Source organism: Lepisma saccharinum, unplaced genomic scaffold, assembly GCF_977018435.1.
Source record: "Lepisma saccharinum unplaced genomic scaffold, izLepSacc3.1 HAP1_SCAFFOLD_627, whole genome shotgun sequence".
Classification (NCBI taxonomy): Eukaryota; Metazoa; Arthropoda; class Insecta; order Zygentoma; family Lepismatidae; genus Lepisma; species Lepisma saccharinum.
In genome coordinates, this window is record NW_028143299.1 from 30,480 (window position 1) to 102,568 (window position 72,089).

At 37.4% G+C, this 72,089-nt stretch overlaps 1 protein-coding gene and 1 long non-coding RNA gene across 2 annotated transcripts; both read left to right on the top strand.

Moving 5' to 3' along the window:
* The first annotated feature begins 24,049 nt into the window (after positions 1–24,049).
* Positions 24,050–30,551, top strand: LOC145983077 (uncharacterized). The gene is made up of 3 exons (XM_083116349.1): positions 24,050–24,068; positions 29,381–29,481; positions 30,348–30,551. The coding sequence occupies exons 1-3, from the start codon at positions 24,050–24,052 to the stop codon at positions 30,549–30,551; spliced, it is 324 nt and encodes a 107-aa protein (XP_082972475.1).
* Positions 30,552–34,588: 4,037 nt separating this feature from the next.
* On the top strand, positions 34,589–36,971 carry LOC145983078 (uncharacterized). The gene is made up of 3 exons (XR_014441221.1): positions 34,589–34,859; positions 35,539–35,632; positions 36,911–36,971. It is a non-coding gene; the product is annotated as an uncharacterized LOC145983078 (long non-coding RNA).
* The last annotated feature ends 35,118 nt before the right edge of the window (positions 36,972–72,089 follow it).

A 72,089-nucleotide genomic window follows, 5' to 3' on the forward strand; every position in this document is an offset into this window, starting at 1 on the left:
TGGTATATTGAATATATAGGTAGTTACAGCTAGAATAGCATATTAAATACTCTAGAAAAAGGGCTCTTCTTTTGAACTATTTTCAAGTGGAAATTTACTACAAGTGGCTTTTGGCATTTGCCACTTTCTTGCAATATTTGGGTTGTTTTTGATTGATATTAGGATTAATTCATATATTACTGAATGTTACTACAATTATGTATTGTTTGTAAATGTTATGATTTTGTGTGTAAAAATAATTCTTTGTTTGCCATTAGTCAATACATGGCAAGTAGTAAGTAAAGAGCTCACCACAGATGCTTCTATCCAACAGCTAATTTCTGTTCAGTTTTCTTTCTTATTATTAGGGAGCAGATTTTTCGGTGAAAGCATTTTTTCTTCTTGCTACGGAAGTTAGCTATATTCAGTAGGAGTACCGAACATATGACTGCAATGTAAGCTGCAAAGTCTTATTTTACATAAAAATGCATATTTTTGGCTTTCACACATAAAACACATTTGTGTCGGAACAACACAATATATACACACTTTAGACATTCCGGACAGAACAAAGTTTCCAAATTCTTTGTGTAACTACATACTTCGGAGTTAATGCATGAAATAGACAAAATATGCAGTAAATTACTATCCTATTTGGGTCTCCACAACATAGCTGTCACCACTGTTGGTGTTGTTTTGTCAACCACATGGAAAAACAATTTGTGCTGAACAACATTTTCAAGTCACCCAGTGCCGACCCCTGTTTTGGTGTGGTTAGTACATCACACTATGATGCCAGGGGTCACAGGTTCGAATCCTGGCCTGGACATAGATGTTTGTGAGTGTCCAGTCATCAATTTCATCATATCACTTATTCCCATCTTCACAAATTAGCCAAAAGTGGCACAAAAAGCAATTAAAAATAAAGCAAATTAATCAAGTTGCCCAGTATTAGTCAGGAAACAAACATTATGATATAGCTTTACTTGTGTGTTCACAAGTGCTAATATAGGAGCTCCAGTATGTTAAAATGAAGGATGTTATAAGTTGTAATATTATTTAGATTCAAGTACAACATTTGTTGGAGGAAAAAATAAAAAACTGATTCTGATGAACTTCCTGTCACAATACATACAATTTATGCTACCTGATGAATCCATGTTATGTAAACATTACCTCCCACAGTGTTAGGAAGAAAGTTTGCAAAAAATTAGATCTGTCTCTCCACATGAAAAAGTGGAACAAACCCATTTTTTGCTTTTCCCACATATTTCCACTATTCTTAGAACAAAAAATAAATAATCAGTTTTTTAGCACCTGAAAATCAACTGCCTAGTTAATACTTACAACTAACATGTGAAATGAACATTCTAAAAAAATCTAGTTGCCTTCTTACACGAATGTCAAAATACAAGAATTACTTTGTCAGGCAAATGTCGGTTCTTGGTCTAGAAAGTAAGGGAATTATGTTTATACAAAATTGTAGACATCCAACTATACCTTATATTATTGCTGCTATACCCTGCTTGTCAAGGGAAAACTGGAATGCAAAAATCAGCTGATCCCTTATTATGGATGAATTTATACGTAAACAGATGTTCCAAATAGATAAAAAAAAACTCTCATTACCAGTGTACGAGTCAGAATGTAAAGAATGTAATGATATAGAAAATATTATGTGTATGTGCTCTTGTTTGAAAACATAATAGTACTCAGGCATGTAAGCCGGGCTTACACTTTATTAGTTCTAGTAAAATGTATGTAATTATATGGCAAAATTCATAAAAACTTCAAAGTTCAACTTGGCCCGATACCAGTCTTCGAGATCCTGTTTGTTACATTGCAACACTTCAGCACCAGGGGCCACATGGGAACTCCCGCCTTCTGCTTACGTAAAGTTGTAAGCCGTCTGAATGTTGCCTTACAAATTTCTGACCGCAAACAAGCAGTGCCTGCCGGCGCATACTGTATCTGGATGGAGAAGAGCGGGCCAAACCCTACGTTTATAAACCTACGGCCACAGGCTTACAGCAGCGTTGCAAACCTCATGTTTAGAAAAAGTGTTGTTCATGGACGTCCCCACCAGGGAGGTTGGTGTAAACTAGGTATATTTCCCTTCTTAAAATATACTAATTCAACTTGAAGTTAACATTTTTTCTGCAACGCCCTTACAATAATTAACAATTTGATGTGACTGAAATGAAATTGTATGTGTGAAAATGGTTGACATTCATTTTTCAGGAAGTGTCTCCTTGCCTTGTCCCTTCTGGGCATCGATGGTGTCGTTTAAACTTCAAAATTATGCTACATACTACTAAATTGTTCTGTGATTTTCATATTATTAATATTAATTTATAACAAAAACAAATATAAATTTGAATGGTTCAACCAATACACCACAACGAAAAGTGGCCCTCTTGTTTTATTTACAATATAACCCCAACTTACAAACGACTTTTTAAACTTGTGCGAGATTTAGCACCATTATGCTTGGGTTGGCTTCACTGAATACGCGCCAGCGAGACACAGGTCCTGCAAGAGGAGGGACTCCAGCGTTGTCAGGTATGAATGGTTGACTGCAAAGGAAATTTGAGCCGGTGGTGCTTCAAGGAGGTTTTTTCCAGGAACAGGGAATTCTGAAGCAAAAATCTAACAGGAAGGGGAAAAAGGAGAAACCTAAAAATGGGCGACATACGGGAAAAATAGATACACATTGATGTGCTAAATTCTTGTTTCTGTTTTTAGCTTGTAGGAGAGCATAAACATCAGAAATATTAAGATCTCTGTTTTCCGTTTATGTATGAACTCAGCTGGTAATAACTGAGCTAAAAAGTTAAATAAATAAATGTTAATGAAAGCTGAAGATTGAACCAATTTTACAAATCTCATGTCAAATGTGAATCAAATATTGTTAATGACGTAGTCCATGATTCAAACACTCTCGAACAGCATTCGAAAAGCCTGTTTATGATCTTTTAGGTGCTAGATTTGCTTTTACATTATCCTAAGAAAGCACTTACATGTCCTTTGATAGAAATTTCTGGATATATCCCTACAATTAGTGAGCATTTCTTTTATAATTAATATTGTATTTTTTTTTTACTAAATATAGGGAATTTTAAGGCAAGAGAGGGAATTTATTTATATCCAAAAGGGATATTCCCCTCACAGTCCGAAAGATCACTGCTTTGAGCAGTGACCAATTTTGGATCTGGTTTCTTTCTGTTTCCCCGTTCTTGTAGTTGAGGTATTGCTTTTGCGAATTCCTATTGAAAGCGGGCTCTCGGCCCTGTGCTGTGGTGTGATAGTGAAGTGCATTATGGAATAAAATGAATGTGATTGTGCGGTGGGGTGGAGAACTTGTTGAAGATGCCGCCAAGAAGAAACTTGTGGATGTAGGTAGGCCCACCCCTTGCTTCTCTAGCAGGCATAGTAACTGAAACGAAAAATAAAGTGCGCCGATTTTGTGAATCAGGGTACGAAGCTGATACTTGGTTATGTGGTTGTAAAAAATATTCAGCACTTTTCTGTTTCCTTCCATTTTCGTTTTGTTATTATTATTCATTTTATCTAACTTTGCATATGTTTTCTCGTTACGTTACTTATTGTGATAGGAATAAGACTGACTTAATTATCAGTTGAAATGTAGGAGATACACAGCCTAGCAAAGAAAACACCAATCCCAGGGATTTATCCAGAATTTTTAATTTGGTGAAAAATTCCAGGGAAGTGTTCTGAAAAAATGGGGGGGGGGGGGGGTGGTCGATGTGTGTGGATAAATCACTAACCATGTGAGCCCAAAAATAAGCACAACGGGAAATAACCTTCATCATGATAGACTTACACTGTTGGAAAGGTCACACTCCGCCACTGATAGTACTTATGAAAATAAAATATGTAATTTTAGTTATAGGTACATTTCTATACTTACATAAAAATGCAGAATATATGTAAAAAGAGTTTGCCACATTATCATGGGTAACAAAGAAGAAACGTTTAAAGAATACATAATAATCACCATGCACAGTTACCTAATATCACTAAAACAAGAAATGTATACTTAATTCGTAATGGAATAAATCTTCTGTACAATCGTAACGTTCTCTTAGGAACTGAGAATGATGTTACACAATATACTACAACATTTAACATGTATTGTTGATATGTTTCGGAACGAGTTTACAATACCGGACCACTCTCCAATTTCTATGAAATTTTGCCTACTCATTAATTGTGAACTCCTAATCACGATTATGCACGTAATAATTGGCGGTGAAGTATGGAAATCTAGAAAAAAATTAAATAAACTATGTTTTTTTAACGTAACGCAACCCTAACATAAGAACAATAGCTCCACGGAAGATGCCTGAAGAAATCAAGAGGCAAGACAAAGTATAGTTAGTTCTCTTAGGTAAAATATTAATTTTTATTTGTATTTATGCTAATGGAACCTAACCTAACAGGCCTAACCTAACCTCGTAGGCATTCCTCGTCTGACGTCAGCAAGATTGTTGTGCGTAAAGGAAGATTATTAACGAATTGCGAAAGAAAGATGGTTCCGAATTTCTGTCTATAGACAATCACCGTGGTAAATTGCAAAGTTATTTTACAAGTTCTACAAGTAAATGTACAATTTTAACAAGTGACCGCCAAATATGAACTACAGATACGTCATCAGGACACCGAAATTAGTAAGTAGGTGAAATTTTATAGAAATTGGAGTGTGGTCCGGTATTGTAAACTCATGCCAATGTTTCACATAATGTAGAGAATGAAAACACACAAAAACATGCGGGAAGAAATGCTGTGCCAGAAACACTTGTACTTTCAAATAAACTAAACCTTGGTATTAACCTTTATTTCAATGTAGGTTTTACACTTCATGCCAACATGGATGCTGTTATTTGTGAGCCACAGCACAGGTCTAGAAAATGTAAAATTTCCACTTATATGAGAGAGTGCATTACAGGTATACTACTTCTTTGCTTATTCCGCATCAGTAGGTCTGTATAATACCTTAACTTCATTAATCAGAGGATACTGAAAATTTGTTAAGGCAGCACAAACCTGCCAAATTTTGGATACATGTGGCAAGAGAAACTGTGGAATGTAATCCAGAATAGTAAATCCTTTTATCCGGCAAATGGCACGCTCAACATGGATACGAGCCCTTGCAATCGATCGGGTTTTCAAAACCTGTTCTGGAGAAAACTGTGGTGTTGTTAGGAACGGAGGAACATTGACACTGACTCCTGGAGGAATAATATTTGAAATGAGGAAGCCTTTGTCTGCAAGTATCAAGTCACCTGGCTGTAACTGCTCCAGCAAGCCACAATTTTGAACTATATCTTTATCGGACGTTGACCCTGCATAAAGATTACTTACAAACGTAATGGTTAAATTTGGTGCAACACCTACCAAGCCTTTCAATGTATTCCTGTGTTTGTAATGACTGTATGTCAACCGCTGCTTTTTCATGGAGCCTGGTACTGCTGTGAATACTTCGGTGCAATCAAGAACAATTCTGCTGTTTGTAAACTGCGAGAATGAACTTGGTAAACAAGTTTGGTTCTTGTATCGGGAAGGTATTCTGTTCGTTAGCCCTTCAAATACCACTTCATGCAACACATGCACCCATGTCAGCACAATATTTGACACGGTAGCAATACTGCAGTTGAAACGTAAACCCAGATCTATGTGTGGCATGTTCAAGCGGAGTTTCATTAATGTGAGAAGCAACTGGTCTTCCATCCTCGCACATTCCACCTTCCAACCATAAAAATAATTAAATGGAAACCTGGAACAAAAATTTACCAATGTGTTGAAGGTTTCTCGATTTGGGAGACCAGTGTACATCAAGATCATTTTTTCATCATTCTTGATCACTTGGAATGAAAAAGAATTTTGCATATATTGCACTTCATTTTCCAAATTCTCGACATCTTTTTGCAGGAAGAAAACTTCAGCCTCAAGAGCAACATTGCTAGTCAAAGATGAGGAAGGACATGCTTTGTCATTGCTCTCTTCATCTGTAGTACACTCGGTATTACCAAGTGACTCCTCATCAGAGTTGTTCACTTCAGGATTTGTAACATTAGGCCTGAAATAAAGAACAGATATTGGAAATTCCAAACCTTTGGATAACTGTGACAACAATTAAATCAATAAACGGACAGTAACGAAGAATGCCAGTGTTCAAACCAGAACTTTAACTTGGTACCCTGGATGGCAATTTCAATATTCTATCAATCAACATGCTTGGTCACACAAGGGCAGCTAACAGAGTAACAAAGTAAATTTACATATCCCCCGGGGATTCAATTCTTCTGCACTGGATTTAATAAAAATCTTTCAACCGAATGTTGCAATATGCATGTCTATTAAACATAATATATGCATAACAGTAGCATGTGCTGCTAAAGTTCAAAATGAGGAGTATCTCACCATGTTGTAATTGGAAAAGTAATATTGGATTAAAACTGAAATTATAAATCACAAAATAATAAATAATAATAAAAAATATTACTTCAAGACAGGTTGGCAATTCCTGAAGTGACATAATCTTATTATTTAAATAACAATTTTATGCACATTTTGTAATTCATTTTTCTACTGCATTTTAATCTCTGAGCTTCGCTAATAGCCCAGATAGAATAGAATCCACTCTCCTGTCACATATCTAGGCCAGTTGGCTCGGTGTGAGATCCTGTTAAGGCATGATAATTGTGTAGACATTCATTTTATCCATCATTATCTGTCCTACCCATCTTCCTGATGACATGATGAGATGAAGTAAGTGATATGATTTATTTGCATCCAAGGACTACACTTTTGTACAAGTAGGTACATCTGTAGTATAGGACATGTCAAATAGAAATAAAAGATAATAAAGTGTGATAATTTTAACATAACATACACACATACATGTTGGTGTATCATAACCCTTGCATATAAAGATATTATACTTGACAATTTCAGTTTGATGTGGGCCTGTCCATGGTGCCGGGCGCTACATTCGCATGTGTTTATGTTTCGTTTTTTTTGTATATTATCAGTGCCCATATTGAAAGTTGTCCTTATTGTAATATGGTTGAACAGAGGGTAAAATTTACAACATTTTGGAATATTAGAATTTAAAATTTGAGCAAATATACAATGTAAAACACATCATTTTATTTTAGTGCAGGAAGCTACACAGAGAATTTTGTTTTCTTACTTTTAAACTTTGAGCAGTTTTTCTGTGAATCTTTTTATGCAAGAAACATAATTGCTGTACAGAAATATGAACATAGTGGTATACAAGTTCTTCAACCTGTTTTTGTGGTTTGAAACATTTCTGTTTTTTATATATTGTCACTTATATGTCGATGCCGGAATAACATAAAAGTGCCGGACACTACATTGTGCAATACCTTTATTAATTCAAACGTTACTAAATGTGTGTACACACATATATGCATAGACTACAGTGTAAAATAAAAAATATACAAGCTATACTTGAGAAATAGAAAAAAATAATAATTTTGGTTACATATTTTGCGTTACATATACACTTAAACAGAAACCAGTGTTCTTGTGACATGTACACGTTAATTATTGTGGTGCCTCACTTTCTAATGTTTTAGGCTACTGAAAATTCAAACATTCAGGCAAGTCTTCAAAAAATACTGTCCTCTAATTTCAGTGGGTGATTGAAATGTTTGAATTATCATATGTTTAGAAACAATGTCACTGTCATCTGTGCTAGGAAACACAAAGTAGATATTTCTTCCACATTTTTTCCTCAGAAATTCTACTTTCACATTCCCATTTGCAAGCACTTGTATAATATGGCCCATAAATACCTTGTCAGCATTTTTAAATTTATATTTTACAGCAACAAATTCACCATTTTGTTAATTTTCCACTTCAGAATTTGTACTAAGTTCTGGTGATGTATGCCTAACTGCTTCTATGGCTTTCCCCTGTGTGAGTGACCACTTATCCCCATTACTTATCTGATCATGTGTTTTCAGAAATAGTTTTTTCAGTTAACTAAAATGCAAGAAATATTAGTGCAAACTTTTGATGCCAAAAGTGCAATTTTTTCTGCTGAGTTGACACATACTTCACCCATACCACCCTTAACAGCATTCCACACTTGTCTTTTCATCAAACCACCTACCGGTACCCCATCTACAGCTCCTTTACCGTGGCTTGTTGCAAAAAAATACCATGAAAAATTGAGGGAAATTTTTTGTTTCAAAAGTGTTATATTAAGAAAGTTAAATTTACTCTTAAACTGTGACGCTGCTCCATCTGAAAAAAATATTATGTTTTCTACATCTGGCACAGTTTTAATCACTTCTTCACATATGTAGCACAAGAACGTATACACAGCATACTTGTCATGGTTTAAATTGTCACTGACAATGCAGTAAGATGATGATTTGCTTCCACACCTGGGAGCCAAGTACTGACTTGTCCACACGGGATCCACTAACGACTTGTGACGTATTTGTCACCGAGCGCTTGGGAGTACGCATTTCCCTAGACTCGAGACATCCATAAGCAATCACCTAACGACTTGGACTGGCGATCACGACTGAAAACGAGTCGCGCGCATAGGGGCAACCGAGTTGCAAAATGGAAGCTGTTATAGCATTAATGCTGGAGGATGAAAATGATGGAGAGGAACAACTTGAAAGACCTTTATGTTATAACCTACAATCCATAGCTTGGCAAATGTCCGATCGAAAATTTGTAAAAATGTTTCGATTGACGAAAGAAATGGCGAATGAGTTAATTGAACAATTGCGTCCAGCATTACCACCAAGAAGCCGTGTGTCTGCAGGGTGGCTACAAACAAGCAGAAATGAAATTCCCTGACTTTTCCAGGTTTTCCAGGACAAAATTTACATTTTTCCCTGACAATTACAAACTAAACAAAATCGATGTTTTTGCAAATGGAAATAATAAACTCATACAGATCCACGTATGGATTTGTTTAATACCAATATTATCTTCTATGAAATTGACTTAATTTCTCTATTCTCTATGATTTGAATTCAAACTGCAAAATAGTGAATTTGGAAAATTATTACAATTCACAAGCTACGGAAGGATTACAGAATTTTGTCATATGCAGTAAGTTTAAAATATAATACTCGATTATTTTTAAATTACGACTAAATGAGATAAGAGTGAAGAGAGATTGATTAAGAAATACAATTTGTAATTTATCAGTCTCCTTATTCGCGGTATTATATGTTGATATTTCCACTGAGGTTTGGAACCCTCTGCTTGCAATAACCATGAGTGCAGAGCACTCATTTTTCGATGCATAAAGCTACTTCTCTCTTCTCTGTAAAGCAAACAACTTAACTCTTGCATATAAGTGAAACAATTGAATCGAACAAAATAAAGTGTCACATTTCCTTACATTATCAATGGGATTTCTGCTTCAGTGCAGTATATCCAAGTGAAGTACTGTGAAACTGACAACATGCAGTTATACCACTAACGCTGTCGAAAAGGGTATGTAGGTATTAGAAATTTAACGCAAGGAATTTATAGAATTGCATTGTATAGGTACCTAATTTAGCTAACCACACATTAAAACAGGAAAACGCTAATAATAAAATCTTCTGAAAGTTCATATACGAGGGGCATCCTGAAAAAGCTCCAAATGGTGCCTATACGCAGCACTAGTGGTCGGACAGCGACACACAGACATGCAGGCAGGAAGAAGTGGCATGTAGCTGTAATCTGGTACAGTTGCAATGCAGCCGTTTTAGGATAGTTTTAGATTAAAGTTTGCAGCTCTCACACAGTCTCCCACCGACTGCGATGTAGCCTACATTGCACGCTCAAAATTTGGCACAGAGCCACCAGCAATCGTGTGAGGTGTGCAGACCGGACGCCGTGAGTGATAGTATGGTCAGACTTTGGTGCATACAATTCACGGAAGGCTAATCGAATGTGCACAACTCCATACAGCTGAGTACACACGGGCCCTTTGCATCACTTCAGGTGAGAGATCTTGGACACTCCCTGTACAGCACTGGCCTTGAATGTACCGACTTTCATCTCTTGTTTAACTGAAGAGGTTTCTGGCAGGGCAAGGATTTGACAGCTACACTGCGGTAGAGGTAGTTCCAGTCTTTGCTGTCAGACACATATACCATGGACATACACAATTTAGTGCCATGGTACTACAAATGCCAGAACAACGGTGGTGATTATGCCGAAAATTAGGTTAGGAATCACTGTTACTAATGCAATAAATTACAACTGATATTCTTGTTTTATTTATACCTAATCGGCAGACTCTTTGATATATATATATATATTTTTTCAAATTGGTGTATTCTCTTATTTTTTTATTTCTTACTATACGGTGTTATTTTTCCCAAAATTCACATTTTCATTTTAGCCCATTTTCTGGCAAATATCTGAAATTATACCTTCATGGTGTTTTAAAACTACTGTTTCAAATTGTAAGTCATATGGCTTACGCCTCTTCGTGAGAGTTTGATATCTTGAAAGTTATTTTGGGAAAGTTATTTTCCATACCCCCTTTTTAATTTTAAGGTAAGAATTTTAGATAATGGAATTTTCCCCGTATATACTAAAGGGTGCATAACGACCATAAGTGGCGACGCACCCAAAAAATTAAAATCAATCAATCTCACGTGACAGATACCGATATATTATGGCACCAAAAATTGGCATTATGTTTTTTTTTTACTTGTTAGTGTTACGTTCCCCAAAATTCACGTTTTTGTTTTAGAACATTTATCTGCCAAATATACCGACACTTAATACTCCATTGTGCTTTTAAACTATTATTTTAAATTGTAGGTCACATGGTCTACGTCTTTTCGTGACAGTTTGATATGTTGGAACAAATTTTTGAGGAAGTAAAAGTAAAGTGCTCCCCTGCACTTTTCCATGAATGTGTTTAGGGGTGTGGAGTTAGGGTCCCACAATTTCTTGATCACGGCCGAAGGTGGGGGTGATGTGATCAGCACCACGCTCCTGGCTACATTTATCCCTCAAATTTTCCTCAAGGTACCAGCTTCATATGATGCTGGGTGGGTGTCGGAGCAGTTTGAATAGGTGGAAAACATCCCGGTTCTCCACTGCAGGGGATCGACCCCGGGTCTCTCGCATAGTAGTCAGATGCCCTAAAGACTGAGCTCCATTATTACTCGCTCGACAAATGCCGATGATGCGCACTAAGCTTGGTAATTCAAAACATATCTCGTGCGCCAAATACGAAGATGTGGCTCTTGTGTGACGGTAGATACGCACTCGATCTCCTGTTAGAACCCTGCCACTTTCCTCTCTGTGATGCAAATGGTTTCGATAGTAGTTGAAAAAATCGTGGGAAATACATGATTTAATGTGGCTGTCGGAATTATTTCATGTACGTATAACTCTATAGTTTACTCTTGAGTAAAATGTTGGAAAACTTGCATGTTCTATGTACACAAACATGGCCTAGAAAAGACAAAAATGTTGGATTTCATGGAATTTTTCGTTGTTTTAGGACATTTCTTTAAAGAAAATTGTGTAAAACGCCAACAATTCGCATTTTATGCCAAATTCGCATTATTTCGATATTTCGAACGGGCGAAAAATGTGTCCAGACATCACTACACATTCTTAAACATAACTTCGCAGCAATTATCAGTTTTCACGGTTTTGGCGTTTGCGGTTCCCTACTAATCGGAAATTACTTTCTGGCCACCCCTTGTATAAATCAGTAGATGGAAAGTGAAAATTTAGCAGGGGTAGCAGAGAAAAGTCAATTCTTGAAGAAAGTGATTTGCTTTCATGATTGAATGATTCGACTAAATATGATATTAAAATATTTACGTATTTATTATTAGTATTTTATTTCATAATATTGGATATTAACTTTACTCAGTGAGAGATTAATGACCATCTCTCACGAGTTTAAACAGACAGGACAGAGACTGGCGTTAATTTCATTGCAATACTAGTGTTGCAGTAAATTTGAGTTTGGGAGCATTCACTTGAAAATTTTGATAACGTTCACCAATACAGATTTATGTTTCACTTTTTCGTGATAGTATTCAATATATATCCCGTTTGGTTGGATTCTTCTTGATATCTAAGAATAGTGCAATGTCATCATTGTAAACGTATATTAACTTGTGCGAAACCAGTAATACGTCAGGATGATGAAAGAAAACCTTCGCAAGCACTGCTACATTAAATAAGGCGAAGTGAGCCAGAAGAGTAATAAAATTCCACCAGCATATTTTTAGTCTAAAGCTCTTCTTGTTTATGCATGCGATTTTTGTTGGATGTTGCAGTCCATGCAATTTCTGTCGCATGTTGTAGTGAGATACTCTGTCGGGTGACGATATTCGACAAAAATAGTATGTATCAATAGAACCTATTTTTTTTCATGTTCCTTCAGTTTGCCCACCAAAATGCCTTACTATCGGACGGCGCCACCCACTCTTATCCCCTCCATCTGTTGACAAGTCCCCTTACTACTCCCATGCGAACAAGAAAAAATGATGGCCTCCCCCATGGCTCAGTGGTAGCGTGTTTGCCTTGTAATCAAGGGGTCCCGGGTTCGATCAAGACCATCTTGAGGTTCAGGCCACAGCGCTCAGTCAAGACGTCATCATCTGGAGGCGATCGTCTTAACGCTGTAAACCCCATGTCGTAATTTTACCGTAGATAATTAAGGTATATTTATTTCTTTTGTGAAGTTAAATTTTGACATTTACCCTCCCGACGAAGATAGAAGAAAAATGTATAATATTGAATATTTACACCACAATTTTCATTCAGGCCACCACAAAAATTCCTACCATAGCACAAAGAAAGAGTTGATAACCGTCAGAAACTTCCTGGCGGAACAATTTAAACATTATATATCTTTGAAAAATATTATCGGGAATATTTGTCAGCTACAGTAAAACTCGTAACTGCTTTTGTATGATCTTTTGTATGTAAAATCAACTGACTAAATAATAATAAAAAAAACATGTTAGGTTGACCGTAAACTTTCCAAGTTACCTAATTAATTAAACTGTCTTTAATTCTACCCAAAATTAATTAACCAGATAATGCAGATACAATATAATAGCTATACAATCTCACTACAAAAGCTTAATTTCTATATCCTTGGAGCAAAAGCGAAACAAATTGGTACAAGGGCAATGTTGCATTTCTGTGAATAAAGACTAAACCTAAGTCATTTGTCATATTGTAATTTCGATCCTATTGACTTTATTGAACGAAAGATAATATACAAATTGAATCTTTTCATTGTCGTTAGTAAGATCTGTGACAATAACTTAAGAGTTTCATTAAAAAAAAAGCAAATTAATATTTCGATCTTAACGTTCACTTGGGATATAAACATTTCTAATATTTCCTTACACTTTATTTACATTCTGTTAATAACATCGTGAAGAATGTTAATAAATTATGAAACAATAAACATTATCACTGATTTAATAATCAAAGTTACGAACATTGAAGCTTCACAAAGACAAAAATAAAAAGCAGTTCATATGAAACAGTTTTATAAAATTTAATACATTTGTAGTTCATATTAACATAGCTAGGTAACATAATGCTTTCTGTGTGAAAACATTTGTATTTGAAATATAAGTAATATATTCTTGGATAGTTTTTCACACGAATATTTCATCGAAGTTCTTGTTACACATCGCACCCTTGTATTTGAATGTACAACATATCTTCCGATTAGCATAAAGAACCATAAAGCGGGATAAAATAAGAATGTAAATGTACACATGTATCAACTTTACCCCGTTGTATAGCTTTCTTTCATTAAGCACATTTTGAAACTGAAAATTTGTGTAAATAGTATGACAATTTTATCGAATGCTTGCATAAAATTTTCACTAAAAAATTGCTTTACTAGACACGAACGTAATATTTTAAACGTTGGCTAAATCTTGAAACAAATTAATTTGCAATCATAAAGAATAGCCTAATCTTAACGTTAACCAACGTTTGTAATTCAGGTTAAATTATTTGATATTTCTAAAAAAAATGTTGACAAGAGATAAAACATGACCACATTTAAGATTATATTAGATGCCTATTCCGTACGCATGAAATGTTTACATCATGAACTATTGCTCTTATTTATTTATGAGTATAAAACCTTTGTTACTTAACTTGTATCTTTTCGTAGGGACCGACCGAATCACATGGAATTGCCCTAAACATTTCTCATTTTCAGCAACATGTTGAAGAAATGTGTACGTTACTCTTACCTTTTTCATCATAATTGCCTCTGTAATTGAGCACACAACACTTATACACCATACCTCTTGCACATTTAAGCATATTTACAAGTCATGTAAACTCGATTACAGTTCCTAAATTTGCTTACAAATCCATATTCACTAAAAAGGTCCAACATTAATTCCGGAGAAGCAAATCAGACATGGCGGTTATCTCGCCTCCAGTTGATGACGATTAGTCACGTGACCGGAGCAAGCCATGAGGCTTTCAGATTGAGAAGGTAATGGTTCGATACCCGGTGGAGGCACAAGTGGTTCGGATCCCACTTTAAACTGTAGGTCCAGTCCCTTACTGTGCATAAAGTGGACTTAAAACAGCAACTCAAACCAAACCAAGAAAAAATGATAATTCAATGCATTTTCCACGTAATATTTAGAGGCTAAACTAAACTTTTACTCCCCCGATGATACCCAGAGGCGTGGCGTGCATGTAGCCGCTGTTACCGCAGGTAACACTAAAATATAAAGAATTGAAGAACCTGTCTTAAAATATTATTACGTACATAAACTGGTAATATTGTCGTAAAGTAAACATTGCAGACTGACATTTTTTCTGACACCGGCAAAGCGAAGAGGAGGACTGATCCGGTAGGCTCCACAGGCAACATGAGGGTAGGGCCCTGAGCCCACCACAGGAAGACTTGGCGTAGCGGTAAAGACTGTTGTGGCGGGAGGAGGAGGCGGGCTGTTTAGCCGGCGCAGTTGCCGGTGATCCTTACAGGAAACATACCAGTGTTGCCATATTCAATTGACAGAAAAGAGCTAAGTCGCCTAATCGGGTCTATCTTACTTTGAAGGTGTCCAGTCACACTGGGGAACGATGGCGCAGTGTTAGTAGCGTCGCCGCCTTATAATCAAGGGATACCGGGTTCGATACCCGGTGGAGGCACAAGTGGTTCGGATCCAACTTTAAACTGTCCCGATTAGCATTACTGTTCATGAAGTGGACTTAAATCGCCAAATCAAAATTTAAAAAAATCAAATCACACTGGGGCAAAAGCAAACTACCAAGTGATATTTTGTATTTACACTAAATATCAGCGATTATGAAAGTCCTCTTTGTCCTTCTTCGACATCATGGGCGAGAAGGAGAGGAGAGGGATGGGTATGGTCAAGGGGTCCGCTGTCCTTCTAAAAATGTCAACCTAAAATTCTATATTTCACACATATAATATTATTTCGGTTACAGGAATTTGTGATTGTTGATAATACAGATTGACATTGACATACGTTGTCGCAGGAATGCAATAATTTCGGATTGAAGCAATGTTTTTGAGGTGGTAGAACTGTTTTTGGGTGAAAACAATACTTACAAGCATAATTTCCAGATTGTTATCTTAGCACGCTCTGAAGTGTCAGGTGTCGCAGGTTCGAATCCTCAGCAAGAAATGGTTATTTCAATGTTCGTTGTTATTATTTTACTTACATAATTATAAAAATTAATAATTACATACACAAAGAAATAATAATTTTATTTCAATAATTCACCAGATTTGAATAATTTATAAAGGTCAAATGTTCACATTATTCACTACTCCTTCCATTTTCTGTTCCAAGACCAGTTTCTCATAAGTTACTTTCATTCTTAGTAGTAATGTTCAGTAATAAAATGGAATAACAATCAACTGTATTTTTTGGTAGCATTACTTTTATTACCGTAATGCATATTGGAATTTTCCAAATTGAATGTGTTTTTAAACTTCTGTGCTCTTCCATTGCAGATTGCGATAGGAAGATTCTTGCTGCATGTGCATATGTGTGGAGAAATTCGGACATAAAACACTTCCTAAGTGATGCATATAATGCTGGTTCAATACATGGCTTTTGGGTAAGATCATTACTTTTTACATATATAATAAATATACAGTGTGGCATGCATGAATTATTGGCTCCGGGAATTCTGTGTCAGTTTCTCTGTCGATGTGAAAAATTGCAACTTTTAATAATCCAAAATCCCATTGAATTTATACATATTTATAAATGACCTAAGACTAGTTTTTCACAGTTTAGCTTTTATTTGTATCTAGGAAGGCAAATTGATTTGCTTTATTTTACTTTGCTGTTTGTGCCACTTTTGGCTAATTTGCGAAGATAGGGATGAGTGATGGTATGATTAAATTGATGAATGGACACTCAAAAACACCCATGCCTGGTGAGGATTTGAACCTGGGACCCCTGACATCGTAGCACGGTGTGGTAACCACTCCACCATAAAATATTTCATGGAACTGAATCATTGAGTCCTCTTCCTTCTTTCCCATATTGGAAGTGGTGGGGAAAAGACTCCATGGCTGCATTTTCACAAATGTTTCAAATCAATGAAAGTACATGACAGTAGTTTTCTTGTTTCATAGATTTTCTTACTCTCTCTTCTGTAAAAAGACACTCGTTTCTAAATTTGAAGTACATCTTACAAAATGGGATTCGTAGCTAGATGAACACAGTGGTATTGGTGCATCTACACCTTATTGTTTTGAGATGCATGGCATCCCATGTGAATTTTATTATGGTATGCAGTGGCATTGCCAAAAAAAATGCTGGGATTAGGGCATGGAACCACAGGTAAAAGAGCCTACGCTGACCTGCAACTCCTGTGCATCGTGCTCTCATGTAGAAGGGAGGGTAGAGTAAAGCAGGCGTCCTAATGACCAGAGTTGAACTGATGGAAGGGAAAGGTGGACGGACACTTTGGGCTCAAGGATCTTTCATTTTGCGGAAATTCAGTTATTTTTACCATTTGTCAGAAATGCTGCAAATGGCAAAATTTTTCACAATGGCCCCAAATGAGGTTCTTCTCTGTAATATCTTTTCCCTTGTTTTATGAGCAGATTTTGACACAATACGGAGCAGTGTGTCTCTTACCTATTATGCCGAAAGGATTACTCTTATTTGGCTGAATTGGAACTGCGTGTCAACGCTTGTTAATCCTTATTTTGTTCCAAATTACAAATATATACCAGGGAAACATTTTGCCCACCATGTAAGCTGCCTGATGAAATCTCAAGTGAAGTGGATTAATGTTTCCATTGTTTAATTTTTATATCACTGGAAAACATTGTATTTTTGATAGGTTAGCATAAATAATCAACACTAATTATAGCTGTCATTTCAGGAGATAGTGGGTATCCCCAAGAGCCATGGTTAATGACGCCGTATGGGAATGTTGAGGACAACTCACCAGAGGAATTATACAATAGAAAGCACATGGCAGCCAGGAATATAGTGGAGTGTACAATAGGCACTCTAAAACAATGGTGGCAGTGTCTTCTAAAACACAGAGTGCTGCATTACCGGCCACCAGTGGCCTCAAAAATTATAAATGTGTGCATAGCATTGCACAATTTTTGCATTCATCACAACATGCCTGTTTTTGAGGAAGATGGCATCCAGTATGAAGATGAAGAGCTGCCGAACATTGAGCATGTGGCACAGAGAGGCAACAGGGTTGCCACATTAGGGCAACAAACAGGCGATGCTGTTGTGCGGCATTATTTTGCCCGTTGAAATGATCTTGTCACATGCTGGATAGAGCATTAAAAAGCCTAGGACACGATGAAATAATGATTAAAGTACATATTTCACCAGTTTCTCACTGGAATTGCCAAGCAAAATTGGAAGGAGGCTATAAAATGGTAAAGGACAGAATATTATCTGTTTGATTGCCTCCTCTTCTCTCCAATTTTTCTTGGCAATGCCAGTGAAAAGCTGGTAAAATTTACTTTAATCATTATTTCCTGGTGTTCTGTGGATTTTTAGTGTGTGCGGAAACTTTTCGGCACTATTGGTGCATCTACACCTTACTGTTTTGAGATGCATGGTATCCCATGTGCATTTTTTATAGTATAAGCAGAAGTAGAAAAAACAGGTCATCCATTCACCATGGTGCAAGAAAATTTTCACCTAACATCTGAATTCTCAGTTTCCCATAAACTTTTTCTTTCTTTTAAATGACGAGGATATTATATTCTCTTTGATGTTTGTGTTTTCTGTATCATGTGTATCATGACTTCAGAATAATACACATGCTATTACAAATTTTTGTACTGTTGGTAGCCAAATTTTAAGAGTTGTGGCCATATTGTTGGTGTCCAAATTTCAAGATCTTCGGCGATATTGTAGTCAGCCATATATTAAGATGTATTGCATATTCATGATGCTACCGGTCGAGCATTTGTTGGGAAGATCACTCCGGTGCAAGAATTAATTACTTTTAATCCAGTCTTGTATTAATTAAGAAATGTTAAGATAATATTTCAAAACGTGTAGATTTATCTTAGTTGCAATCATGCCTTTCTTTGTTCATATTTGAAAAAAAAAAATGAGCTGTCACCTGAATTAGTTGTTCTTTCTACCCCTGGGTATAAGTATTAAGCTTAAGTACAAGCTATATCTGCACCTTACCTAATTTATATATTTTATTACTGTGTACGTGTTTGTTTAATGTAAATATCCCACCAACTTATCAGTATTCCCTTTGTTAATTGAAACATTTTTACAAATTTCCGGTCGGACATTTGCAAAGCTGAGGATCGTAAGTTAAAACGTAAAAGGTCTTCCAAGTTGTTTTTCTCCATCATTTTCATCCACCATGTGTAATGTATCTTGTAAAATTGTGTGTTATGTAAAAATAAATCAATAAAATAATATTAATTTTCTGCAATGATTAGTTTTATATTGTGTTCTGAAAAACACATTCGTGTTTTTATTTGATTATTTTTCTAAATATAGTTCAGTTTAGGCATGCACTTATTTCTTTGTTATACAACATTCACCACATCATGTGGTTTTCCTTAGGAGTTATGGCAAGAATAGTAAAAGTTTGAAACATGTAAAAGGTATGTGGGGTTAAAAATACTCTGTGAAAATCAAACCAGAGCACCCTGCCACTAAACAATCTCAGGCTGACAACTGCAAGTAAGTAGAAAGCAATTGACAAGGAATTCTGGATTGACTTTTATCTTCTGTTTAAACGTTTTAACCCAACTTAAATTTTATATATTTCAAACTTTTACTATTCTTGCCCTAACTACTGAGCAAACCACATATGGTGAAAGCTGAAGTAAATACGTGCCTAAACAGGGGGTAAGCCAGTGGTTCCCGAAGAGAAAAGAAAGGAGAGAAAGAAGTCTCTCTCTCTCTCTCTTTCCTTAAACTTTGCGCCATTGCTGGCTTACAGGGGCACCTCGGAATGTTCCAATATATTCAATCAATGATTTGATTGTTCCAAATATGTGGTTATTTAATACCTTTTACACATGAAATGTGTTTATTTTTTTAACTTAAGGGAAGCAACCTAACCACCACTAACTGAGCATTGCAAGTGTTCGATAGGCCTACGTTCAGACTTTGGTGCCGTGGAGAAATCTTGAAAAACTAAGGGCACCATGAAACAAAATAGTTTGGGAACCCCTAAGTTAAGCTATTTAGTGAAGTGATGGCATGTGGTGCTAGTTATCCCTTATCTTTTATTTTAAAATTTAAATTAGAACCTTTGTGCTTACCAAAAAAAGTTACCAAGGTCTAAAGTTTTTCTAGGACTTATATGATTGGGGAACATTCCCCATCTTTCTCAAATCAAGAAACTTGGATTACTTATCTTGTTACAGTTTATATCTCTAATACAAAATACTATACTATTTTCTGAATTTTGAGTACATGCAATTCATACCTAAAAGCAGACAGTTTTGTATTCTATGTAAACCATTATACTGTAATAACTATCGAGAGAGGTAATGGCTCTTACTTCCAATAACATTTAAAAAATAAATAGTGTCAAACTACAATTCTAAAAATGCATATAAAACCTGGGCTGGTGTACCATTGATAATTCTGGTTGTGCCTTCCACAACATTTGGAAGCACAACCACAGTTGCCACTGGGACCCCAGCTAAATATTTGCAGGTGCCAATCTCAAGAATTCAGTCTTGTTAACAATGTTAAACACCTGATATTGATCCCAGCACCAGCAGTTTTAAGGAAACACTGTCTACATTATAAAGAAGCAAGGTGCCAGCATAGCTAAAATCAAATCTGCAAAAGGCCTGTTTTTTAATTGGCACTTCTCTTTCGTGTGTTTTTATATATCCAAATATGTAAGTTTCATATTCACCAGTAGAAAAAAAGATTATCAATCTATTGGATGAATATGATACAGTCTTACATGTATTGTACACTAGAGTACTGCATGGGACCACTTTAGCTCGGTTGTACTCTCCACACTGGAGTGTTTGCAATGGAATATCAATTGAGGCGTTGTGGATACGAAGGGCGAACAAAAGTAAACTTTCAAGTTGTGAGGCATGGGGCACTCAACAAAAAACTTTGGAAACCACGCAGGAAACTTTCCGATCTACTCTTACCAGGTTTTTGTGGAGTTCACACTGTGCCTGACAACTTGAAACTCATTTCTCTCACAATGTACGTTTGTTGAATTCGCCCTTTGTATCTGCAACGCATCAATTTAATGTGACAATAATTATACACACACACATGTAAATATCCATTCTAGCAGTTTCAGACCACAATCACCTATTTAATTTCACATATCAATGTATTGTGTATTGTTAAGGGGCATTTCCATTGTGATGGGTGTGATATTCAGACAAATTTACATTCATTCTTTAATTACTTTCTTAGCACCTATGCAACTCTATACAATCATGTCAGTTAATTTTCCTTGAGGGAAGTTACTTAATTTCAGAATATTTCTTCCTCATCTCAATTCTCAGCTACAGAAAGTTCATTTTTTGTAATTGTGACGGGTGACACACTTGCGAGACATGACTTTTGGACTTTCCTCAGTCTTTCAGAAAACTATGATTTGATTTCTTTATCAAAATATATTTATAGAGACATTTAAGTAATGTTTACTTGTGGCTGTGGGCGTGTGGGCTCTCTCTTCTCCAGGGCTTGCCGTCATGTCTACTAACTCCACCTCAATTTCTCCTGTGGATGGCATACAATAGGCTTTCTCTGCATCTAACCCCAGCACAGAAAAACTGGCCTGTGGTGGGGGATCTAACAGCTGAAAAAAATTGTATTTTAATATATTGCACAGCAATTTACTTAAATTTGTGCGAATACAGATGAGATTTCGGTTAATAGTATGGTATAATGAAAACACATTTCACTCGTTTATTTCCTACTTATTTACATTTGTACCTACCTGTTAAGCATAGCGAAACATTTTTGAATGTGGGATTATCATTTTTTTACTGAAAAAAGTAATTTTTCACATTAGAAGTATTTATTGTTCGCTGCTAATTCGCTTTCGTTACACACAATATGGAGGGCAAATCTTGACTCACGTTGTCTATCATCAGCTTATATGGAGTGTTTCCAAACTTATTAACCAAAAAATGCAGCACAAACTATTCACATATGGTTTTTAAGCGAAAATTGATCCGCAAACCATTCACGGAAGGTTAGGTTAGGTTCAGTTAGGTTAGGCAAACAGAAAATTAAACTGAAAAAGAAACCCGCTCACACGTCATCTTGTAAAACTACCGTGTGGTTGCTACACTAACAGGGGGTTACATAATCGAATGCACGGAACATTTGATTCACGTAGTCGATGGTAATGGTGGTAAGAGATATCGTGCATTGGAAATACATTAATGTCGAAAAATACATAACTTACCGGCCAAATAAGTTGAACAAAGGGAGACAACACTTCCAAAAGTCTACAGAAACTCACTTCCGTAAGTAGTTTCTTCTGTAAATTTGAAGAAATGTGTTTTCACTATACCATACTGTTACCAATTTGGGGTAAAAATTGTTGTGGATTAGTTTTGCATAAATTCTCAATCAAAAATTTTAAAAAATAAGGACTTGTGCACCAAAAATTGAAAAGTAAGCATTAAAATGTAATCACACTCATAAATTAAAAACAAACATACTCTCTCTTTGGAACAACTGAGAAAATACAACGCAAACTTTTATACACAGTGCACGTGAAGTCTTGATATAAATCCCATACTTATGATATAATTCAAATTAAGAAGTTAACATTTAGTTCATTATAGCTCAACAGCATATTATGTAACTTACCCCAAAAGAAGGAGTCGCCTCATCTCCTACCACCAAGCACTTCCCCGTGATTTGAACAATGCGTTCTTGCAATTTGGATAACTTTAGGTCAGTGGGTGGTCCACCACCTGTCCTCCGTTGGGAGTTGATTATTTCCCTTGCCCTTTCCTTTGTCGAACTTTTTAGATCTGACCAACACTGCAATAAAAGAGATTGTTCAAATTAATACTCCTTCATAAATCTTTACAAAATGCCGCATACTAACCAAATGATCTAGTATTTTTACATGCACCTATTACACATGATATACATTTGGTTTGTATCTACATGCACACACTACTGAAGTGTGAAAATTACTGAATTTTACTTGTAGAATTTTTTTATGTCCCATGTGTTTACTCTGTACAAGTTTCTCGGAGGGTGCACTTTACCATACAATATTCCACTGTACATTCTCGATAATTAAGTTGATTTTTTTAATAGACAGATTTCGATGATTTAGGTAATATTAAATTGGTTCCAGCATACAAAAAACACAAATAACGGAGATATTTGCTCCCAAAGCATGGGAGTATGAAAATTGGTTGCATACACACTCATATAGCTAAACAACATGTGCAAAAGATCACACTATCAAATTTAGCACTGTTAACTGAAGGAAATAGCCAATGAACTTTACCTCACAATAACACATTTAGAAAAAGTTCATAACACCATTTTCACACATCATGCCAAACATTTCATTTTCTGGAGGGGTTAAAGGGTATCATAACGGGCTTAGACTTTAAACAACGTATAATACTCGTTTAGAAACTTCCACGTTTTCTTTGTCCTCCTGTATCCACTGTATTAAAGTCGGACAAGACACCATGGTAATGTATATTTATTGTAGCAGGGTTTAAAGAGGCAAATCGTAGGTTTTGATGTAATTTATGCATATATGTATGTGTGCGTGTGCAACTTCATGATGGAGTAAACCACGTGTTTGCAGATGGCGGACTTAAAATTTTCCATCCCAATTTTGAATATATGTATGGATGTATGCATTTCGGTATGGTTTTGACGTTACGTCATATTCCATAAGAGCGAAAAAAACACAAATTAAATCGTACCAGTGAAAATTGCTGACTGTTTGCGTGTAACAACCTTTGTCCGAAAAATGTAACTGTAATGTTTTTTCTGCATAACTCGCGGCCATGAACATGGGACTATTGATGACCATAGTACACAAGAACTCTGCACGAAACACAATTATCAACTATGTTACAAATAGTGTTTACTTACCCGTCTCCATTGCTTTTCATTTTTCACCACTCTGCCGCTGGCATTCAAATTATCAACAAGTTCTTTCCATAGCTTTTCCTCGTCCGTCTTCCTAAAATTTTTAGAAATCCGGCCAGCAACCAGGTTTGGATTACTTTCCATGAACTCAATTAAAATCATTTTTTGATTTTCAGTTACTTTTGCCAAGCTGTTTCTTTCACTAGCTACCTTCAATCAAAGAAAGACAAAAACTATCACAGATCAGATTCAACAAGTTGTTACAATCTATTCTCGGTTGAACTCGAATTTTACGATATCGTCATCTGATTGGCTATTCGCATCTAGCCTCTACGACAAGTGGGTGTAGAGGCATTTTTCATGTCGTTAGTAGTAACTCGTAATGACGCGAAGTCACTTTCCGTTTTGGACTTGTCAAGTCTAGCCTTCCAGCACATGGAACGACTTCCAGCATGACGACAAACTCATGTCGTTAGTCCCTTGTGACAAGTCGGTACTTGACTCCCAGGTCACAACAGTAAAAAGTGTGATCTGGATATGATTCCAATGTGCACTTTGAATCTCATTTTGATATTGTGCAGTATAGTTTTCAGAGAAATCTACCTGAACAACAACCTAAACCATGACCACTTTCTTTTTTAAAACGTTCAAATTCTTTGCTTTGTGTTCTCTTAACCTTTTGCCGCCCAAGAGTCTCGATCGAGATACCCAAATGTAAGCTTCACTGTCCCAAGCGTCTCGGTCGAGATACCCTGTGCAAGGTCGTAGTTTTTACGTTATAAGTTTTCTATTTTTGGCTAGAATTTCGATTTTTTTTATATTGTTCCTAACACATGTATTTAACAGAAATGTTTTTTTGCATTTTTTTTGTCTTCATGAAAATGGAGGGGGAAAGGCGGGAAAAGGGGCTTCTCTTTTGCGTCTCTTTTCAAGATCAAATTTTTGCCGACAAAGGAACACCGGCTTTGTTGTTCTAAAGCAATGCTTTTCACTCCCGCCTGTGAACTGCTTTCGAAGGAAGCTTGTTTATCAGTATCCGATGTCAAAATGAAAGTTTTCCGTGAGGGGGTGGGGGGAGGGGGAAGACTGGTTGCTGAATCTGCTTTGTGAGAATGGAATTTCGAAGTGCGCTGAAGGAAACCTTTGTTTTTTAGCACAAGTGTCCACAAGTTGCGACCGGGGTTACCCTGCATTGTCTAAAAATAGAATTTCAAGCAGCTGCAAGAATCGGTGCTCATTTTTCACTGCTTTCTAGCTTTTCGTCCGTGAATGTTGTGTTTAGGTGTCGTTTTGTGCCCAAGTGCGAGGACATTTTTTGGGTGAAGTGACAATTTTTTAAAATAATTTTTGGGGGTTTTCTCCTTTCCCCCTGCATATATATGATAAATTTGCATAAATTTTGCATTTTGTGCATTTTGACATTTTTTTCCTATGACAGAGACAAGTGTAATTTACTCAAAATATTTTATTGCACAAATTGATACTTAGGCCTAAACAAATGATGTAATATAGCAATCTGAAATGAAAAACTGATCTACAAAGTCAATTCTGGCCCCAGAGTAATTTAGCCTATGTCATATTTATATGAAATCACTCCCAAGTTTCGAGTGTATTATGTTAGGTTACTTAAGAGAGTTCATTTTATTTTGTGAGGCCTACTGTTATATTTCAAAACTAGCTTACCCATGTTCAAGTAAAGATCTAGGCCTACATAAGTAATGCAAGTGAAACCTTTTATATTTTTTCCTGTAAATAATTTTCAAACAATGCAGGAATACCTAAATTAGAACTAAATTCAATAGGAGTACTTGAAACAGAAACATTGCGATGTAGGCCTAACAATTGTAAATAAAAGGTGCAGAGGCTTATTAGTTGTATTTGTAGCAAGGTGCTGGATGCTATGGGTTACATTTGTAGCATCCGGCACCTTTGGAATCTAGCATCCAGCACTACCAGAACTGCCACAAGAAATAATTAGCAGACTACATCTAACTTCACCAGTGACTTAACCATCATTAATCTGCTTTGCATACAAGGATTCATCATCATTGAAAAATTATGCTAAGAGTTGTTAAAACTTTAATAATTATTCGGTGCCGGATGCTACAGTAAGAACTTAAAAGTTATAATTTGTTGTACTCTCCTACTGAAACTTCAAATTCTTGGTATCTTCACTTAAACATGCACAGTTCGGTTACAGGAAGCAATTACAGTAGCTGCAAGCATGGAGAACAAAAGACTAATGAAATAATGCAATGTTGCCAATTGCACAATTTTATTTTTTAATTTGTTATTCAAATGTACCAATTTTACATTGGGCATTTCCTCTTAGAGTAAACCTTTAAAATGTTGTTATATTCTTAAAGATTAGACTTACACCTTTAAAATGATATATGATATGTTATACTTTGCATTAGTTAAAAATAAACTCACTGGGGACCACTTTCCATGGACAGGCCTGCATGTATGGTAACTAACCATACCTTTTAACATTTATTCTCATTACACATACACAAGACCTTGAGTCCTTCACACTCTGTCCAATAGATATGTCTGTATGCATTCAAAAGATGCCCCTGTATATTCTTGTATGCTGTAAAACGAATGTGTAATTAGAATGGTTTTGATTTTATTTTTAAACCTTTCCACTTTTGGTTTGTGTCTTAACTCTCTGGGCAACTTGTTATACAGGTCAACTGCTGAGTTTTTAGGTCCCTTCTTGTAGAGAGTAAGAATTCGAATTTTATCTTTATTTCTCGTGTTCAGGCTATGGATATCTTCGTTGGTTTCAAAAGTACTAATATTTTGTTTGATGTATACAAGACATTCATAGATATACAAACATGGTAATGTCAGTAAGCGGAAGTTACGGAAGAGATTTCTGCACGAATATTCCCATTGACCTCTGCCACAATTCGAAGTGCTATTTTTTGTAATTTAAACAGTATGGAGCTATATGCCTTGTTTCCCCAGCTCATGATTCCATACCTTATTACTGATTCAAAGTGGCTCCTTACAACATAACAAACTTTCTACTGCCAAGGCATCTTTATGGTGTATAATTTGATTTTTTTTCTGTTCCCATCAAACTTTTAAGAATGCAAAATTAAGTCAAGTGAATTTTTAAAAATGTATTACCCAGTACATCTACTTCTGGGTTATGCCATGTGACAACATATGAATCAACCAATGAAGAGGCAATTTTCAACATCACATATTTTTAGAAATAGGTTACGTGTATATTGCTGAGAGTTTGCAGTTCAGTTGCAATATATTTCTAAGAGCTGATAATGTAAATATTGGTCTCATGTATGTTACTTCTAGGGATGTGCAAAAGCTGATTACAGATGTATGAAAATCGGCTGAAATTGACACATCGGCATCGGCAAAAATCCGATAATTAAACCGGTACAGATTATACTAGAGTTTTTACCTTCTAATAAGTTTTATATTCTAGTTTTGTAAGATTTATTGAAAATTTGGTTATGATTCGTCATTATTGTAGAGTTTTTGTAATAAAATTATTGCAAACTCATTCAGAGGATCAACCTAACTATACATCGGAAATAAAACAGTACATTGCTGAACCAGGATCTGCATACAGATCAAACCTGAAGCAAGTCCTGAGAAAATACTTGGGCATACCTGCTGCATCAGTATTCAGTGATTGAGTGTTCAGTGTTGCTGAACAGATTTGAGATAAGAGAAGAAGTAGGTTACTTCCTGAAGTGCTTCCAAATCTCATGTTTCTGAAGTTGAATCTGGCAGAACAGGAATTCATTTTGCATTTCAAAGAACTGCTCTTGTACTAATGTTAAATCTCTTGAGAATCCATGTTCTTCTTAAAGGTTCACATGACATTTTGTAGATGCAAATGTACATTCGCATCTCTTGAGAATATATATATATATATATATATATATATATATATATATATATATATAGAAATGTACATAGCAAATTTATTTTTGTCATGCTGAAAATAACATCTCATTTCTGTTTAATAATCTTATGTATCGGAATCGATTAAATATTGGCATCGGTATCGGTTCCAAAAATTACCAGTGAGTACATCGGCATCGGTAAAAGCAAATAATGGAGATATTTGACCCCAAAGTATGGCCCACGTAAGTTAAAACCTGCAATTTCAGAGTACTTTCGCCGCTTTTTGTTAGTAAGAACTGGTGGTATGCACAGTAAAATAGCGTAAGAACACGTCAAAAATAACTTGTCAGTACCAAACCTTGCAATCCTAACCTAACTATGCAAAATTATATCTGCTGTTGTGGAAAGTCGTTTTGGGTGCTATATTCATTTGTGCGAAGCTTTCGGGCTGTTCTGCTACACGTTAAAGTAACAAGATAACAGCCGTACTTTACTTCACAATAACACATTTCGGCGAGCTAAAATCAACTGAAAACGTTCATAAACAACAAAATCTTCATCAACCATGTAAGATATTTCAGTTTCTCAAGGGGGTACAGAGGGTCAAGGGTACAGCTATTTGTCGATCAGGTCCGGAAACAGGTTGTGTGATAGTTTTCTCAAGTTTTACTAGGAGTGAAGGGTCATTTAGTGGATCGATATTTATGGGCATTATTTGGAAGTTTGGAGAATGTGATTAGTTCAGATTAAGTCATTGAAAGTGCCATTCAGTCACGAATTATGCTGTGGAAAAAAAGTTCTCAAGCTATCATGCTTCTAAGGTCCAAGTTCCGATTGTTAAATTCCGAATAAATCGTGGTATATTTTACACTTGTCATTTTCTGTGTGAATGCAATGTCTAGAATGACCACAACGGTAAATGTTTACTATCCTTCGGACACCTATAACTTCTGAGTTTCGTCAATTATTGACATTTCTACTTACCTATCTGCTTCGCGGATCATTTTTTAACGTGTATTCACGTTTTTTTTATCATTTTTTTTTAAAAAAAAGTGTTTTTGTAACTGAAGAACGTACGTTTCCGCAAATGGTTCGTGGGGCTATGTGTCAATGGTTCGTGGGGCTATGCGAGAATGGTGTGTGGGGCTACGGATATTTTTTTCGAAACCAATTTTTTAACTATTGTGACCCTACCTAACCTAACCTTACCGCAAATGGTTCGTGGGGCTATGCGTCAATGGTTGAATTTCCGCTATGAAACATTCCCACATCACACAAAACACCTTCCAGATGTTAGACAATACTACAGGAACTTATTACGGTAAGTAGTTTCTTCTGTAGAAATGAAGAAATCTGTCCGAAGGATAGTAAACTAGTACCGATTAAGCTGTTCTGTTTTGCCAAACCTTATGTTGAAAAACCCATTATATGACTTCATCATTGCAATGATCCCTACAAATGCTTACTTGATTGTTCTGCAAAGTAAATTGAATTGTTACTAACTTGGGCATATTTCTCAGTACTGCTACGTAACCATAGGAAAATATTTTAACTAATTAAGATGGAAATCAAGTAAATATGACCCACAAGCAAGATTGGTTTTAAAGTCTCAATTATAATTGTTTTAAAGAGCAGCCTATTTTGCTTTGTCCAGTATGGACTGCTGCTTGCCCCATAGCTACACATAAGATACCTCTTTGACTAAAAGAAATATGGTACATATGTTCCCTTGCTGGTCGTGGATTGGTCTGTCTTTGATGTGAGCTTCTTTACCTTTGTAAATATTGATTTTGCAAATCCTGCTGTGGTGACCTTTTTAACTGAACTTTTTAATACACAACATTAATCTAAAGTTATTAATTGAGAATGGAATTACATTGTGTTTTTTCATGTTGCAGGTTTTTTCTCCGGAACTGCATACAGGTACCGCTGGAAGAGGACGGAACACTGCAGGAGACTCGTCGAGGGATCTATTCCAACATCCATTGTGCATAGGAAGGTATGTGCTTGTTTTTACGATTCTTGAAGAGTTTATTGTTTTTTAAAATTTTGCATGTGCAATTTGACACAAAAAGCTGTTTTTTCTAAGGGGAATGTACACGATGGAGTGCCAGATCTATAAACCCATCAAACCCAACAGAGCAAGGGGGGGGGATAAGGAAACCTTTAGAGGGGTCCTTCCCTGTTACATACTCAAATAGGTTTACAATAAATGTAGTATATTGTACAGATTTTGTCCCAGCCTCGAGACATTCCATAATCAACTGAAACAGGCAATTCATCGCATTTCGACAGTTTTCAACAATCCACAATCTCCTATAGCATGCCAAGGAAGTACCTTAACCTGTCGTTTTAATTGGTTTATTAATACTCCCAGCTTCCCCATTGTTTTCATTGCTTATCTCAACTTATCAAAGTTTCATCTGCATGTTCAATACAATGTAATTCTACATGGCTCTCAAGAGGTATTTCGACCTTCATGGAGGAGTAGTTAGTACAGTGTGTTATGAAGCCAAGAGTACTGGTTCAAATCCTGGCCTGGGCATGGGTGTTCTTTGTGAGTACTCCATCATTTTCATCCTATCATCACTCATCCTCATCACAATTAGCCGAAAATGGCAGAAAAGCAACACTTTATAACAAAAGCCAAATTAAATTATATCTTTATAGAGGTGTGTGTGTACACACTGAATGAACTTAATAATAGCAACAACTTTCACATGTTCTTTCATAAGTACCTGTGTTTTATATAGCAGGGATGGTAAGGGGCGGTAATATTTTGTGGAAGGGCCCAAAACTTGTAGATCGGCACTGACAACATGTTATTGGTTGAGATTGGGATTACATTGTTTTTTCATGTTGCAGGATTTCTCCCCGGAACTGCACAGAGGGACCACTGGAAGAGGACTCACCAACAGGACGACTCATCGAGGGATTTCGTCCAGCATCCATTGTACATACGAAGCTATGGACTATGAAAGACATGTGCCCGGATTGCTCAACCATCCTGAAAGCGTTTTTAATGAGCTGATAGTTGACACATCACTAGTAATCTTAGCAGCCTGTTAAACTTTTAATGTTCGCTCAAGTGATTTTATAGGCCCGTTAACTAATGACATGTTAGAGGCATTTTGCTTTGATTCCTTGCTATTCTCATACTTTACGGCTGTTCGTAAACTCCAGCCAAGTCAGCCGAAGCTGGCTACATCTGTTCTTAAACTCAATCCAAGTACGGCTAGCTCCGCCCACTTCCGGCTTCCTGACGTCACGGTGACGTATCCGGCTTACTTGGCTCGTAAGATTCGTAAGCCGTTCTCGATGCGACTGAGTTGGCTGACTGCAGACGAAAACTAGCAGAAAGCACAACGCGACAGCTTTCAATGGCCGGCAATCATTTATTTGATGCCTTCGTAAGTCAGAAAGGCAGCTGAAGGAAAAGATGTAATCAATATTATCTTATCATTCTTTCCGGAGATGTATATATATGGGAAAAATATGCAAAAACTGGTATCCGAAGAGAAAAAAGTATAAAACAATGAAAAAGTAGTTTTTGATCTGAACTGTAATGAAATAACTATTTTTGAAACCATTTCATTTACCATAATTCAACGTTATTAGTTGTTGTTAACACACGGTATACTAAACTAAATTCACCAACCAATAAAATACTACAAAATAATTATTTTTGATGTGTAGGCATCCGTATGATCTTTTTTTTCGGTTATTTTTTGTGTCAATTTCTAAATCTTGTCAAAATATTCTATTAATTTATATTAATGTAGCCGAGCTTTATATAGAAGTGAGATTTAGTGCCATTTACACCTAATACTACTTCCAAAGTAAGTCAACTGCTTAAACATGCTCAAGAGTCAAGCAGACGAGATGCTCCACCACGCCATAATCCATGCTGTTCGTAAACTGCAGCGTGGAACAGCTTGGCTAGTGACGTCGACATGACGTTTCGTGTGACGTCTGCTTAATCCACTCGTAAGATCTGCGCTGAGTTGGCTGGAGTTTACGAACAGCCGTTTTGATATGAGAAATGTAACGTTTTGATTGGTTGCACCGCAGACAATAAGCGCATTCTTCCGAAACATTTGTTTTGAACTTTTTTATATGAAATCACAGGAACAACAATAATTAAAGTAATGTGAACACACAAACATATGTTTAAGAAAGGAATGTTAGTTAGGTATTTAGGTTCGCACACCGAAAATGTTAACAGGTACGTTATAATTTCGTAACTTAGATTTTAATGAGTGCCTACTGACTGCCAATACAAGATTATAAATCTATAAATAAAAACTACTGTTCTAGGTTAGGGTAGTCGGTTTGAAGTTGATAAATTTAATTGTATTAAAATGGCATTTCAAAAGAGGTCTAAAGATGTCCATGCACGAAACGCCAACACCTGAAACTGCTTAGGACGTGAAGCTTTTTTCCTTAATGAAACATACATGTGTAGTACGGTTCTTTACATTATGTTTGGTTATTTATTATATGATGAAATGGTAGTCATGTACATTGTACATGGAACATTTGATTAATATGATATTTTTATATTATATTTGATCATGTATATGATTTATCATAACTGGTGAAAAAAAAACAAGTGCACTTTTAGACAATATCATTACCACTTGTACGTATGTACAAGGAATAATTTCCGAATGGATGGTAGTGTATTTTATGTCACTGCACAATGTCAAAATGTTGCAATGTCCATGCACAAAACTATATACCTCAAACTGCTTAGGACCTCAAGCTTTTATTTTTAATACAACAACATATGTAATCTATATTATGTGATGAGATGGTAGTCGTTCGTAAATGTATATTGTACATGTACGTTAGTTAGGAATATGATTTAATTTCCATTTGCACTGTTATTAAGTCAGCTCATTTTCAGTATGCTGCATAATAATTGTTTTCATTTTGTGATTATATTAAGACTCATGTTATATTAAATAACATGTTTTATTGTACAGTACTTACGTACAGCTATGAGCTGAGTAAGTAAATAGGTAGGCAGGTCAGGTTTGGTGCTTTTAACATTTATCTCCAGGTTGCTACAGCTGTCGCTAGCCGCTTGTGGTTGCACGCACTGTGATTCTCAATGTAGAATGAACATTTGTGTCGAGCATTCTCTTCACTGCAAAATCATTTTTTCCCATTATGTTAATTGGAGTAGGTGGTTAATAATTTGAAAAGTTCGAAAGAACAATTCCCTACTATTTTCAAAGATTGCAGGCTACATTGTGTAATGTCACAGATTTATTTTACATTAAATGAGAGTACAGGACGTGTATTGCCTATTTCTAGGACAGTTGCTTCATTTTAATTTTATCTCTTAAGTTTTCTGACATTTTTCAGTTTAAAAAAAAACAACATAAAATTGAAATGGTAGTTATAAGCAGACACAAGCATAAACACAACAAACCATGACTTTCCTCAGTTTCTACGTAATCCACTGGAAAACGGTGTAGACGACGACACCGAATATTTTGGTAAATAACTTTACCTTATACAAATTAAAATATGTAAAAGGAGGTTACATTTTTTTAAAAAGTCATGTGATGTTTTGTGTTTATGGTTACAGTGCATTGAAGGTGGAAGCCCAGTATGAATTTTAAAAAATTCAAGTTCGTATAATTAACTATAAACATACATTTTTGGCTCGACAGGCAAAATTAATAAAATTTGAAAAATGTGTGATGATCACGATGCCATTATTGACAAAACTTTAAAAAGTACATTGATACAATATTTCTCATTTAACTTACATGTGATTTCTGATTTGCAGTACGAATTTATAATATGAAATACGAAATGGGAAAATTATTTTTGCTGTAGAAAGAAATCGAACTAGTGTACGTTTTGCGATGGTATGCAAATAATGTGTTCAAATCGGTTTGGTATAACCTTTCAACACAACAGCTGGCATATGCAATTTCGCCATCTTATTTCCGACAACACAATGCGCTGTTAAGAACCTCAATGAAGCAAAAGAGTGCCTTTACATTTAACGACGACATTAGAGGTCTGTTAGCCTTAGCGAAAGTTGTAGAAATGCCTCGATGTGTTAATGTAGTGTTAACTTGATTTAACGCTTCTTTAAAATTTAACATACGTTGAGCTAACAGGGCAATGGCATCCTAATGAAGGCTCAACTGGTAAGAACATGAATAATTATGCAATACATTCTAATGTATGGCAGGCACTATGATATCACTGCAGATTTTAGAATTTGGCTAGCAACCGTGCATAAATATTTAATTGTTTGTTATTCTGATTTAATGGTACACATGATACAGAAAACGCACAACAATTGAAAAACCCTGCTGCACTCATTATATGAAAAATGTAATTGCAATTTCCACAAGCGACTCAAACTTTTTTTTAGAAGTGAATTTTGAAAATTCAGGCACCATGGATACTGGGGACCCTGGTTTTTAACTATGTGGCACAAATATTCACATTCAACCAGGTCAGAAACCTGTGTGCCTAATATGTTGCTTTTTCCAAACTTTCCTTTCTATCCTGCATCTTCTATGATCAAATGAATTTCACAGCAACTTTCAAGCCTTAACTGAAACAATCTACTTTCCACGACAAAAACTGATCATGAAATTAATCCATCTTGCATTTTTGAAAGGTACAGGTGAGTTCTCCAAAGTGGAAACTTGTCTCTACACTGAGTTTTGGGTCTTCTGAACACCTTTATCTTGTGTTGTATAATAATTACATTGGAGCTCAGATAAATATTAATTTTCAAAGTTTTAGCCATAAATATTTTTAAAATCTTGTATTTAATTCATTTTAAGTGTATATTCTATTATACATTCAAACATTCTATCGATCATATATTTCACATACATATTTGAAATCAGTCTCGTCTTATAAGATCACAGACACTTCTGGGATGTAGCAACTTCCAATAGGATAATTTAAATGTAGAAGTGTCCACAATCGTAGAAGCCAAATTGATATTCATGTAAAATAGCTTCACCATTGTGAATAAGCTCTGATGTTTTTCAGTATATAATATTTCATTCACTTCTACTCACATGAGACTTTTCTAATTACAGATGTTTCTTATCGTTGGACACAGCCAGGTTAAGTACCTGCACACATGTGAAGGTGAAGGGAATGACTACCATTCCCTGGCTTTTCCTGGGTCAAAAGTGCACCAGTTGTGGGAACACATTGAGGACCTTGTGCCTTATTTCGATGTTATTGTGATCCACACTGGAGCAAATGACCTGTCAGAGAGAAGTGGGAGACCATTGACAAACGTTGCAGCTGTATTGCACAACTTTGAGGTCTTGCTGTCGAACATCAGGTCGCTTCACCCAACAGGAAATGTTGTTGTTTCAGGTATTGCATTATTTCTTTTCTTTCTTAGTTTTGGGTTGTTTTTTTTCTTTTTCACATTTGCATGGTACTGTTGGGGATCACAAATGCATAAATTCTTTGCACCACACTCATAAATCTAGACTAATCTCATACTTATTAACTGATTTCTTTGTATAGACTTCATGATGGAAGTTGTGCAAATTACTCACAAATTTAATATAAAAATATAAACAACTTACGTTTTGCGAGTATCTAGGTAACTCCTGCGACGTTTCGGGATGCAACTGCTTGCTCCCTTCCTCAGGCTGCTCACATTTAGGTTATCGGGGAAACAGAATGGTAGTCTGACATGCACCTGTAATGGCTTTTAGATTTTTATTATTTTTTAACCATGCACCTTTTACCAATCCTATATCCTGTACGTATGGAGAGTTCGAGGTGGTTATGATTTATACATAACCTAAATGTGAGCAGCCTGAGGAAGGGAGCAGTTGCATCCCGAAACGTTGCAGAAGTTACCTAGATACTTGCAAAACTTAAGTTATTTATATTTTGTATAGACATTCAATCCCAAGCCATCTGCCTATAAGTGTGAACTTAAACCCTGTAGAATGGAATGTACGTTGTTTTTTTAAATGTTTGTCTGTTTTCTTTTGTGCAGATAATTGCTAACTTTATATTTGATTTGTCTTGTTTTCAGGGATTTTGCCCAGAAATGTGAACACCTTTGACCTCAACAGCAAGAAGTCTCTCTATCCAGAAGAAATTTCTCGGGTTGGGCTGATCAACGCTTGGTAAATCCATTTCTTAACCTCTTTAATCTGTTTTCTTTATTATTATTGTATGTGGGCCATTCTCAAAATATAAGTTTATAAATTATATGATTTCACAAAGCCATAAAATTGTTTTAAAATTTGTAGAAATAATTAAATGCTTTGTTCTCAAAGAACCTAGTCCAATTCTAACCTTGGCCAAGATCATTTGCTCCTAGTTAATCTAAAAATTATAAATTGGTAATAATTGGCTTGTCCACAGAGTGAACTTCCATCTCCATAGTGGGTTTTTGGGTCGTCGATGTGGATTTGTGTTCTATTGCTATTATTTAGTAACATTACTAATAAAATTACTATTAAAAATGAAAATATAAGATAAATATTAAAATAATTAGGTATCGTTTAGCTGTCAGCAGGACCATTAATGACAATATGAAAACAACAAAATGTGCTTGCTAGCAATAACTTTTTCATTATATTGCTATATAACATGGTTATGAGACACCTGTTGCAAATATAAGAATATAATCAGGCATAATATTGAAGCAGATATCAAATAAAATATTCTAGCTAGCAAGAACATTTTTATTCTATTACTATGTCTATTTCACATTGCACTGGCAGATCTGTAACGAAATATGTATAATACGTAGTAGCTTGCATATGTAGTTTTTGGTGAAAACATGCAATGTAAAGTAACACACTGTAATGTTAATTTTTCATGTTTGAGGGGCGTGAGGTGCATTTTTCTACCATCTTTTGTTACGAAATGAATTGCAAAATGCAAAATAAACTCTTAAACTCATTTACTGACTCAGCGCCTTCTGAGGTCTGAATTAGGTCAAATAATGATGTTAGCATCATGGTAGCACCTCCATTTTTCAAATTTCGTTGATCTTTTTTGGTTCTCAACATTACTTTTTGTTTGTTATGTGAATACATATATGCTCAGTTCCGCAGTTGGTCGACATGTGGGCATTACACTAACATCTCACAATGTGTTGACGGTGATCACTGCATAGCTCCTAATAAGTTAATGGAACACTCCACCCTATTATATTTTACTACCTGTAAGGAAACAGTTAGACTGCATCTCAGGGAGCTTTCGTGTTTTACAACAGATATATAAACATAAATTTCAATGTTAGTGGAGCGCTAACATGTCGAACGGCAGGTTAACAGTGTGCACCATAATGTTACTTATTTAGTATTTGGGGGGAGGGTTGCTATATGAAATCTGAATGTGGTAACTTTTCTTTACTAATTTTAACATTCTGCTAATGGTTTTCGCTTTTCCAGTGCAAGAAAGCTGAACAACAAGCTGCAGGATCTTTGTTCCAGAACTGGTGCATCATTTCTGGACTGGGGAAGATTTCCAGGTAAATACCTATGAAAGGATGGACTTCATCTGAATTTTGATGGTGTTTCATACTTGGAGCAGAGGATTCTGGAGCATGTGCAACAGATAAGTGCTTGTTTCAATATCTCAAGCATGGCTCCTGATCCTGTCCCCTCACTTTCAGTGTCCAACTTACCTGCTATTCCCGTTCAGTCTCCTCAACCTTCTTCTTTCTGCATCCAAAACCTGCCTCTGACTGATCCTCATACCCTACATAACCCACTGTATTCCTCAATCGTAAAGTTGCATTCTTCTACCATTCCTCAGAACTTCATTACTACACTATCTTCAAATGCCCTTCATACTCCTTCTTCCTCTCCATAAATACCTCTTCCTTGCCCCCCACCAGCAAAATCTGACCCTCTGAAGTCTCTTCCTATACCAAATTTTTCCTCTATGAAGTTTTGTTCCCTTTCCACTCTACCTGAATCTGGCCCTTCAAAGCCACATCTTTCACAGCCTGTTACTCCTACATTTGTCCCACCTAAGTCTGCTCCACTTAAATCTGCCCCACCTTCTTGTCCAAATCCACTAAAGTCTGCCCCACCAAAGTCTTCTTCTTGTCCCACTCCACTAAAGTCTGTCCCACCAAACTATCCTCCATCTCATCCTGCTCCATTTAAATCTGCCCCATCAAAGTCTCATCCTGCTCCACCAAAGTCTCCTCCATCCCATCCTGCCCCATCAAAGTCTCCTTCTTGTCCCACTTCACCAGAGGTGGTCACCCTCCGGAGGGCGACCCTCATGAGGGCAGACCTCACCCTCACCCTCACTCTCCGAAGACTTGTGAGGGTGAGGGTGTGTGAGGGTGAGGGCGAGATTGACCCGTGAGGGTGAGGGCGTGTGAGGGTGAGGGCGAAGCCAAGCCGTGAGGGTGAGGGCGTGTGAGGGTGAGGACGAGATCGATCCGTGAGGGTGAGGGCGTGTGAGGGTGAGGGCGACTGGTGAGTCGGGAGGGTGAGGGCGTGTGTGGGTGAGGGCGAAGCCGAGCCGTGAGGGTGAGGGCGTGTGAGGGTGAGGGCGACTGGTGAGTCATGAGGGTGAGGGCATGTGAGGGCGACTGGTGAGTCGTGAGGGTGAGGGCGTGTGAGGGTGAGGGCGAAAGGCAAATCGTGAGGGTGAGGGCATGTGAGGTTGAGGGCCATGTCAATCCGTGAGGGTGAGGGTGCGTGAGGGTGAGGGCGAAAGGCTAGTCGTGAGGGTGAGGGCGTGTGAGGGTGAGGGCGAAGTAGAGTTGTGAGGGTGAGGGCATGTGAGGGTGAGGGCGTGTGAGGGTGAGGGCCATGTCAATCCGTGAGGGTGAGGGCGTGTGAGGGTGAGGATGAAGTCGAGTCGTGAGGGTGAGGGTGTGTGAGGGCGAAAGGCGAGTTGTGAGGGTGAGGGTGTGTGAGGGTGAGGGCGAGGGCAAGGAAAATCCATGAGGGTGAAAGGCGAGTCGTGAGGGCATGTGAGGGTGAGGGCGAGCCGTGAGGGTGAAGTCATGTGAGGGCGAGGCATGAAGGTGAGGGAGATTGAACGAAAATGACCACCTCTTGTTTAAAGTTGGATCCGAACTACAATGTGCCTCCTCCACCGGGTCTAGTAAGAAATAGGCTTTAATATTTTTAATTCGTTTCATTGTGTTTCTAGTCCAAAAACGCATTTTTATATTGCCTATAAATGCCTATTAGGTGAGTGCCTATTTTGCTTAATCGTCCCTAAAATGCCTATTCTGCAATTTTTGCTTTCTTTATCTTTGTTATGCGCCTTTGGCTTTCCCTATGTTGAATGTAAGCGTTCGTTGACGTTGAACTGCCTGAAAGCCTCAATCGGGGTAAGCAAACTGGACAACCTGTTAGTGACTCATCATATATGTGGACGTAACGACGCCAGCTCTCCCCTTCTTTTTTTCCCCTGAAAGATTTGTGGGAATCAATCAGTACTCATTTGCTTTGTTGAGCCTGTGAAAAAATGTGGTTGTATGAGGAGGTATCATGTGTTTCAAAATGACAAGGGATATGACAGCCAGAAATGTATTAATCAGTGGCGTGCCAAGAGGGGATCGGTGGGGTTCATAACCCCTACGCTTTGCTCCAGTATTACTTTAAAAAAGTGAAAGGCAGTAAATGATAGAAATTACTGCGAAAATCCTGGACACGCCACTGGTATTAATTATAATTCATCTTCGCAGGGAATTGTGAATTAAAGTAATTCTGATATAAAGAACTTGCACTAACCATTTGGCCAATTTGAACAAATACCCCAATTTCGGATGGCATCCCATTTCGCCTAACCGCCTAAACCGGTCGGAAGGGCGAATGAGGGAAATTTTGATCCAAGTAAACACCAAACATGTGCCCATGCCAAATAGTCAGGTGTTGCTCCGAAAAAGGAGCATTGTCACACAATCCAGCAGCCGGGGGTGTTTGTTATATTTTCTATAAGATAAAGGAAAATAGGACTCCATTTCTTGGTCGATCTTTTAGTAGGCAAAAAAAATCCTCCACTCGACCCCCCTTCAATCTCTGACTTTAGTCTCATTAGAAACTCTAAGCTGCTTCATTGACGCTTAATGTTCTGCTTGTTCTTGTTTTATCTAACCTAACCAGGTGTGTGATATCAAGGATAACTAAGAATGACTTTCGTAACTTGCACCGGAGTTCGGGCATTTATTTTGGTTAGAATAGGCAGACAAAAAGGCATTTATAATGTGGAAAATAGGCACCAAATTAAAAAATAGGCACAATAAACAAAAATAAAGTGGGAAAGTTCCAAATAATTTATCTCTATAATTTCATTTTAAAATCAACTAGTAAACAACATATTTACTTTCATTTGTTGCCTTGATTACACACAACCACTAGTATTTTTATGTTTTTTGCTTTCTTGAACATTCATTGATAGCCGTCTGTCAGAAAGAATGATTTTCATAACGAGAATGATCTCATTTGACCACCCATGAAATAGACTATTGTAAGAACTGGATTCATATCGTGAATAAAATGTTTTTTCTTGTTTAAGAATATCACAAATCGTTTTCAAGTTTTCCAGTTCTACATTTTTACTCATTACACCTTTGCACTTTTCTGCAACAGCTAACGTTTTCTCCTGACACTTCAATTAGTAGCTGCACCGATTCCTCCAAGACTTTAATGGATAAGAGTTTCACCTCTTTTTCCCAGCTTTGTAATTGTTTCTGGCAACTGGCAACATCATCATGTGCTAATAAATAATGTTTTTGAAAGAAACCTAAGTTATGTACAATTTTTTAAAAACACATTCTAAAAATGTCATTGAAAATTAAAAAAACAGGCGTAAAAAGTAAAGATATAGGCAGTAGGGTATAAAGTAGGTAAAACGAAAAAGTTTCTAAATGTACATATATTAAGACAATTTTTTTCAATAAATGCAGCAGGAAAAAACAGGCATTTCGGCCTGTGGAGAGACCGTTAAATTTCATAAATCACATTATACGCGTACTGTGCCGATAAGCAGTTAGGCAAAGGGGATTAGGCGAAACTGGACTACATGCAATTTTGTGTTCAATTGTACGCACAAAAAGGGATGAAAAGCAATTTGCATCCTTTTAACCAAAAAAAAAATATTTTAAATGGTGTTCCAATTAACATTTCTGGGAAGAAATGAACTAGTGTTACCTATTGCGCTAATTGCGCACAAATGTTTCATTGACAATGGATTATAATTTTAATCATATTCTCATTTGCATGAAAGCTAAGATAACATAACCTGATTAATTGAAAGCATTTGCATTATTTTATTTTTGTACGATTATATGACCTGTTTATCTGTGTATGTGCATCAAATTATAGAATAGAAAAAGATTTGATTTTGATCTTCTAAGTGCACATGTTCTGGTGAGCCAAGAGAGGCCATTATCCAAATTATTAGAATTATATTATTTAGTAGGAGAGACAATGAGCAGGTTAACCGAATGGGCATAAAGGTGTAACATTTCTCAAATAGGGCAAGTAAAATGTGCTGCAAAATTCCCTTCTGGTGGAACTGTATTTTGTTTGTAAAAGAATAAATACAAATGATGTATTAAGTACAAAAATGTGTTGAATTTAATTGTACAGGGTGGCTCAAAAAGTCACTTAACACCCCCGGTACAAGGCCACTGCAGCACGCAACATGGAAATGGTGATGACCAATCGTTATCAGGCCAAGAAGGAACCACATTGACGCCACCCGTGTGGTCGACGGCCATCTTGATGTCAGCCATCTTGAATTCAACTTCAGAATTTTAAATGGGAAGGGGGTGATATGATATATCAAATCAGGCTAGAATTTCACGAGAAATGCAATGGTGAAGGTTTTTTCGACGTATCTTTAACCAGTAAAAGGTTATGACTGAATTCTTGTACCAATTTGCTCCTTTTCGAGGTGTTAGAAAAATGTATTAAAATTTGTTTAGCGCATCGGTAACGCATCGAGATCAAAGAAATGTCTAGGGAGAGAAGTTCGCATGCCATTGCACACGATTTTAAGAAGAGCTGCGCATTATGAATGGTTCATGCGAACAATTTACAGTGTGACGCTTCCATTGAATTAAAAGTTCTTCACAATGACAAGGCCGTTTCGTTTCTACCTGGAACTGGTGATGGTGAGTGGTGAGGCGGTGGAAAAAAGTATGTCAAGTGGAAATCGCCACATATTAATAAATTATGAAATTATATCTCAAACGTTTGCACATAGTTAGCACATGAATGCACACTATGTATTTTTATAAGCACACAAATATTAATCAAGATATTAATGAGTTTCCTCACTTCCACGTAGTGCACCCTGGACTAAAGACTAACGAGGCTCTGGCGACTGGCCCCATTGCCAGTATAATTTTGTTTGTATTGTCCTGTTCTTTTGTCCTTATGTGTACTGAGTGCCCCTTTACAGCGTCAGCTTTTAACAGCAGTCAGAACATTTTAAATTTTTTAGTTATGCAACGTTAGAGTTGTTATTTGTAATGGTAAGGGGCTGGCCCCCGTATAATGTGACGGGAGCAAAATAGCCTAAGTGCTGACGCTCCCAAAATTTTAAATTCAAATTCAAAAAATTAATGAGTTTATTGTGGCGATTCTGGCTTGATATCATGATAAAATCGCCACAAATCAAAAAAATCTTTTTCAGCAACAAAATTGTACTGTCTTTTAGGCATTCGTTAGCACATGAAAGCGCACTATTTATTTAAATTAGAATACAAATAGTAATCAAGATATTAATAACATTATTGGCAATTCTGGTTTGATATCAAGAAAATTTGGGTTGCAATTGCCCCCTCGCCCTCTAATCGCCGCCATTGCCTCGCTGTTGTATTTCCTTTTTCATGACATAGGAGCTCCAATAATTATTTTAAACTTTCGTTTCAGAAGTAACTCAAAGAAAAAAATTGTTGCTGGAGGGTAATTTAAAGGGAAGTTTTCCCAACTTCTTTAGATTTTCTTATTGTCAAGAAATTTCGGGGAGGGGTTGTAGCCCCTTATTCCCATTCCCCCTCCTCCGCGTACGCCAGTGGGGTAAGCAAATTGTGTGTCTGCTAGTAGTGGATTCCCGAGATCCTTGGATTTCAAAGCGAAAGCGTGGGCACTACATTATATGGGAGTTAACCATAGGGAACCCCACGATACAATTAACCATGGAAAATAATTGTAGAAATTGACTGACATATTTAAAATTATAACACAGTACTATTGTACTTGTACTTTGATTGTTGTTCTGTCTCATTCATTTTCTCTTTTCAAAAACTTCCACCCAGTACATTATATTTCCATGTCCACTCTGTCTTCAAAACTCTTCATTCACCAAGCTATAGTAAATGTTCCTGTTCCTTCTGTGAGATTACCATCATGGTTTCCAAGAATGAATGCCTTTCTTCAAATCGAATCTGTCCCTCTTACAACAAAGGATGGGGTGGAGGTAGGGGTTTTGAACACCTGCGGGGCAAGTCTTCCTTTTCCATGGAATTCTAGTAATTGTCACGTAGTGAGATCAAGTTCAACATATTTGTGCAGAGGATGAAGTGATCCCACAACTTAGATGTTTACATATCAATAGCTTGCGGATTTTTTACGTATTTGCCTTTTTCATTCTTTCGTAGTAAAACATAGGCTTTAATATTTTTATTTCGTTTCATGGTGTTTCTAGTCCAAAAATGCATTTTTATATTGCCTATAAATGCCTATTAGGTGAGTGCCTATTTTGCTTAATCATGCCTAAAATGCCTATTCTGCCATTTTTGCTTATTTCAGCTTTGTTATGCGCCTTTGGCTTTCCCTATGTTGAATGTAAGCCTTCGTTGACGTTGAACTGACAAAGCCTCAATCGGGGTAAGCACACTGGACAACCTGTTGGTGACTCATCAGTCATCACCGTGGACATAACGACACCTACCGCCTAACTACCCTTTCTTTTTTCCACCTGAAATCTTGTAGCAGTCAATCCGTACCCATTTGCTTTGTTGTGTGTGTGTGTGAAAGGAAGTAGACAGTTATCTGTGGAGATATCATGTTCATATTTTTGAAAATGCCAAAAGCACAAGACTGCCAGATGTGTATTGATTTAAAAATGGATTTCTGCAAAAGTTTGTTTAACCACCGACGGAAAATTTGATTTTTGTTATTCAGCATCGCTTTTCTTCCACTTTTGGCTAATCGCGAGGATTCGGATGAGGGAAGACATGATGACATTTATGAAGGAACACTCGCAAAGAACATCCATGCCCAGGCCAGGATTCGAACCTGGAACCCTTGCTGTGCTATCCACTTCCCCACGGATATCGGCCCCACTGACAGAAAAGTAATTTTCTGTCAAGCTTGTGTTAAATTACTATACAAATAAATATTCTATCCCACATACACATACCTATATAGTTTTATAAAATATCCTTGTTCAAAACTCAGGTTCTCTGTACGTGATTTTAGGCTCCTCTGAAAATGTTTTTCTACCTATCGCGTTATTAGGAAACAAGAATAAATGGTGAACAATGCACACCGAGATGAACCCTCTTACATTGCCTCAGTTTTGAATGAAACAATGCTAAGTTATGTGAAAAACTTAGTGTAGTGCCTTTGTGTTGCATAAGTCAACGATGCTATTTATTCTAAAATGTAATGCCATACAAATTAACAGCTCACGTATTGGTGTAATGTGCGCAATCAGCGCAATGAGTAACCCAAGTTCATTTCTTCAGATACATTTTATTGGGAACATCCACAATTTATTTTAAGGGTGCAATTTTTTTTTCATAACTTGGAAACAATTGGGCATGAAACTGGTGGAATTTACGTAAAAATGGCAAAGGTAATAGTGGCAACGGAAAAAGTGGCAAATTGAAAATGGCAAGCGGATAAAATGGCAACGATAAAAATGGTGAGAATAAAAGTGGCAAATACAATTATTATGATTTTACTTGAAAATTGAGAAATTTCTCGCATTTCACAGTTTGAAATTAAAATTTAATATAATGGTATATTTTTGCAGATATATTTACAAAAAGTATAACTTGCACATGTAGCTCAATATCGGACACACTGGACGGAGCACAACTAAACCTGAAAACTTCTTCATTAAGTTTTAGCCTAATGTACGAATTTCCATTGATTGATTTTGTTTATTTTACTTAAATTTTCTTGGATGGTCTCGAAGATGAGGATGTGTGATGATTAGGGTACGGATTTATAGCCACTAAAAACCTCTGAAATAGGCAGGCAATAGGCACCAAAATGATGCAAATAGGCACTTAAAAGGACTCTAAAATAGGCAACTAAAATAAAAATACATTAAAATAGGCATTTTTTACTTCCAATGCACATGCATACTGTATTAGCATTCCAGTTTACATATAAAAGTGTGCTAACAATTCACAAATTTCAGAGAATCGTCAGTTAAAGTAATTCTCGCAGAAATAACTTGAGCTAACGATTGTTACGTGAATAATTGTTCTGAAGTGATGAAAAAAAGGATTTGCACCATTTTAACAAAAAATATTTTAAAGGATGTTCCGATTAAAATTTCTCCGGAGAAATGAATTTCTGTTACCCACTGTACTAATTGCGCACATATATTTCACAAAGAATTGACAATAGTTTGAATGAAATGATCATTTGCATGGAAGCTAGGATAACACAACCTGGTTAATTTATTTATTTGAATGTATTTTACTTGCACTTTTTGCACGAGTAGATGAGCTGTTCATCTGTGTATGCGCATAACATTTTAGAATAAATAATATCGTTTGACTTAGTGTCAGTGCTCGAAGTGAGTCGGCATGCGAGCGGATGGCATCCTCGCAACTAGCGCCAAGACACGCTATTAGTGTAATTCTCCATATTCAACACAAAGCCACTAAACGAAGTTTGTCACATAACATAGTATTGTTACATTTAGAACTGAGGTAATGTAAGCTGAAGGCTCGTCACAGTGTGCATTGTTCACCATTTATCCTTGTTCCCAAACAACGCGAGAGGTAGAAAAATCTTTTCTGAGGAGTGGGAATTTATGCGTGAGCAGCTCAGAGTTTTGACCAAGTGCAATACATAAAACTATACATACGTAGTACCTAGGTACATGTGATATTTCCCATGTGAAAGAAATTGTTTATTTGGAAGTAATTTAACAGTTAAAGATGTCTGCTTCATACAAGCTTGACAGAAAATTACTTTTCCGTGTGGGGACGACCTCCGTGGCGGAGTTGTTAGTACAACAATGCTACAACTCAGGGGTCCCGGGTTGGAATCCCGGCCTGTGCATGGGTGTTCCTTGTGAGCAGTGTCGTGCCCAGGATTTTCGAAAGGGAGAGGTTATGTATATTTTTTCTTGGTAGTCAGCCCTCATTTTGTCATATTTTCCTACCTTTGACGTTCTTTTTTTTAGGAATACTTTGCGAAAGGGGGTTATAACCCCCATCAAGCCCCCCTTGTGCACGCCACTGCTTCTGAGTGTCTCTTCATCAGTTTCATCATATCACTCATCCTCATCGATGCGATTAGCCAAACGTGGAGAAAAGCGGCGCTAAATAACAAAAATCAAGTTTTCAACCGTAAAACAACCTTCTGCATCAATCCATTTTTGATTAGAATAGAATAGAATAGAATGGTCTTTATTTAAGCAGGCGTGTTTCGGCCTCATGGGCCGTTCTTACAACCAACCCTTGTCAAAGATACAATAAATGAATAAAAACAAAAAGAAAGAAAAAAAACACATAATGATCATGATAATACAATAAAGATAATATAAAGATTATACAATGATAAAATAATACATTGAATAGATTAGTATATATACTGTTGAGTAAAGATAAGTAATAAGTCTTCGGTAGTTCAATGTGTATGCCGGGGGGGGGGGGGGTAGGTTAGGTATGCATTATATGATGTATAAGTGCAGGTGCAATTGTTAACATATGAAGGTTAATTAAGTTGTTGGGACAATAGTAAGTTCTTCAGATTTTTCTTAAAACTTTGATGGCAAATAATGTTAGTCAATGGTGCAGGCAGTTTGTTCCATTCCCTGATCCCTGTAACAATGATGGACTTGTTATATGTGGCGGTTTTATGTTTGGGGATTTTTAGATTGTGCTTGTTGCGGATATTATGTTCGGCTGATGTTCTATGAGAACAGATCTTATCGGATAAGTATTTTGGGGAGCCACTCTTAAGTATTTTGTGCATCAAGGTGAGTGTTAAGTATTTTCTTCTATTGTTAATGTTTAGCCAAGAAAGTTTCTTTAAATAGGGGGATACATGTTCCTTTCTGTTTAGGTTAAATATGAAACGTATACAACAATTCTGAATTTTTTGAAGTTTATAGTTTAAGCCCTGGGATATATTACTGTACACTGGAGCGCAATAGTCTAACGTGGATAGGACAAGTGATTGCATAAGACGATCTTTAACATTAGCGTCCAGAGCATGTTTTAAATGATACAAAGATTTAAGTTTCCCCATACAGTTTTTCACAATAAATTCGACTTGTGGCTCCCAATTTAAGTGTCTATCGAACACAATCCCCAAGTTTTTGCTTGTATCCACTTCGCATAGTGGTATACTGCCAAGAGTTGGAGGAGAAGGTGCGTTTTTGTGAAGTTTCTTAAGAGTACCATGAGTTCCTATGGTCATGAAGCAAGATTTTGTTGGATTTAATTGAAAGGAGTTCCTCCGTGACCAATTTGTTATAGCATCAAGGTCGAATTGAAGTTTGGTCATCGCATTATCGTAGTTTTCTGTATTACACTGAATATAGATTTGCGAATCGTCAGCATACTGATGGTAGTGGCAATATTGGACAGCGCGGTCGAAATCAGCTACGTAAATCATGTATAGTAGTGGACCCAATATACTTCCTTGAGGGACGCCTTGTTGAACAACTAACCATTTAGAGTATGTGACTTCCGGTTCCCGATATTTCACACGTTGTTTCCTGTTGCCGAGATATGATCGAAACCAATTTAACGCGTTTCCGGTAACGCCATAGTGATACAGTTTGGCCAATAACAATTCATGATTGATCGAGTCGAACGCTCTTGAATAGTCCAACAAGACTAAAAGTGTAACTTCATTTTCATCTATTCCTTTACTTACATTGTCTACGATATCTACCAGCGCAGTGCAAGTACTATGCATTTTTCTGAAACCAGATTGAAAGTGTGGTAGGAAACCTTGAATATGTGAAAGTATTTGTTCATAAATTACTTTTTCAAGTATTTTGGACATTGTGGATAGAATGCTAATAGGTCGTAGATCTTTTATTTCTGTGGGGTTGGATTTTTTAGGTATAGGTGTTACTTCGCATTTTTTCCACTCTTGAGGGAACCAACCTTTGGAAAGGGAAAGATTAATAATGTGCGTAAGAGCTTCTAAACAAAAGGGGATGCAATACTGTAAAATAGTTAGGTTTATGCCATCATAACCGCACGCTTTCGATTTCATTTTGTTAAAAATTTTACGTACTTGTTCGCTACTTACTGGGGTAAAAAAGAACGTGTCATTGTTGGGTTGCTCAAGATACGTGTTGGTTTCATCAATCACCGCTGCATTGTTATCTGAGGGTGCACTCGGCTTAACAAAGAACTCGTTTACCACATTCGGCCGAAATGTATCTGGGGAGAGCGCATTACTCTTTTTATTTGGTAAAAGTCCCTGGCTTCTGAGGTTAGACCATAAATTTTTAGCATTTTTTACATTCATATTTACCGTTTCGTTATAGTGCTTAAATTTTGCGTTTCTGACTGCTTTTTTGGCTCTGTTTCTGAAGTATTTGTACGATAGGAGAGCGTCTGGGTCTCCTGTATTTACATATCTCAGATGAAAGAAGTCGCGCAACTTCCAGAATTCCCTTACTTGATTTGAAATCCAGGGGGCGGGAGGTTTGGTTACACAAATTTTTCGCTGGGGGGCGTGCTTATCTATTAATCTGATAATGTTATCATTCAAGGCCTCCACCACTGCATCTACGTCCTCGTTTCTTTCGATTTTGCACCATTCCACATTTTCCGCGTCTTTACGAAACTTGTCCAAGTCCATGGTTTTGAAATTTCTAATTTTGATAATTTTTTTAGGTTGCTTTGGTGTGTACAGGTCAAATATGGAGTATGTTATATGGTGATCTGTGATTCCAGGTAACTCGCTCTGCCCAATTTGCTTTACAATTAAATCTTGTGAACAAACGATTAAATCAATTAATGACTTTGACGTCGCTGTCACTCTGGTTGGCTTGGTAATTAATTGTTTCCCGTGAACTTCCTTGATTATACTCTGAAGGAGTCTAGTACTGCTTTCGTTTTTTCTTAACATGTTGATATTCCAGTCGCCTAACGCAATGAAGTAATCGTAATTTAAGTATAGGTGTTGGAGGATATCTGCTACGTGACTGATGTGAGTATAGCTGACATTTGGGGGTTTATATGCTACCATAAGTCCAATTTTTTTCCTATCGATAGTTAATTCGATTACAAGGTACTCTACGCCGATATCATTATTAACGAACCCGTCTAAAAGTTTCCATTTAAGCGATTTAGAAATGTATAAGCACACACCACCTCTAGATTTGTTTAATCTATCTTGTCGAACTAATGTGTAATTTTCGATGTCTACTATATTATTACTAATATTCGGTTTTAACCAGCTTTCTGTAATGGCTATCAGGTCAAAGTTTAAGTTCGATATCATTTCTTTAAATTCATCTATGGAGTTGAGTAAACCTTGAATATTTAGATGACATAATTTAAAGCCATTTTCAGATCTATTTATTTCAGCTTCGAGCTGTTCCTTTATATTGTAATTGCTGTGGCGGATATTAATGGGCGACTCATCAAAGTAACTGGAGTGAATTCTGATTGGGAGTGGGGTTTCTGCACCATTGACTACATTGGTAGGGTCATTTATATTTATCGTTTCCTCCACTGTTGGTCATGAAGTATATATTCTGTCCCAAGTGTGAATTGCATATTAATACACTTCTGGCTGCCTTGTGCTTTGGCATTTTTAAACATATGAACACGATATCTCCACACGTAACTGCCTATCTCCTATCACACGCTCAACAAAGAAGATGAGTACTGGTTGACACTAGAGAATTTCAGGTGGAAAAAAAGAAGTAGTGGGTTCAAATTTGGCGAATACCATGTTTCAGTTAGTTCAATGTAACCAATGGCTAACCTTCAATGTAGGGAAAGCCAAAGACGCATAAAACAAGCTGAAGTTATCAAAAAAGGCAGAATAGGCATGTTTAGGCACGATTAAGCAAAATAGACATTAACCCTCAAAATAGGCATTTATACGCACTAAATGCGTTTTCGGACTATAAACACCATGAAACGAACTTTAAACATTAAAGCCTATGTTTTTCTGCAAAGGAATAAAGAAGGCAAATAAGCAAAATCCGCACCCTAGTGATGATACTTTAAAACTGAAGAAGGGACACTCACAAAGAACACATATCCAGGCCAGGATTCCAACCCGAGACCTGTGCCATCGTAGCGCGCAGTGCTAACTACTCCGCCGTGGAGTAGTTCTCTTAGAAGAAGAAGATGGAAAACGGTTGTTGCAGCAATACCGACCTAGTTTAACTTTAATGTGGTGACATGATAACAGTGTGGCAGCGGGGGGATGATCTGTGAAAATGTTGCTAACTCGGGGAAACCATGCCCCCTCACTTCGAGCACTGCTCATCCTCTTTTTTTAAAAGTGATAGGTAGAAAAACAAACCCTGTCCTGGATACGTTTTCGGAGTAGCCGAAAATCACGTAACCAGCTGATAGTTTTAAACAAGGCCATTACATAAAATTACATATTTTTCCCATGTGGGAAATAAATATTAATCTGTCTTTTGATTTTAGGGTGTTTTTTGAAGTGCTTATTTTTTATTTATTTTTGTGCCCATTTGTCTGCCTATTTGAGGGCTTTTAGTGCTTTTCAATTTGCACCCTCATTGTTAGACATTATACACGTACACATTAATATCTACTGTTTTCCGGGCTCGGTTTAAAAACTGAAAAGTGGAGTTTGATCTTTCCAATTTCCCTTCAATTATGTCCATGGAATGATAACTACCAATTTTATTGTATTGTCTTCACACATGCATATTTCTCAACATTTATCCCTTAATAATCAAGTAATGTAATTTTATCATAAATCGATTGTGTTTTAAATAAAAATGAGAACTTAGCAATATTCCAGTGGTTTCGAGGCCAAATATCTGACGCATACATAAAACATAAAACTTTCACTGTCAAACGGGAGGAAAGCAAAGTAACAAGAGGAGAAAAAATAACGGATCCTGGTGTGTCTTACAGTACCAAGTTTAGTTTTAAAGAACATATGTATCCACTATGTCGCAAACCAAGGGTACGAAAAATTTGGTTTTTGTCAGATGTCGTGGATAAGATCTGGCAAGCGTAAAAAATATTAGAAGTTGTTGATTGATGTGATGAATAAAGATAGAACTCTAAAAGTAGTCTGCCAATGTTTTCGACATTGTGAAACAAAACAGCGCAGTGTCTGCATGCCTATCGTATATTTCTTTAACTTTCCTATTGTTTTTTTGGCACTTGACAATTAATTAATTAAATATTTCCTCAATTATAGTATCAGTTACATTTCTTATATATATATATATATATATATATATATATGTGTGTGTGTGTGTGTGTGTGTGTGTGTGTGTGTGTGTGTGTGTGTGTGTGTGTGTGTGTGTGTGTGTGTATATTTGCATGCATTCTTTTACAACATACTTGTTTCTCTTAACATATTGCCCTCTCACCCCACATCAGTCCTTTTTATTCCTCTTCTTATCTATGTTCCTCTTTTTTAATTTACTTGTTGTTGCTATCCCCTCATACTACCCAGGTCTTGTGAAATATATGCCGTCAAATATTTCTCAGTGTTCACATTATGTATAGATATGTAGACAGAGGCAAAGGAATTGAGAATGGGAAAGAAATAATTTAATAATTCCCATTCAGTATCGATGCCTCATATGCAAACAGGTAGGAGCAAGCGAGTACTCGACTGTTTCCCCTATTGACAATGACGTTACTGTAACCACATTCGTTAAAAGAACAGCATTCATATCATTACGATCAGATTTCCATTTACCTGGTAGAGGTTCAATCAACAAATTTTCTTGACGGAAAATAAACTAAACTAAATGTTTGGTAATTGCAACGTTGTGTTCTCTTAAAATCGAGACGAATTACATGGGGTGTAGGCAGCAGTAGCATATGATATTCGTAGTATCTTTGCTATAACCCACTCTGTTAAACGCATGTGATTATCATGTGATTATTTATTAATCGAAACACTGACCATGTATTATGACGGATTTCTTCCGAAAAAAAAAATGAAGTGAAATAGTTTTTTGGGGAGAGAAAATGAAATGAAAAGTTTCATGTGCCCAGATATGGGTTTTTCTTTGTGTTCCCTCGCCTATTCCTTATTCATGTATCTTTATCGTTGCTATTCTTGAGAAGTATAATTGGAACGTGAAGAAACCAAAATACGAATTGATTGATTGATTGATTTGCTTTATTGTACTCCGCTTTTGTGCCAATTTTGGCTAATTATGAAGATGGGATGTGTGATGAGATGATATGATGAAATTAATGAATGGTGACTCACAAACATCCATGCACAAGCCGACAGTCGAACCCGGGACCCCTTGCGTCGTAACGCGATGTGCTAACCACTCCGCATCAGGGGGCGGTTCAAAATAAGAAGTAAAAGAAGCAATGTACATTGCCCATCAACAAGGTAGTAATATTTTATATTCGTTATCAAGGGATGTAGTTTGTTAGACGTAAACTTTATGCTCAAATAACCTAATATCTACTGCACCTACAATTACAATGGGAGAAGTACTAAATTGTCCACCAGCTAGAAGTGGAATCCTTGGATTCCAAAACGCAGAGGTGCAACAACGAATTTTGTCGGTGGGGGGGGGGGGGCAAGTACCAGGGTAAAAGTATAGTAGTAAAAAATGACATTATTATTATTATTAGTAGTAGTAGTAGTAGTAGTAGTAGCAGTAGTAGTAGCAGCAGCATCAAAAACGTTATCATCCACTTAAATTACGCAAAAAGGGGGTAGAAGTCGGTGCTAAAGTATTTGCTTGGTCAAACTATTTGAAATATCTTTTCAACACGTTCAATTTCACATTAGCTAATAATGGAAAACAATCACACAAACTGTATTTTTGAATGGCAGAAAATGCACGATAAATGCATTCTGATTATAATTCTTTTCGTACACATGACATGTATAACTTTCATGTACATCATATGTTGAACACATATGCAACATGGAGCGACATAAAATAAGAAAATACATATGCAACATGCTGCCTCTAAATTGTGTACAAATTCAAAATTTATTCAATACATATATGTACAACAGATGTATATTGCCTAAATATATTACATTACAGAAAACAATTGTATTGCGAGAAAAGCGTATATGAAAATTTTTAGATCCAATTTTTCCAAACTGAAAAGAATATTGATTTAATATGACGCAAATAATTTCACGGGGCGCAATGGCATTCTCTCTTTTATAGTTTTTTTTAAAAATTTAGATCGCTCAGCGTCCATGGCCGACTCCCGCCGCCCCCTAACTACGGCTCTGAACTTGACGAGATTGAGAAAACCAGACAGTGCGAGCGAAGCGTGCAAGAAAATTTTACGAAATGTATTTTTATTTGCACAATATTTGAAATCAATGGGGGGGCAATTGCTCCTATGTGCCCCCTGGAAATGCCCTTGGCCGTCAACGTTTGCCCCCTTAGAATTGACTTCCGTCGAAGGTTTGGGGGGCAATGCCTCCCTGCTCCCCTGTAGTTGCGCCACTGTCAAAACGACAGCGTGGGCACTAGTCTGTTTGACAAAGGAAAGTTTATTTAACCACGACACAATACAATCAGCGATTCACGAATCAATTTTTGAAATTGACTGACATATTCAAAATTGTAGCACAGTACTATTGTACTTTGATTGTTCTGTCTTCATAACCACGAAATTTATGCCTCGTCAATATATTTCCCCCTTTTAAAGCTTCTACCTTCTATTTAGTGAACATATTTCCATTTCCAAGCTGACTTCAAGCTACTCTAAATACTCCTGTTCGCGGTGCAGATTTCCATCACGGTTTCCAAGAAGATCAGTGAATGGAATGTAGTTTTCCAAATCCAAACTGTCCTTGCAGACAAGAGGGTGGGGGTAGGGGCTTTGAACGCCTGCCGGGCAAGTCTTTCTCATCTATGGAATTCCGGTAATTGTGACGTAGTGAGATCGAGTCCAACATCTCTGGGCAGAGAATGAATTGATACAACTCAGATGCTTGTATATTATCATTGTTATAGTGTGATAAACAACAAGAAATAAAGACGGAGCAGTTACATCTTCCATTGATAAGGTGTTTATAAAGTGAACGCTACTGTCAGTGGCCCACCCACAATACTGTATATGACACGATTTTTGTGACAGCGTATAGTTAAAATAATAAATATATTAAAAATAATAATTATACTTGATGTAAATTAATTATGCAATATATAACTCAAACAATCTTAGTCCAAAATGATACTCATTGTTAAACCTTATTGCTTAATAAAGAAAATTTATTATTATTATTAACTTTCTTCACATGAATGAGTTAACAATTTCGTGTCATTTCAATGTATGAAATGCACGTGGTAAAGGAACCAGTCATTTCTTCAAACATCGCTAACTCTCTACGGAGGGCAACCCTCATGAGGGCAGACCTCACCCTCACCCTCCGAAGACTTGTGAGGGTGAGGGTGTGTGAGGGTGAGGGCGAGATCGATCCGTGAGGGTGAGGGCGTGTGAGGGTGAGGGCGAAAGGAGAGTTGTGAGGGTGAGGGCGTGTGAGGGCGAGGGCGAAAGGCAAATCGTGAATCCGAGCTGCAAATCAAGAATTTACACCCCCCCCCTTTTCCTTTTCCACTCCAGATTTCCAGTGAAGCTTCGTCCCATCCCGGCGACTCAAATTTCTTGCAAGTTAATTTCCTCCATTCCCTTTTATCGGCGTCAGTTAATTCCAGCAAACTCCGAAGGCTGCTATTCAGCGTTCCCATACATCCAGTAACCTTGGACAGTTCCGGCCAAACGATGAAAATTGATACAATGACAGGATTGCAGTATGACAATGCACAATGGCTAACTCCGCTCCTTTTCCAAGGAACTGACTCTGAGCAACGATACATCTCCCGTTACTTTTTCCTGACTTCGCATAATCTGTTGCCTAGCGGCGACTCTATTGCTCTCACAGCCGGGCATGTTCCAGCATGCTTACCTTTTAGAATTTCCCACCCAAGAATTTTCCCCCCTAGAGTTATTCTGACGTCATGACTTTCTTGCACTTCGGATAATAACTCGATCCAGCGTTCGACGTCGAAACATCAATTCCAAGTTGGCACTTCAAAATTTTCATACATCTAAGACAAAAATTCAGTACTAATAATGGTGAACTGTTGGAGTTATTTAAATAAAGCATTCATATATATAATGTAGTATGGATATGACAAGTACTTTGACAATTTATTTTTGCTGATGAGATTGTTCATATTCGTCAATAAATAGACACGACAATTGAGATGAGGCATGTTCAATTACATTTTTAGTTAGTTTACTAATTTCTCTTCGACTAGTACCTAAGGGATACTACGTCATTATTGCGTCACTTCAATTCATTTTACGTCACCTACATAATTAACATTTGAAGACAAAATTCAAAATTTTGGTTCCGCTCATTTACTTTTGTTTATTATCACCTCTGTAGATTTAGAGGCAATTATTGCAATTTTGTTAGCCTTCAATCACTATTTTCACGACGTTTACACTCCCGTAATGGTAAAATAATGTCTCGCATTGTAATCCTTCACATTTTTAGCTTACAGTTATTTAAAATTGATTTACATTCTTTATTGCTTTTTATTATTAGTTATTATATTTTATTTGACATTAGGCCCCATATTTAGTGATTTTGTACTTTTATTTGAATGGCATACTCTGGGTTATTGTGATTTTAAAGACTGTATTTGAAACCTTTCCCTGTTCCTTTTTTTAATTGACCACCTCATTCCTATCCTCACCTAATAATGTCTCGTATCTCCATGACGTCTACATCGCATAGCAGAGATTTCCTGAGACACCTTCAACATTGGAATTCTACGCGCCGGCGACCTTCAGAGAGCGGCGACCTTCAGAGAGCAGCTCCATTTACCATCGCCTCTCAGTTCGTGGCGTCAACAATTTCAGTTTTCACCCGGCATACATAAACCCGCCGAGTACTTCGCATTACCTCCTCGAACTCAGGACTGCACAGCGACCGTCGGCCGATGGGATTTGTGCCAGCCACCAGAGCACACCTACAGTTTTCTCCCATTTCTACGCTCCGGCCCTCAAGATGCAGCGGATACACGCCCACTTCTCGCAAAAGTACTGTCTATATTTCCGCTGGAATTCCAGTCAGAACTACATTCCAGCTCAAAGTGATGCAGTGGATGAAAACTTTTCCCGTCATGTGTCCCAGCCTACAAGTTTCAAGTGGCCAGAAGAAAACATGACACCTTTTACCCCATCTTCAGTATCCTTCGATTTGGTTACCATTCAGACGCCCGTACGCAGCAAGACCAGCTTTACTTTCATGTACGGTCCCCACCACAAGTGTGTTACCATCTTCGAGTGCAGGCATATGCAACCCGACAAGCACACCTACTTTAGCTGTTACTTCTACAGCATGGCAGACTTTACGAGACTAGGTTCCCTAGTCCGGTGAACAGCATTCTCCCCTGGATGATTAATTTTACAGTACAGTTAGCAGCACAAATTAATCCAACTGTTTCTTCCTTCTGTTCACCCGCCGATCTTCAAGATTTACCCCCCACCCCTCATCAAACGTCCCTCACCCAGAATCTTACATCCAGTGGTAGAATCATGAACACTTCTCGTTCCTTAAGCTACAAAAGGACCGATATTCTCACGTGATGATTGGGATGTAAATTTTGACACCCTCTTTCCGGTTTTCGCAGTTGCAAACACTTTTGCACGGACTCCATGGAATGCAGTGGATACTACACGCAAGTGCTTTCGCATGTTTTCAGAACATTCCGGACCTTACAGAGGAACTTTTACGCCATACAGCAAGGACTGTAGGATTACCTTTTTTAATAACCAATATATATACACATATAATGGACATTTGAGTTTAATATTCCACTCATTATGTATTTGTAGTGGACTAAGTTGTTTTTTTTTCTTTACTTATCACGTGTGTATTCAAATATCTACTCATATTTAATGGACGGTGTTGGACAATTTTGGTATTTTAATACGTAATGCAGTATAGCATTATTCACTATAATATGATATATTTTCAACAATCTTTTTTTTTCTCTCATTTTTATTGGAAGATGGTACTTATATCTTCTATACATATATTTTTCTCTCAAAGAGATGCAATGGACGGAGAAACTTGCGTGTGCTTCGATACAATATATATTCACCAGGATCCTCTTATATTAGTGCAAATTGCCTTGCAATTTATTGTGTCGTGAGCTGTTGCTCCCATATTCCTAATGTTTTGGTGTTAACCCCCCCTCCCCCACATGCTTAGTGGGTGGAGCCACAACTTATGGCTTTGGCCATTCTGACGTCAGTTCAGCTGACAAGTGAGTTCAGTGGTGTGTGTTTGATGTATCAACATCTTTTTCATGGTTCTCTGACCCGAGCTGACTTTACCGCTTAGCTCGTGTTGATAAACATTTCTTGGAAGCCAATGTATGCGTGCTCAGCATAAATATTGTAGTACGCACGCGTTCATTTCATTCATGCAAGAGACGCACGAAATATGGCATTGGACTTCTCATTTTTGATTGCCATCTCGGCTTTTAATTTTAGTTTGCTCCCACAGAGCTTTTGTCTTGATCTTCGATAGTCCAAATTAGATTACGACTTGACACCTGTCAACCAAATCTAATTTTGACTGCATTTTTTCCCCTCCCCTTTAGTTTTAGAATTAGTCTGTAGTGTTCATTTTCGCTGATGTGAAATGTATTTTTATTTTTCTTCACTAAATAAATAGACCTTCTAAGGGACTGCATTGGCATAACCGGCACTGTACCTGCAACTTGTCTAAATGTTTTAAAAATTCAAAGGAATTTTTTTCGCCCAGCTGGATACCGTTACGTATCCCTCATTTTCATTTTCGAGTTACGTGTAGCTAGGCAGCCTGACAGGAAGTATAGGAAAGTGTTAACTTCAGCACCAGCTCAGCGAAAAGCATTCGCCAATATTTGCAAAGGAAAATTGATGAGAGAGAAAAAGGGGAGGAGTTTTGATTAGGAGGAAGGCAAGTTGGATCTGGCTCGGGAGAGACAGGGGAGTTGGTCTTGGGGTTTGAAGAGAACAGGAGAGTGGTTCAGGAGTAAGAAGAAGGGAGTTTTGAGTATTGGAGAGAGGAGAGTGAGTTGATTTTGAAGGAGATTGAGGCTGGATGCGGACTTTCAGAAACTTGTTTGGAAGTGGAGTGCAGCGAAGCTGAGTGAGAATTTGAGAGGCGAACTTCAGCAAGCAAGTGACAGTTACTATAGAAACTCTTCGGTCCACGATTCTAAAGAGAGACAGGTAATATGCTTTTCTAATGCCATCCTTTGCCAATGCAGACTTAAGGTCATAGTAACCCGAATCATGAGAGTTGCCATTTTATAAAGGGTTTTATATATTTAAGTTTATTCTGGTACCTCCTGCAGTATGCAGATGCAGCCAAGCGAGAGCTTACGAGCTACCGCTAACCCCCAATAGAATAATATCTTTAATCTAAAAGGCTCCAGGTCTGATCCCCGAACCTTTCGAGGTTCACCTGTGTCTCAAGACGTGGTGCAGGTGCGGAATTTCATCAATTTCTATACAAAATGCGATGAAAATTAACGTCATTTAGCCCCCCTCCCTAACCCAACGATTTGGCTTTTCTTTTGACACAAAGGGATGTGATGAAAATGTGTGAAATAACAGTCAACAGCGAACCCCTTTAACAACAGGAGATTCACCCTTTCTTCCAAATTAGAGTAATTAGTGCACTATCAACGGTAACTAATGTTATTTCAAATTGCACGTATTGGAGCTATCTAAACTTACATTGGTGAACGTGAAAGTCTTATATAGAAATTGGCAGCGACGATACGAATGTTAATTATGTAAGATGTTGAAATTTGAGTCACTTCCCACCCTGATAGGCTAATCACCGCCGCAGTCAAGCGCAATACAATGCGAAGGAAAAGAAAATAGAATGTTTTCTTCCATAGCCGCGGGCGATCTGGGTACAGCCCAGCGCCCTAGCTTCGTCGCGGTTGTCCGCGTCGGGCTGGCACTATTGTATCGGGAGCGTCCGTCATCCCGCGTCGCGGAAGGTGTTGTCGGACTTTAGGGAGGCCCATTTTGCCAAAAATGCGGCCGGCCCAGGGACATCCTTGGACGTTTCTCTATCGCTTCGCTCCTGGTAGACCTGTGGTTCGTTCGCGGACCCGGTACCCTGGCTATGACAGATCTCCCATCTGGAAACTTTTCATCATTTCCAGGATTTATTCTACTTTTGAAAAGTGCAAATTCAAATTTGATGATCCTTTGACGCAAAATTTAGAATGATTTTTTTATATTACTTTTGTACGTGATTTATGTGCTAAGTGATATAACAGTGCAGTAAGCTACAGACATTATGTGAACGACTTTTTTACATTCTATGTTCGCGATAATTTTGCTCAGATCATGTTTCAGTTTTACCTTTCACGTATTTTAATTAATTATATCCTTAACTAAAAGTGAATAGTAAGATTATTGCTAAGGAGGAAAATAATTTAGTCTTGACTCCGACTCATTTGTACTATGTATTCACTGAGTCCAGCAGCGAGTATGCTGAGTCATTTTTTTTTTTGTTGTTTATTAATTAAAGATCTTTAAAGTTAAAATTTATTTTCGTTCAAAACTGACCGTAACTTGTCGATGATCAAAAATGCATGAGCTATAAACTGTTCAGATTATTGCCAAGAGGATATTAATTTTAAATAAATGTAGTTTTGGGAACGAACAAGGTTCCGCGGTCGACTCATTTATATTCGTAATGACACAATGCTCCTAGCTCCTCAAAGAAGGATGCTTAGCTTCGGGAGATAGTCGAGGAATTCACGAGTCAGTCGTTTTGCCTTACGTTACCTTAATTAAGGACTAAATTGTTTTATTAAACTATGTGTTGACATGTGAAGAAATGAAACGCTTATTATACTTCTGGCAATGAAGCAGCATTTATGTCCGCTACTGTACGCCGGTCGTACGTAGTTAGAGTGACGCTACCATTAGTTCAGAGTATAAACCGCTCGATTAATTAGTGGATTCTGGTTTAGAAATAAAAGGTGCTTTAGTTATATGCATAAATAGGCCGAGAAATGAATAATGGTGAATAAAGCGCATATATAGATAAATAAAGCATTCTGCTATGGCAGAGTGTAAGATGTTTTAAGCCAATGAATAGGCTTTAGTGATATGAAACAGTACGTACACATATTATATATATATTTCTGTTTCAAGCACCCAAAAGTTAGGCAAAGCCAACTTATAATGATTTAACTGGACACAATTAAGAGAGCACGGCGCGGATGTTTCTCACATGTTTGCGAGATCTTTTTTTTTGTTGTTGATATTTTTTCCCCCTCTCTGAGCTATTGCTTTGATGGACAGTTGAATATTCCTCCTACGCATTCATCTTATAGCTCATGACAAATTTTAATACCTTAAATTTCATGTGTATTTATATTATATCTGCTGTTGAAACTTTAAGCCCAATTATGATATTTATATTTCGAGTTACGGCATTCATCAATATCAACGTTCCTTAGCGTTAATTAACCAATTTGGTTTCGTGTGCTTACCTAATCACGACGTTAATCACTTACTCACTGAATCACAGATACAAGTTACAGATTGTTTAAATTAAGATAAAATTGATTATCAATTTTCATTAAATAATGTTAAAGTTTTGCAAATTTGTACCTATATTTAGAATTAATAAAGCAGAATCTTGTACTTCTTCCGCCTTAAGACCTCATCGTGTTTACATTCAGTCAGACCCTAAACAAGCGGAGAATACGTAGGAAATTGAGCAACCACTAATGATGAGAATGCGTTTTAGCAGTCACACAGGTTTTGTAACATCATCTCTGTCCATCATAAGGACACGAATAACAGGCAACAGCTATTTGGGCGATTTTACGAAAAGTATTTATTTTATATGTGAATATTTATTGGTTATTAAACACATGGATGTACTTTACTCAATTTATTTGCCAATTATGCACACTAGTTAGACGGAAGAGTGTGACGTTCACAGGGCGACGTTATAAGTTTATGCAATGCGCATTTATACAGGGAGATTTATCAAGTAGAATGAAGAAATGGTGAAAAATACGAAATAATATGTAAATGCGCTCAGTGAATACCATTTTCTCCAGTTACCCAGGGATCCCAAATAACTGGTGAAAGTACCTTCTGCTATCGGCAGAATGGCGATAATGTCCAGTCTGAATAAATACTTTAGTAAATGTTACGTATATATAAATATGCAAAGCATATTTTAATAGAGACCCGTGAACAAAATGTTTTCTTGACCCTTCGTGTGTTATAAAACTAGTAATGGCTGAACTATATTCACATAATTAAGGCATTATATTTTTTCCCCCTTTTTGCCCACTCACCCGACATATATTTAGTTCCAAAGAGAATAGTTGTAATTTGCATTAATATAAAAGAATAGGAAACGCATAGCTACGATATCCTTTTAAATATGTCAATATAAAGCTCATATCACGCCTAATTAAAGAGAATTCAGCGCACTAAGTGGTCCAAAAAGGATTGCAACATTTTCACTTTGCATAGTTTGTTAGTAAATATAATATTATATCTTATTTTCCCGTCAGTTCCGGCGTTATCATTTTCGGAAATATTTTTCGCAGCGTTTCAGTATCCGTATGTACTTTGCATAAGGTATTAATAATAGCGATGTTTGCCATATATTTTCTTAATACGATTATTTTATTGTGTTCTCGTTTCCCGTGCTCCAAGCCTGTAAAAGAAAAGTTGGAAATACAAGCTTAGCATAGGACTGAATGACCCAGATAACGATTTCATTTCATACGGAATCATTGTTATGATCAAGTTGCATAGAACTCGAACAAGATATATTCACAAATGTGTAGTCACGTTTGTTGCGTAACGACACGCGCTTGGATCTTTGGCGCATGGATGTTGCGCATCCACTATTTCTTTCTGTCCAGAGCGCCGCGATGAATCCGAGCTGCAAATCAAGAATTTACCCCCCCCCTTTTCCTTTTCCACTCCAGATTTCCAGTGAAGCTTCGTCCCATCCCGGCGACTCAAATTTCTTGCAAGTTAATTTCCTCCATTCCCTTTTATCGGCGTCAGTTAATTCCAGCAAACTCCGAAGGCTGCTATTCAGCGTTCCCATACATCCAGTAACCTTGGACAGTTCCGGCCAAACGATGAAAATTGATACAATGACAGGATTGCAGTATGACAATGCACAATGGCTAACTCCGCTCCTTTTCCAAGGAACTGACTCTGAGCAACGATACATCTCCCGTTACTTTTTCCTGACTTCGCATAATCTGTTGCCTAGCGGCGACTCTATTGCTCTCACAGCCGGGCATGTTCCAGCATGCTTACCTTTTAGAATTTCCCACCCAAGAATTTTCCCCCCTAGAGTTATTCTGACGTCATGACTTTCTTGCACTTCGGATAATAACTCGATCCAGCGTTCGACGTCGAAACATCAATTCCAAGTTGGCACTTCGAAATCTTCATACATCTAAGACAAAAATTCAGTACTAATAATGGTGAACTGTTGGAGTTATTTAAATAAAGCATTCATATATATAATGTAGTATGGATATGACAAGTACTTTGACAATTTATTTTTGCTGATGAGATTGTTCATATTCGTCAATAAATAGACACGACAATTGAGATGAGGCATGTTCAATTACATTTTTAGTTAGTTTACTAATTTCTCTTCGACTAGTACCTAAGGGATACTACGTCATTATTGCGTCACTTCAATTCATTTTACGTCACCTACATAATTAACATTTGAAGACAAAATTCAAAATTTTGGTTCCGCTCATTTACTTTTGTTTATTATCACCTCTGTAGATTTAGAGGCAATTATTGCAATTTTGTTAGCCTTCAATCACTATTTTCACGACGTTTACACTCCCGTAATGGTAAAATAATGTCTCGCATTGTAATCCTTCACATTTTTAGCTTACAGTTATTTAAAATTGATTTACATTCTTTATTGCTTTTTATTATTAGTTATTATATTTTATTTGACATTAGGCCCCATATTTAGTGATTTTGTACTTTTATTTGAATGGCATACTCTGGGTTATTGTGATTTTAAAGACTGTATTTGAAACCTTTCCCTGTTCCTTTTTTTAATTGACCACCTCATTCCTATCCTCACCTAATAATGTCTCGTATCTCCATGACGTCTACATCGCATAGCAGAGATTTCCTGAGACGCCTTCAACATTGGAATTCTACGCGCCGGCGACCTTCAGAGAGCAGCTCCATTTACCATCGCCTCTCAGTTCGTGGAGTCAACAATTTCAGTTTTCACCCGGCATACATAAACCCGTCGAGTACTTCGCATTACCTCCTCGAACTCAGGACTGCACAGCGACCGTCGGCCGATGGGATTTGTGCCAGCCACCAGAGCACACCTACAGTTTTCTCCCATTTCTACGCTCCGGCCCTCAAGATGCAGCGGATACACGCCCACTTCTCGCAAAAGTACTGTCTATATTTCCGCTGGAATTCCAGTCAGAACTACATTCCAGCTCAAAGTGATGCAGTGGATGAAAACTTTTCCCGTCATGTGTCCCAGCCTACAAGTTTCAAGTGGCCAGAAGAAAACATGACACCTTTTACCCCATCTTCAGTATCCTTCGATTTGGTTACCATTCAGACGCCCGTACGCAGCAAGACCAGCTTTACTTTCATGTACGGTCCCCACCACAAGTGTGTTACCATCTTCGAGTGCAGGCATATGCAACCCGACAAGCACACCTACTTTAGCTGTTACTTCTACAGCATGGCAGACTTTACGAGACTAGGTTCCCTAGTCCGGTGAACAGCATTCTCCCCTGGATGATTAATTTTACAGTACAGTTAGCAGCACAAATTAATCCAACTGTTTCTTCCTTCTGTTCACCCGCCGATCTTCAAGATTTACCCCCCACCCCTCATCAAACGTCCCTCACCCAGAATCTTACATCCAGTGGTAGAATCATGAACACTTCTCGTTCCTTAAGCTACAAAAGGACCGATATTCTCACGTGATGATTGGGATGTAAATTTTGACACCCTCTTTCCGGTTTTCGCAGTTGCAAACACTTTTGCACGGACTCCATGGAATGCAGTGGATACTACACGCAAGTGCTTTCGCATGTTTTCAGAACATTCCGGACCTTACAGAGGAACTTTTACGCCATACAGCAAGGACTGTAGGATTACCTTTTTTAATAACCAATATATATACACATATAATGGACATTTGAGTTTAATATTCCACTCATTATGTATTTGTAGTGGACTAAGTTGTTTTTTTTTCTTTACTTATCACGTGTGTATTCAAATATCTACTCATATTTAATGGACGGTGTTGGACAATTTTGGTATTTTAATACGTAATGCAGTATAGCATTATTCACTATAATATGATATATTTTCAACAATCTTTTTTTTTCTCTCATTTTTATTGGAAGATGGTACTTATATCTTCTATACATATATTTTTCTCTCAAAGAGATGCAATGGACGGAGAAACTTGCGTGTGCTTCGATACAATATATATTCACCAGGATCCTCTTATATTAGTGCAAATTGCCTTGCAATTTATTGTGTCGTGAGCTGTTGCTCCCATATTCCTAATGTTTTGGTGTTAACCCCCCCTCCCCCACATGCTTAGTGGGTGGAGCCACAACTTATGGCTTTGGCCATTCTGACGTCAGTTCAGCTGACAAGTGAGTTCAGTGGTGTGTGTTTGATGTATCAACATCTTTTTCATGGTTCTCTGACCCGAGCTGACTTTACCGCTTAGCTCGTGTTGATAAACATTTCTTGGAAGCCAATGTATGCGTGCTCAGCATAAATATTGTAGTACGCACGCGTTCATTTCATTCATGCAAGAGACGCACGAAATATGGCATTGGACTTCTCATTTTTGATTGCCATCTCGGCTTTTAATTTTAGTTTGCTCCCACAGAGCTTTTGTCTTGATCTTCGATAGTCCAAATTAGATTACGACTTGACACCTGTCAACCAAATCTAATTTTGACTGCATTTTTTCCCCTCCCCTTTAGTTTTAGAATTAGTCTGTAGTGTTCATTTTCGCTGATGTGAAATCAAGGCGGCACTGCGTCCCAAATACTCTCTGAACTGCCTGTCATAAAATGTTCCTGCGAAAGGACAGTCCTCACTGTATGGTCCCTTTGTGTCGAACCTGACAAATTCCAGGGAGCGGTCTTTCAAGGAAAAGATGGAAAAGATGATGGGAAGGAAATGGCAATCAAATGGTAGAGAAGACTTAAGCCCCTATCACACGGAACTGGATTTCTAGTTGGAATGCCCTAGTTGGCGTTGAACTAACTTTATAGGTAGCAATCATGGCCGCCTGGCTGACTGCTTGACTGGTTTGGAGGAATAGGACATGTTCTAATTGCTATTTGCTTTCCTCGACTGGATTCTGTGAAACAGCCAATCAGAGCAAAGTTTCGCCATGTGAAGATAATCTGTGAGTGTGCAAAGGAGCGTTTTTGTCTGTGTTTTCCGAGTGTTACTCCAGCAATGTATAACCATAGAAAAGTTAGGTAATAGAAGTGGAAGCTACATTTAAACCTCGCTGCGCTTGGAAATTACAGTTCCTTCGGTGGCCAATAGATGGCACGGCCGTCTTCTTTTGCTGTTTCCAGCACAAATTGGGGGGAGAGCTCTTTCGGTGACAGTCACGGGGGTTTCAAACGTCCTTATTGGTCAGATCTCTTGTATCCCAGCAAGGCTGTTACCAATGGCAAGGACTTACTTTTTCGCTGGTTCCCTTCCAAGCACCGCTGTTAGGGGTGGAGTGATGAGATGGGATGGGTGATGCGTTTCCGCCACCGCAAAGTTCTTCGGAATCTTTTACTCGAAAGTAAGGTTGCCTTTCCTATGGAATTGTTAACAGATTCTTTGAGTGTTTATTTGAAGACGAAATTCGGAATGTAAAATGTAGACATTTTCAACTGCCGCCTGAATTTTCAAATTCAGTTCTCAAAAAACTTTTTTTTTAAATATTTCAACTTCGCTTGTGGAAATTTCCATTACCACTTTTGAAATAACGAGTACAGTGTGTGGGCCTCCCCGATGGCGCAATGGTAGCGTCGTCGCCTTGTAATCAAGGGGTTCCGGGTTCGATACCCGGTGGAGCTACAAGTGGTTCGGATCCCACTTTAAACTGTAGGTCTAGTCCCGATTGACCTGAGCAAAAATAAAAAATAATAACTCATAACTGAAGTACAAACTGGGGGCGGCGGATTCCATGCACCGGCGCAACAATCATTTCTTGACTGCAACAATCTTTACTCGACCCCGCCGCACAAGAAATGAAAATGAAGTGAATAACGTGAAATTGAAATAATTTTTGTTTCACTTTGCTCGAAATAAAATCGTTTCTTTAAGAGCCCGTATCACCGCTGGTGACGATACCTAAAAAATAGGTTCTTGCGTCGACTTTCTGTGCTCGAACAGTCAAGTGTGTGGCATTTAAATTTTACTGAGTTAAAGATCAAATAGGAAGTTAGTTATGTCGCGCAGCCTTTTTTAAAATATATTATTTATTACGTAGTTTTCCTGATCTCAATTTCGTAAAATTCACTTGCTCGCCAATTGTATGTAATAACTTAAATCAACATTTTAAAGCGCAAGAAAGCTTCAACTGTTCTACAGCAAAGAAATGAAACTGATCTTACATAATTTTCTTTAGAATGTCTGTAGTTTGTCGACGTACAGAGCAATGTATGTAAATTTTAACTTCGACTTTTCTAAGCTGGTCGCGCTAGCCGTTTCCCCCTCTGTACCGCTCGCGCTCAACCCCCCCTCCCTCTCCACACTCCTCCGCGGTCCCTTTTTTCTTTCACAATCGGCCAGTCTTCCAAGAAAACCGCATGCTGAGAGCTAGGAAAAGAAAAAAAGAATGCAGGGAAAGGTTTTGGGGGGAGAATCAATGGTTTGGGCGATGCTTGTAAACAGTTCTTCACTACGCTATATCCTAATACTAAATCACGATGGGGTTGTAGTGCAATGACAACAGTGAAGAACGGGGGATTTCCCCAGTATATTGTTCACAAATGGGAAGGGCTGGTTGCACAGACTCAAGTACACCTTTACAAAAGGTTTGCCTGCAAAAGAAAAATTGTGCCAAATTATAACTTTTTTTTTGTGAGAACACGAAAATCCATTACCAAGGGATTTTTTTTAGGGGGAAGGTGACTTTACTCAAAGTTTTTAGGTAAATATTGTGTAAATTCTATCTGGTGGTGGATTATCAACCAGCCACGCAAATGAATGACTTTTTAGCTGTCGATTATAAATAAGTTCAATGAACGTTCATTGTCAGTTTGAGATATTTCTGAGGGTCAATGGTAAAAAATACTTGATCTGTTATGGAAATAGTGCTATTTCTAAACATTTTGAACGTCCGTTCAACTTAATTTCGAATTTGGCGCCTTTCATGATTTGTAAGTAGGGGGATAAAATATATTTACTTAATACTTTACTGCGTTATTTTATCACCAATTACATATATATATATATATATATATATATATATATATATATATATATATATATATTTTACAGTCAGACCCAAAGAAGTCACAACATAAGATAGTTCTGTGTCATCATATACAAAAATACTTTTAGTCATAGGTCTTATGTAAAATAAAATACATTAATTATATGTTGTTTTTTCTTTTCCAAAGACATTATTTAGTGGAATAATATGACAGACTTACTGTTGATAATGACCATACAAAACACACCATAAAAATTTCATTCACTTTCAACTTTCTGGGGCAGGCCACCGTGGGGGAGTGGTTAGCACATCGCGCTACGACGCCAGGGGTCCCGGGTTCGAATTCCGGCTTGGCCGCGGATGTTTGTGAGTGTCCATTCATCAATTTCATCATATCATCACTGATTCCCTTCTTCGCAAATTGGCCAAAAGTGGCACAAAAAGCGAAGTAAAATAAAGCAAATCAATCAACTTTCTGGATATACGACAAATAACACTATTTCTGTATAAGGAATTTTAGGCGTGCTCAGATCCTCCGATTATGGGGAGCAAGGGCCTTGATAAGAGTTCAGCTGACGAAATAAAGCCCTCATTCCATCTCACTGTTTTTATTACATTGGTGGGAACAAAACAGGGTCGTGTGTGTCCCGACCCACCTAAAATCACTTTATTAGATGAATTTCAACTTCAGTGGCACCATTGTTCTCTGCTGGCGCTTTATTTTCCATATCTGTCGTTCAAAGACTAATTTACGTATAAACGTGGTTTAGTACCGCAAATTCAAAAGAACTACACATAATTTATTCATGTGCAATATATGGGCAATTTATTCTGCAGACACATACAGATAATACAACTAAAGAATGAAATATGTGGAGGTGTTAATAAGAAATTTGCTAGTGGTAGAGTCCAATTACATAGAAAGTAATTCACTACCCTTTCCTTACGTAGTTACTTGGAACTTTCGTAGGTTTGAAAATAGTATTTACTTTTATTTCTATAAAAGCATAATGTTGTTTAAGAACGGTTATTAGATTCCTCTGCACTAAATTTCTAAGTGAGACTATTAAGGGGGAACTTCTTCCTTCCCCCACATTTACTCACCATATGCAAAGAGTGTGAATACTTTTTTTGCTGAAATGGGAAAATGAACCACAGCAAGAAACTAATAAAATACGCGTACGTCTGTTTTTATGAACAGCTGCAGAATTATCTACAAACTTGTTGAAATACACAGTTTTGCTAGCTTGTACTCATTGGACGAAATACATACAGCCAGGGACGGCGCTACAAGGAGGTTAGGGGGGATGAAACCCCAACAACAGATCTAAGCTCCCTGTAGCCCCCAGATTTTTATAGTACGGTAGACGCCTTTCGATCGAAAATAAAAGAACTAGAAGCTATCTTACGTAATATTTTACATTATAAAACTTCCCTTAGGGCAAGGCCATTGCAATGTTCAAGTACATTTCCTGCTTTTATAAGATCGCAAGATTATTACAACGTGTTGTACGTAAAATCGTGGTTGGAGGTGGCAGCTGCAGATCTGCATTGATCAACAACGGACCAAAGGCTCCCCTCTACCAACCTACCACACACAAACATATACACAAACATACCCTCTACGCTCTATTTATAATATGTGTGTGTGTTTATGTGTGTGTATGTATATTATAATGCATGTGTGTGTGTGTGAAGTTCTTGATCTCATGTTGACAAAGTCACATCTAAGAGCCTAGAGGGTGATTCAAAAGTCCCTCAACAACTCATATATAAACACATTGGTGTGTTCCAAGTGGACATCATGGCACGGTGCTATATGCACAGGGAACTTTAACTTTACCTTTACCCAGTGGCGGCGATTGGGTTCCAAAACCGAGGGGGGGGGGACAGTATATTTCCCATTGTAGATACTGTATACGGTTTAGCATAGTGGGGGGACAAAAGTGGCGAAAAGTGGGGGCCGACTGTCCCCCTCGCCGCCACTGCCGTTACCTGTATATCTTGTATTAGTTTCTGAACCCCTGAGTAATTAAGTTTAGTTTTTAAATACGCATATACGAACCCTATACTATGTCAATCACTGAGGGCTTTCTAGAGACTTACTTGTCTCTGCCCCCACCCCCGCACTGCGGGGTCTTGCGGCTTGTAGATCCGGCAGTGCTCGTTTCTGTGTTCTTCCCCTGTTCTTGTATTCGTGTTTAAAATATTTTTGTATGAGATCCATATCTCAGTGCCAGTGATGATGATGTATTATTGACCTGTAAACACATTTCCAAATTATCTCATGAAAACTGAAAATTCTGATTTTTTTACCATGCATTTCCGTCCGAAGTTAAAAAAAAAGAGCAAATGCTGTCGAAAAGACAACTTTGAGGTTACTAACTCGAGAATTTGTTCTGCACATTTTTCTACCAGAATGTTATGAAGTCTGAATTACTAGGAATTATCACACTGATAATTTCACTTACACATCAGCAGGTCAGTGTTCGCGCAAGACGTGTGAAGTAGAGATGGCCAAATCCAGATATATATTTTTTTTTACTATTCGGGAATCCGATGGAAAAATGAGAGAATCCGGATTTCGGAGGTAATCTCCCCATTTCGGAGACAATCCGGATTTCGCTACAACCATAACTTACGTAGAATTTTCAGTGAAAAATGCAGGCTCAACGAGGACTCGAACCTAAGGATGAAAGGATGGAGAGAACATCGCTGACAATTATACGATTGCCAGCAGGCAGGGTTTCGGAGCTAGGTCGCGGTGGTACTAAAGGAGCCCCCCGTGGCGGAGTGATTCAGTTCTTTTTCACATGCATGCTCTGATCCGGAGAGATAGTTGGCAACTATGAATAATAGGAGTGAACAGTTAACAGAATCAAGCATATCTGGAAACTAGTAAGCTGACATACGTGTATTTCAGGATAACTATGATAGATATGAACAAGAAACTGTATTAGCCTTATCTGCGGATGTTTGAAAAGTCCTGTAGTAAATTCACAAATTCGTCGTTCCGGTTCAATATGAGTAATATGCATTGGCTGTAAATAGTTTTAATTGTATCAAAAATGCTAAAAGTACACATTTTACTAACTACACGACTTTCCCAATGATTCCAAATGACTAACTTGGATTGATATTCATGTGCATTAGCACTGGCCTCCGTGATGGAGTGGTTAGCACATACGGGAGTTCGAATCCCGGCATGGATGCTCTTTGTGAGTGTCCGTTCATCAGTTTCATCATACAATTCATCCTCAGGCGGAGCACAAAGCACGACGCCTTAGGTTGCAAGACACGTTTTTATTACGTTAAGAAAAGAAAGAACATCAAAATCATCTCACCTAGGATAATCCACCAACTGCAGAAAACACAAAAGAATGTCTTCCGCCTGTTCTGCACATGTGTCGCAACAGGCTGAATAGCTATGCACTACTACAAAACATCGTCATTATTTCCCTAGTTTACAGCACCATACAAGAGAGAGATCCTGCTACTCGATGTTATAAACTATTCCATATATGTTGGTCATAGGCGTGCGCACGTGCGGGGAGGGGGGGAATTGCCCCCTAATCACGGACGTTCGGAGATTTTTCCACAAAGGGAAAAAAAAGGTATTTTTTTCATGGGGCATATTACCCCGATACTAGTGCTGTCCCCTCTAAAAACACCACTTGAATTTGCAATTATCGCATTCCTGTGTCCCCATTACATAATAATTAATGTAAATTACTATGACTGAAATCTAATTATACTTGTGAAATATATACTTTTAGGTTGACCTTCGTTTTCGAAGTGTGGTCATCCTTGCCCCCCTCCCAGACGTTCCATGCCCCTATATTATTATACTTTCACCTAGAAATTTTGTGGAGAGCAATATTGTCGCTGTTATTAAACAATATTATACTCTAAAAGGAAATGGTGCAACCACAAGGGGACAGGGGGGCATTCCCTAATGCCTTTTTCCAACCTTGGACGGAAATCAATTATGGGGGGGGGGACATACATTGAAGTAAAAGAAAGCAAGACTAGCAGAATCTACTAATGGCAGGACAAAAGGATACTCAAGACGGAATTAGTTTTCACGTCCATCTTGCATTATTTCTTCCAGACGGTCAGGATCACTTGCAGGGGGTTACAGAGGGACAATTGTCCCCTCGACTTTAAATTTTATACAAATAAAAATACATTTCGTAAAATTTTCTTTCTTGCTTCGCTCGCGGTACCTGCTTTTCTTGCAGTCTTGTCAACTTCCGAGCCGTAGCTAGGAAGTAGCGGGAGTTGGCCCTGGGCGCCGAACAATCTGATTGAGAAAAATTATAAAAGAGAATGTCATGCCTTCCCATGAAATTTTTTGCGCCCTATTAAATCAATACTGTTTTCAACTTTCAAAAATTTGGATCGAAAAATTTTCTTGCTCGCTTCGCTCGCAGTTTCTTTTCTCCAATACATTGTAAATTACCAGAGAGAAAGTAAGAACAAATAAGTAATGCAGGTGGTTGCTGCTATAACAGTTTGGTTTGGAGGAAAACGAGCGCTCACATTTCAGAGACAATCTATATAATTTTTGCTGTTGGTTTCTTAAGGGGCGGATGAATAGATTACGTAATGTATTTAAATAATATGTTAATACCTAGGTATATATATATATATATATATATATATATATATATATATATAT

What these genes read in the sequence shown, in the direction of transcription:
- LOC145983077 (XM_083116349.1), top strand. An exon ending in CATCCATTGTGCATAGGAAG is followed by an intron (nt 29,482 to 30,347) that starts GTATGTGCTTGT and finishes TTCATGTTGCAG; the next exon opens with GATTTCTCCCCGGAACTGCA.